Below are 67,598 nucleotides of genomic sequence, written 5' to 3'. Positions count from 1 at the left end.
TTTCTATTTGAACATATTTTAAAATGTAATTTATTCCTGTGATTTCAAAGCTGAATTTCAGCATCATTACTTCAGTCACATGATCCTTCAGAAATCATTCTAATATTCTGATTTGCTGCTCAAAAAACATTAGTAAGTATTATTACGATGTTAAAAACAGCTGAGTAGAACTTTTCAAGTTTCTTTGATTAATAGAAAGTTCAGAAGAACAGCATTTATCTGAACTAGAAATCTTCTGTAACTTTATATGTGCTTTATTGTCACTTTAAATCAATTTAAAGCATCCTTGCTAAATAAAACTATTAATTTTGATCATTTCTTTCTTTCTTTTTGGAAAAAAAAAATTTCAAGCTTTTGAATGATATAGTGTATATTTTTACAAAAGCTTTTTATTTCAGATAAATACTGATGTTTGGATATTTCTATTCATCAAAGAATCCTGAAAATTTTTTACTGTTTTAAATATTGATAATAATACTAATAAAAAAGTTCAAGAAACAGCAAATCAGCATATTAGAATGATTTCTGAAGGATCATGTGACACTGAAGACTGGAGTAATGATGCTGAAAATGTAGCTTTGATCTCAGGAATAAATAACATTTTAAAATATATTCAACTAGAAAAGAGTTATTTAAAATATTAAAAATATTTCACGATATTACTGCTTTGCTGTACTTTGGATCAAATAAATGCAAACTTCTTTAAAACGTCAAAAATCTTACTGTTCAAAAACTTTTGACTCACAGTGTAGCTGTCTTATTTTGAAACTTATGTTGATATTATAAAGTGTTCAGAACTTCAAAGGCTAATTTTGATCTCAGTTTGAAGCAGTGTTACCAATTAGCCCTGGCAGAGATTGGCCTCCTGACCTCTGACCCCTGCTGGGTTCTCCTGCCCATTAAAACCCTTTGGGGCCCAGCTGGAGTTGATGTAGTGCCCATTCTCTTCTGACCACTAAACACACAGCTACATTCAGTTTGTAACTTCCATTTTCTGTCCCTTTGTCCCATCTCTCTGTTCTCTGTGTGTCCATCTTGCTCTCGTGTTGACCTCTGAGTCCTGTCCGGAAGCAAAGATCCAGTCCTTCCCTACTGTGTCCATTGAATCATACAATATCTTACAAGAAATGTGGGAATATCATGCTTATTGGCATGTCCAAGCTGAGTTTTACCCAGAAAAACTCAAAATTGCATATAAAATAGGGAAAAATAACATATATATGAATATAAAAAAGTATACAATTAAGTATAAAATATATAAAATATTTAACAGTAGAATATTGGTAATATTAAAGTAAGTAACTGTTTCACTTCCACAAAATGCATCACTTACAACATCATTAATCTTCAGTAATTTCGCCAGTATTAGCACTTTATTGTGTTTGTGCCATTAAAGTACAAGAATTACAGGCTAACATTTACAGCGCTGTCCTTGAATTGAACTAAAACAATGGTTATAATCATTGTTGTTGGCTGTATTGTTATCTCAGCACCTCCTCAGAATGCTAATAAGCATTGCTCTCTCTCTCTCTCTCTCTCTCTCGCTCTCTTCTCCTCTGCTCTTTTCAGGGCAGCGCAGTAAAAGAGAGCAGCAGTAAGATCTTTAGTGGCTCCCTGGGAGCAAAATCAAAGGCCTCATTGATAACCAAACAGGGCGACATCATTGGGTTACAAGTGTATACCCAGCAGGACGCTTTCTTTCATAACTCTGTCTTCAAATGAAGACAAAAAAAGCTCAGAACAAAGTTTTAAAGTCACAATAAGTGTAACATGGCTACAGCTTGAGATTCAATCAGCATGTCACTGGCATCAAGCTAACAGAATTACTCAAAATATGCTTTATTTTATTACAAATTGGTTTTATTTAGGGTAAAACCATGGTGAGGGACAACATCTATGTGTAATTGTGATTTAGGAGTTAATTAAATAAAAACAGAAGGTTATCGCTAAAATGACAACACTTGTTTTATTAAAAGAGGCATAAATGTTGTGTGTTTCGTTTGAGCAGAATGAGGTAAATTCACCTCATTAATGCGTCATATATTATCTTGAGGGAGCCATGTTTTTCTAGCACACTCTTCCACCCTACAGCAACAATGTGGTCGTTCTCTTTGTGTGGCATTGGCATGAGTTTCATTCCCATCAACAACATGCGGCTCATCCTCCAAGTTTAGTAATAGCCTAAGAGGGGAATTTTTAAAATTGTTGTTTCAGACTTGGAGGAGGAAAACAAAAAGCAACAGGGAGGTTTTCTTCTAGACATGATTCTCACTCACGCGGCTGAACAAAATACAACACGACATATTTGAAATATCCAGCATTTTTCACAGACTCAATCCTCACATGATCCTAATTCTGGGTCATTTTATTTGGTTGTTGTTAATATTTTTATCCAGGTGCTGGGTAGTTTTTTCTGCACTTTAAAAATGCTGGGTTATTTTTTTAACCCAAATTTTTAACCCAAATGTTTTCCCCCCTCACATGGACTTCAGTTGGTTTTTCCCTTTGTCTCCCCCTGTAGTTCTGTGTTTTATTGGTTTGTCCCCATTAGCTTTGATTTGGTTCACCTGTCTTGTTCATTTGCTACACCCCCTGCCACTCCTATTTAAGTTGTTTGTTTCCTCAGTTCAGCATCTGTATGATCTATTCAAAAGTTTTGGCTGGACCGTAAGGCAAAAAGCAATAACTATGGGAATCAGTGTTCTAGAAATAAGTCCTACAGTGGTGTACCCAGTTTCTCCTCCCTGGCTGCTGTCTGAGGTCCCAGTTGACTTGGGCTTATTAGAGGAAAAGGAAAATGCTGAAATTGACAATTACAGGGTCCAGAGTTACATAGGAAGCAAATATAAAGAAGCAGTCATTTTATACACCGATGCATCTAAGCAGACTGATAATAAAATGGGAATTGCGCATGTTATCCCTCAACTAGATATTGAATTTGTAAAAAGAATTACTGATAATTTAGCTGTATACACAGCAGAATTGGTAGCAATATGGATGGCGTTACAGTGGATAGACAGCAATAGACCTATGCAAGCTGTGATCGCATCAGACTCCAGTTCAGCTTTAATAAGCCTTAAACATTCTCACTCTGAATCAAGACAGGATGTAGTATTTGAAATAATCCAACTAACTAACAATCTTAGTTATTGCAATAGTCAAGAGACCATAGAGCATGTAATTATGTTCTGTCCTAAATACCATCAAGCCAGACAAAGATTGATTTTGAAACTTAGTGAAAACCAGATGACATTAAATGTACATGACATACTGCAGAGATATTCTGGTGAAATTTCTTTCCAATTTTTGTTTTCTTTTTTGAAAATAACTGCGTTATTAAACAGAATTTAAGATTGTATAGGTTGACCTTTTGATTCACACTCCAGTCCAGATGGTGGCGGTAATGCACCAAAAGCTGGTTGCCAACCGCCATATAAAACAAGAAGAAGAAGAAGAAGTTCAGTGTCCGTCGATAACGTTATGTTGTGTTCTCTGCCTACCCCTGGATTTTGTTTGTTTGTATTTTCAGTGTTTTCTTTAATAAACATTATATTTTCATTTACTCCGGTTTCTCCATCTCCTTCTCCACTTCTCAACCCGCCTACACTGTGACAGATCGACGGACCCCAAAACTGAAGATGAGTCGGGCTGAGGCAGACCTGTGGAGACTGCGGCAGGGTTGTCGGAGTTTGGAACGGTATGTGGCAGATTTTGTCGAGCTATCCTATCAGGTGGGCTGGCCCGATGCCTCTCTCAGTGCCGTGTTTTTGATGGGACTGAATGATGAGACGATTCGTTGTGATACTCCTGCCTGTAATTTCTCCTTGTTAGAACTGATCAATCTCATTGTTTATTTAAATGGCTCTGATTTTGAACTCGAAGAAGTAAAGAGCGTCAGTAGGTCTCATCGTTCAGTCCCCTCTGAAACGCATCACGTCGGGTCAGCCGGTCCTAAGCCGAGAATCCCCACATACCGTGCCAATGGATCAGACCGCCAGCCCAGTCTCCTATCTCCAGTCATCCTCCAAAGCTCAGCCGCTGTCCTCAACCTGATGCGGCCGGCCTCCTCCCCGCGCTCTAGTCTGCCGGCCGCCGCCCAGAGCTCAAGCCCGCCGTGTCAGCTCACAAGATGGCCGCCGTGTCTTCACGCAAGATGGCTGCCACGTCAGAGTCTGAAAGCAAGATGGCTGCCATGCCAGAGTCTGCAAGCAAGATGGCTGCCATGCCAGAGTCTGTAAGCAAGATCGCTGCCACGCCAGAGTCTGCAAGCAAGATGGCCTCCGTTCCTGAATCCCCGTCCAAGATGGCCGTCAAGCCTGAATTCCTGGCCAAGATGGCTGTCGTTCCTGAGTCCTCGGCCAAGATGGCCGCCAAGCCTGAGTCCTCGGCCAAGATGGCCGCCAAGCCTGAACCCCCGGACAAGATGGCCGCCGCACCTGAGCTTCTGCTGGTCTCGCCCAGCCTCCCAGAGCCTCTGCTGGTCTCGTCCCAGCCTCCCAGAGCCTCTGCTGGTCTCGTCCCAGCCTCCCAGAGCCTCCGCTGGTTCCGCCCAGCCTCCCAGAATCTCCGCTGGTTCCGCCCAGTCCTCCAGTGACCGCGCCGCCAGAGCGTCCTCCAGTGACCGCTCGCCCAGAGCCTGCTCATTCAGAGTCTCCGCAATTTTTTTACCCAAATGCTGGGTTCAGCCTGCTGGTGTCAGTATTTTGTCCTGTCCTGTTCTGGTTTCCTAGTGTTTTTCCCCCTCTGCTTCCAGTACTTTTGGTTTGTCCCATTTGCTCCCCCTTTTGGTTTAGTGTTTTTGGTTCCATCCATGCCCATATTTGTATTTCCCCCTCGTTATCCTGTTATCTTGTTTGTAGCCACGCCTTGTGTTCTGTGTATTTAAGTCTGTGTCTGATCACTCCCAGCTGTCCGTCGTTAATGTTACATGTTCTCGTTTAATGCTCCTGGTTTTTGTTTTGTTTGTAATTATATTCAGTGTTTTGTTTAATAAATTTTATAATATTCATTTACTCCGGTTCTCCTCCCCCATATCCACTCCTCAACCCAGCCTGACTGTGACAGAACGACGGACCCAATCTCTCTCCCATCAGGTAGGCTGGCACGAGGCTGCTCTTGGTGCTGTGTTTGTTTTGGGGCTGGATGATGAGACCATTCGCTACGATCTTCCCTCTTGTAATTTCCCCTTGATCGAGCTAATAAACCTGATTCTCTATTTGAATGGATCTGATTTTGAAGTTGAAGAATTTCCAAATTCTGGTCGGTCTCATCTTCCAGTCCCCTCACGGACACAGCACATCGCGCCAGCCTGCCATAAGCCGAGAACCTCCACATACCATTCCAACGGCTCGAACCGCCAGCCCAGTCTCCTATCCCCAGTCATCCTCCAAAGCTCCGCCGCTGTCCTCAGCCCGATGCGGCCGGCCTCCTCCCTGCGCTCTAGTCTGCCGGCCGCCGCCCAGCGCTCAAGCCCAGTACCTCAGGCTTCCTCTCCACGATCAAGCCTGTCAGCCGCCGAGCCGGCGCCAGCTCACAAGATGGCCACCACGCCAGCGCACAAGATGGCCGCAATGCCCGAGTCTGCAAGCAAGATGGCCGCTATGCCCGAGTCTGCAAGTAAGATGGCTACAACGCCAGAGTCTGTTCACAAGATGGCCACCATGTTACTAGCTGCCCTCAAGATGGCTGCCACGCCAGAGTCTGCGAGCAAGATGGCTGCCACACCAGAGTCTGCAAGCAAGATGGCCGCCAAACCTGAATCCCTGGCCAAGATGGCCGTTGATCCTGAGCCCCCCGGCCAAGACGGCCGCCAAGCCTGAGTTCCCGGTCAAGATGGCCGCCGTTCTTGAGTTCCCGGCCAAGATGGCCACCAAACCTGAATCCCTGGCCAAGATGGCCGTTGATCCTGAGTCCCCGGCCAAGACGGCCGCCAAGCCTGAGTTCCCGGTCAAGATGGCCGCCGTTCTTGAGTTCCCGGCCAAGATGGCCACCAAGTCTGAGTCCCTGGCCAAGATGGCCGCCGTTCCTGAGTTCCCAGCCAAGATGGCCGCCAAGCCTGAATCCCCGGCCAAGATGGCCGTCAAGCCTGAGTCTGCACCCAAGATGGCTACCGCCAAGTCAGAGTCTCCGCTGGTTCGGCCCAGCCTCCCAGAGTCTCCGCTGGTTCCGCCCAGCCTCCCAGAGTCTCCGCTGGTTCCGCCCAGCCCTCCAGTGACCGCGCCGCCAGAGCGCCCTCCAGTGACCGCGCCACCAGAGCGCCCTCCAGTGACCGCGCCACCAGAGCGCCCTCCAGTGACCGCTCGCCCAGAGCTTGCTCCTTCAGTGTCTCCGCTGGAGACGCCCTGCCCTCCTGAATCTCCGCTGGGGTCGTCCAGCCGTCCAGAGCCCGCTCCTCAAGAGCGCCATCCAGAGCCCGCTCCTCAAAAGCACCGTCCAGAGCCCGCTTCTCAAGAGCACCGTCTAGAGCCCGCTCCTCAAGAGCCAGCGCGCCCTCCAGAGCCGGAGCTCTCTCCTGCGCGCCCTCCAGAGCCGGAGCTCTGTCCTGCGTGCCCTTCCGTGCTCTCCGGGGTGGACTATGCCCTAGGTTCCCCCAAGAAAATTTTTTGGGGGGGCTCCTCCACTGATCAGGCCACCTGGACTGTTTACTCGGCCATGGCTTCCTGAGCCCCCAGATCCGCCATGGCCACCTGGACTGGTTACCCGGCCATGGCTTCCTGAGCCCCCAGATCCGCCATGGCCACCTGGACTGTTTACTCGGCCATGGCCCCCTGAGCCCCCAGATCTGCCATGGCCTCCTGGACTGGTTACCCTGGAGACCGCCCCTGTATCCTGTGTTCCCTGTATCCCTGTCTAGCGGTCTCCAGGGCGCCCACCCTCCCTCCCCTATGGATGTTAGGCGGCGCGAGACGCGCCTTTTGGGGAGGGGGGTGTAATGTCAGTATTTTGTCCTGTCCTGTTCTGTTTTCCTAGTGTTTTTCCCCCTCTGCTTTCCGTACTTTTGGTTTGTCCCATTTGCTCCCCCTTTTGGTTTAGTGTTTTTGGTTCCATCCATGCCCATATTTGTATTTCCCCCTCGTTATCCTGTTATCTCGTTTGTAGCCACGCCTTGTGTTCTGTGTATTTAAGTCTGTGTCTGATCACTCCCAGCTGTCCGTCGTTAATGTTACATGTTCTCGTTTGATGCTCCTGGTTTTTGTTTTGTTTGTAATTATATTCAGTGTTTTGTTTAATAAACTTTATAATATTCATTTACTCCGGTTCTCCTCCTCCATATCCACTCCTCAACCCAGCCTGACTGTGACAGCTGGGTCATTTTATTTGGTTGTTTTTAATATTTTTACCCAGGTGCTGGGTAGTTTTTCAGCACTCTAAAAGATGCTGGGTTGTTGTTTTTTACCCAAATGCTGGGTTCAGCCTGCTGGGTCATTTTATTTGGTTGTTTTTAATATTTTTTACCAACTTGGTAGTTTTTCAGAAATCTAAAAACTGCTGGGTTATTTTTTTAACCCAGATGCTGGGCTCAGCTTGTTGGGTAATTTATTATTGTTATTTTGTTTGTTTGTTTGTTTGTTTGTTTTTTACCTAAATGCTGGGTTCAGCTTGTTTGGGTATATTATTTGGTTGTTTTTAATATTTTTACCCAGGTGCTGGGTATTTTTTTCTGCCCTTTACTATATGTTCGGTTGTTATTTATTAATTTTGTTTTTACCTAAATGCTGGGTTCAGCCTGCTGGGTCATTTTATTTGGTTGTTTTTAATATTTTTACCCAGGTGCTGGGTATTTTTTTTCTGCACTTTAATAAATGCTTGGTTGGTTTTTTTTTTTTTTTACCTAAATGCTGGGTTTAGCTTGCTGGGTGATTTTATTTGGTTGTTTTTAATATTTTTACCCAGGTGCTGGGTAGTTTTTTGCACTCTAAGAAATGCTGGGTTATTTTTTTAACCCAACTGCTGGGTTCAGCTTCTTTGGACATTTTATTTGGTTCTTTTGAATATTTTTCATCCAGGTCCTGGGTAGTTTTCTGCACTTTAAAAACTGCTGGGTTATTTTTCTTTACCCAAATGCTGGGTTCAGCCTGCTGGGTCATTTTATTTGGTTGTTTTTAATATTTTTACCCAAGTGCTGGTTAGTTTTTCTGCACTCAAAAAAATGATGGGTTCAGCTTATTGGGTCATTTTATTGGGTTATTTTTAAATATTTTATTTACCCAGGTGCTGGGTAGTTTTTCTGTACTGTAAAAAATGCTGGGTTATTGTTTTTAACCCAAATGCTGGGTTGAGCTTGTATATTTTTTTTTTATATTTTTACCAAGGTGCATAGTTTTTCTCAAACTAAGCTGCTGGGTAATTTTTAATGGTTTATTAAATACTGGGTTATTTTTTCTACCCAACTGCTGGGTTGAGCCTGTCTCGGATGAAACAACCTAGCTGCTGAGTTACAGTCAGACCGCAGATTTTTTGCATCCTCTACAGGTTCTCAGCGCTGCCAATTTGGCAAACTTCTTCAGCGAAATAACAATTTGTGTACATTTTATTTCGTTTATAAAGTCTTTACTGTGCTGTAAATGACATTATTTTACGCAATGCAACATACAAGGATGAGATGTCAGTCAGCTGTGTTAGTATAGTGGTCATTTCACATGATGGAAACACCTTTTGCCTTGCATAACATAAATTGATTTTATTTGCTATAATACTGAATTTAATTTAATTTGATGTTAAACTATGTTATCTAATCTCACTCTTGTTTATTTTTAGGTGTGTTATGGAGTCAGTCATGGCATCCTTCAGCTACGATTGAAACACAAGGCAACGGTCTGAGGTTCCCCCCGGCAAACAGCAGTCCATCACCGGCTTAGATTTCACCGACACACCGGTACAAGAATTAGCGCTATTTCAGTGAAAAGTGAAACAGAAAAACGGTTGAATATACTGTTACGAACCGTACACTGGTTTTTTTTCTTGTGTATGTTTTTTTGTTGTTGTTGTTGTTGTTGTTGTTGTTGTTCTGTTCTGTCACTTTTAGCGTAATTTTATTTTATTTTTTTTTAATTTATGCTAAAAGTTACAGAACAACAACAAAAAAAACATACACAAGAAAAAAAACAGTGTACGGTTCGTAACAATACTTAAATTTAAATGCTACTTTTAAATGTTACATTTTTTATTTCTAAAATGCTTGTTAAACAAGTTTAAATGTATGTAAAATTTCACCCAAATAAATTCAATTTGTCATATTTTTGTCTATGAGTGTTCTTGCCTATAATAAATGTTCATCTTTTGATTATTGCTGTTGTCTCTATAATTCTGTGTGTGATTTTTAATTTCCAGCCCATTTAAAGCCAGCAATATAATCATTTTTAAACAATAGTTGACATAAAACAACCCAGCATGTTGGGTAAAAACATTTACAAAATAACTGGGTCAAAATAACCCAGCATGTGTTCTGTCCAATATTTACCCAGTGCTGGGTTGCCAAATAACACAAGTTAGGTTGTTTTTAACACAGCATTTTTTAGAGTGTAAACGTGTCCAAATATTGTGCATTTTAATTTCTAAAATGAACAATTAAAGAAATAGTTCACACAGAAATGAAACTTCTGTTACTCACCCTCATGTTATGCCAAACCTGTATAAGTTTCTTTATTCTGTTGAACACAAAGATATTCTGAAGAATGTTACAGTTGATGGTAGCCATTGAATTGTAAATTATGGGGGAAAAATACAAAGTCAATGGCTACCATCACATGTTTGGTTGCCAACATTCTTTAAAGTATCTTCTTTAGTGTTCAGCACTAGGCCAAGCCAAGGGTGAGTAAATGATGACAGAATTTTCATTTTGGGGTGAACTATCCCTTTAAAGCCCGTGTAAAGCAATAATAAATGTGTTCCGAGTTTGTCACACTATAGAAAATGTTTTATTAACCACCTAGCCAAATTTGAATGATAAAAAACGGCAAATAAATAAAATAAGATATCAAAATCTTGAAAAAATAAGCTGCTCTCAAACGCTGGGGGCGTGTCCGCTGTCAGCGGCGCTAAACCACGCCCACTCGCGGGAAAAGCTGCCGACGCTCTCAACTATGAAATACACACAAATTTAAGTAAGACTACAGAGCTGTTTGGTAAACTATTGCAACCAGGTAATATACATTTACATGACGAAGGCATAGCTAGCTAGCAAACTGTGGGCTTTAGTAAACAAATGGTAATGACAGTAACTCGCAATTCAGTGGGCGAACCACTGATGCTAATATGCTCTAGTTATAGTGCTAGCTAGGGGAGGAGCCATCTGTTTAACGGTCAAACTAGTTCAGTTTATAATGTGTTTAGAAACACTTCTTTGAATTACTTTTCCACAGACTTTAAGTTCGAGATCACCACACAAGCTCTTCCTCCTAAAGTTTTCATGCTTTAACAAGACATATTGTAACAGGTAAGAACCCAGCAAACATTGGTCCGACGGCGACGTCCTGTCCCTGGCCAAAAATAGTAGCGGTAGGACGACAAAATATGCAAAAAATTTTAACACAAAATATTTCTTAAAAATGCATTCAGATGCATTTGTACATGTCTACAATTATATGTGGTTGCATGTAAAGTTGTTACTTTGACTTTTAGCTGAGTGTAGTTCAAAATATACCCGGTTGTGATTCGGTTGTGAAAGGACGTCCAGCAGGTGACGTCTTTTACACGTGCATTTATAGTCCATCGTCAACCTCTATAAAATCCTTATGAAATATGCAAAAGCAATTGTGCTTACATTCACATTCACATTGGCATACTACAGTAATTAATTTAAGTGCCCAAAGTAGTTTCTTAAGAGGTTGTTAATAGACGTCCACTGACGTCCTTTAAACGTTTAGTAAGACCCATGCAAACCAGCACGGAAATCTTTATTTAAAAAACTTCCATTTGTTTTACATCTTGTTTTATGTCAAATTCTATTCACAAATTGCTTGTAGTTAAGTGTGAAATCACTGCATTTACCCATTATTCCACCAGTTTCCCATACATTACAATATGATTTAATTATTTCGTTTTTAATGATTAAATATATATAGGCTATATACATAAGTTATTCATGAAGTCACAATTTAAAGTCTGAGCTGGATGCAAAAACTGCTGCCAAGATGTTGTTACAAATCTCGCAATATGGTATCTCTATAGCAGATTATCTCGAGATATGACAGTTTGTATACTCAAAATTCCAGATCAATAGGTGGCGGTAATGCATCTTTTTATGCTGGTTTGGCAAAATCGCCAAAAACACCAGAAGAAGAGGAGTGAGCCGTAACGCACACGAGGAGAGAGTTTTTTGAGTTTACAAATCATTAAAAATTCACCGATGGGTAAGTACATTTTGAGGTATTTTATTAATGTATTTTATTTTTACTTGTTTTACTCGGAGGAACCAAAAGCAAGTATAAGGACACTGTCAAGTTAAATTAACTTGGGCTAAAGTTAGCTAGTATGCTAAAAGGTAATGTTTAATGCTATGGTCTTTTTTAACCCTAAAAAGAAACTCATCTGTGGCATATATATATATATATATATATATATATATATATATGTATATGTGTATATATGTACTTTGATATCAATGACATGCAGCACATAAGAGCACATCGGTTGATTAAACATGTTTAAAGATTAAATTAAAAAGTACTACTCAGATGTAGCATTCTGAAAGTTTATTTCTGAAAATAAATGCAATGAAAGACTGTGATATGTTAAAACTGTAGGAGGAGCTCAGGAATAATTCACTGAAATCTGTAAATTAATTTGAGCATGGCTGACTTCAATAAGTGCTTTAAAAGTATTTTGTAATTTCAGATTTGCTAAACATGTCCTCTGACTATCAAAGAAACTGGAGATGTCGAAGGGCAAGAGTTGATGCCTTAGCGGAAGAGGACAGCAGCTCAGAATCCGAGGGGACAGTGGAGCCTGCCTTGGTGTTTTACAATTTCAAATAGGTGGAACCAGATAATTACCCCATGCCATCAGCAAGTAAGGAATATTATATGGTGTTTGAAACGCAGGCCATTTATGGGAAATTCATTAAAGCAAAGTTTGCAAACAGTCAGTTTGTAAATCTTTTATTAGAGGTACAAGTAGTTGTTTATCGATAATCTAATGCCAATATCGATACCATTGTTTTTGTTTGCTGTCAATTCTGTCTTGCTCTTGATTTTTCAAAACATTATTACATTATTTTGATTGTGGTGTCACTTTTAGGTTCAGCAACTGTCCAGAGTTGGCCGAATGTCAGTCAGAGACTGTGTATGAACAGGTATGTATTTACCTAGCGTTGTTTGTGTGTTTTGCTGTGTCGTATTTCAGAAAAAAATGACAATAGTAACAGCAGAGTTGTGGACTCGAGTCAATGACTCGAGACTCGACTCGGACTCGAGTCACAAATTTGATGACTTGTGACTTGACTTGACATAATCAAAGATGACTTGCGACTTGACTTAGACTTTGACAGCAATGACTCGAGACTTGACTTGGACTTGCACCCTGTGACTCGGCAAGTCTTCCAAAGAAAAACTTCGGAGAGTTTTGATCAATATAGGCTGAAGCGAATGTTTGATTAGCGCAGCATTTGGCACTGAGCCAGAGAGGGACTCACTAAGTGAGCGCTTGTAATGTTTTTATCCACATAATGTTAAGGATATTTAATGTTTTTTAGGGGCCATTCACATGTCGAGCCTAAAAACTGGTGCAAAACAATAGGCGCGCCGCTTTGTCTTTCTTTCCAAACCCCTCTTGCAGCTTGCGCTCCTGTGGCGTGACTGGCGTCAAATGTTAGAACACCGGCTCTCACTACAGGAGTTTTAAAATCCTAACCGAAAATGAAATCTGGTTGCAGCGCACACATACGGAGAAACTTTGCAGATTATCTTACCTGAAATCCTAAACATGCATACACTACAATATTTGAAATTCGTGGCGCATCAAATTATTAGATATTATTAGGATTATCATGCCGGAGGGAGCACCTCTCGTGATCTCTCTCTTGAAGGGTTCAGTGTTCAAATGTACCTGGCCGCAAAGCCCCAGCAAAAGTAATTACCATGAATGTGTCGGGCAACGACACATTGAACGATTAAACTAATATTGTGATATGCTTTTGATACGTTTTCTTTATATAACTATGGATTTTAATTTAAATCGTGATGACTTGAGCAGGCTAAATTAATCTGTCTGCCGCCGGTCGCAATTGGTCGTTAAAAAAAACAAAACTTGAATTTAAAAACAAAAAGTGTTCCAAAAATATCTCTAAATTAACTTCATAAACTAAAGAAACGAAAATAAATGTAATCACTTTGCTATTAAAAAACAGCAGTAAGGGGGAAGAGAAAGTGAAAAAAGGCCAGTAGATGAGACGTCCGACATTTTTGCAACGAATGTTTGTTTAATAGCTTATTTAACATAGTTATTTAGGCTACTTTCTTATTTAAATATATTATTTATTTGATTTATTTTTGCATTTTTTGGCTGCCTGTTCACTGACTGAAGTGCTAAAATAAACATGCACGTTTTTTAATAATGTTTGAGCCTCCTTTATTTTGTGTTTCAAAATGATATACATATGTATTTTATTTATATATAGGCCTATATACACAAATGTTATAATTTATATTCATAAAACACCGCGTTTTGGAGGGGAAAATCGGGGCAAAATCGGGCTAAAACTCCTGTAGTGTGAGCCGGGCTTTAAGCAACCATGACCCGCTCTCCATGAAGAGGCGGAAGTTTTAGTAAAGGATAAATGGATTTCCAGCATTAAAAATCACTTGCAGTAGCTCTGCTATTAAATTTATTTAAAAATGGTTATTCCTGTACAGCTATGATAAGCTGTTTCTCCAACTTGGCAGTGCTTTCGATGTTATTAAGGAAAAGGATAAAGCTGTTTGGTTGGTTCTTGTCACAAGACCTGTGGTGAGATGTTTTTATCTCTATGCGGCGCGGATGCGCCTGGAAAAAAACGAGCGCGTCGCGTACAGTATATCTATGGTCACGACCGCGTCGCTTCCATATAGAGCGCGCAATCCGCGCGTCTACATTTGAAATTTGAACTTGAGCGTGCAAAAGACGCGACATATGAACGGCCCCTTTGACATTTAAATTACACATAATTACTATAAACCACCTATAATAATAATAATTATAAGAAGAAACAACAGTAGCCTAATAATTGGCTAAACCTTTCAAATATTTATATATATTTATACCTATATATTTTATTTGACTCAACTGATTCATTAAAGTCACTGAATATTTAACAAATGAAACAGTGGACTTAAAATAAATTATTAATTTAATTAGGCCTATATTTGATCACAAACAATGATAAATTCCTGATATTACAGTCTATATTTTATAATTATAACTACTATAGACTATACTTGACTTTAATTTTACTGTAGTAATTAATACAGAGACACTTATTTGGGCAAACAGCACTAGTGACTTGTTTAGGACTTGAAGCTTAAAGTTGAGGACTTGCAACTCGACTTGGACTTGCTTGTCTTGACTTGGGACTTGACTTGGGACTTGTCTGGCTTGACTCGGGACTTGACTTGAGACTTGAATGCAAAGACTCGAGACTTACTTGTGACTTGCAAAACAATGACTTGGTCCCACCTCTGAGTAACAGTATCCACAATAATAACCTCAACCTTTGGTAATACTATAATTCTGTCACACACTATATCTACTTATATAATTGCCTGTTTTTGTGTTGAAGTTGTAATGTCTGTGCTAAATCAGGTTGTTCGTAGGACTTAAAACAAGATATAAAAACATAATGTTAGTGTAAGAAATGAATGAGTCATTACTTGTCACAAAAACTTTGGATAGGGATAGAGCACTTATTACATGATAGAGAGTGGTTGTGAAAGTTTATGTTTTAACACTGCATGCAATTGGCAAGCTGCACAGTACTGCTAATTTGTAATACTGATCTTACAATGCATTTTAATATTATGACTGAATCGTTTATTTCGCAGAATCATGTCAAATGCCTTAATGGCAAAATTCAACATGCAGGGTGGTGGCCAGCTGGAAAAGGCTGCATTCAAGGCTACACCTTATATAATATAATACAAGGTAATTTGTGACACATCGTATGTTCCTTGTGTCTTATTTAAAAGACCTGTTTTTATCAGGAATGTCCAAACGCATAATTAACATGTTTTAGTCCCGGTGTTCTCATATGTGGACATGTATGAAATCAACATCCTGCATCACGAATTAAGTCGTCACTTTGTTTTGAAATGCATAACATTTTTCTGAGATGTTGATTCATGACACACAGTTTAAAAATTAGACAAATTTAAATAATTAATTATCTTATTTCCATAAGAGTGTCACTACATTACTTTTAGACTTTTTGAAGACTAAGGAGAGGGAGTGGTCCTGGTGAAACATTCAGTCATTTGGTATCTCAGAGAAGCTCTCAATACTGTGACATGTAGAGTGTCAGAGAAATCCACTAAAATATAATGTTCTCATGTTACTCATATCACAGGTTAATGTGTTCATGAAATGAATGGGAAAAGTCTTGTTCGACTGCATTGTACAATTAGTTTGATAGATAAAAACACTTTAAAAATAAGTGCTTGTTTAACTTTTTGCTTTTTACATTCATATTTTCTTCCCTCAGATGCTGTGAAGAGGTGGAACCCCAATTCAACGTAATCGGAAATTGATGGCGCTATGGCTGAACATCTAAAACATGCTCCAGGAAGAGCGGGGGGTGGGGGTTATAAAAAATAAGTTTTCGGGTGAAAAAGATGTGGGAGATATTTGTGACAGCTCAATTCCTTAAATTTAGTTATGAAACTGAATTTGTTTCGTGATGAACATGTTAATTTTTCCTGTTTCCCTGGTGAATTTGTATTAAAACCATAAAATAAATGTGATAAATAAATTGTGACTTTAGTTCATCCCGTTATCTTTGATCATTTGTAATGAACTACTAAAATGTTAATATAACACTTTATTTTACAGTGACCTTGTAACATGTAGTTACTGTAATAACTATAAATTATGCATAATTGCATGTATCAAACCTTAACCTTATATTCAGATGCAGTTAATTATATTAAGTACTTAAATGTATAAGTAAAGTAATGTGTTGTTTGATCTACACGTGATTATAACGTGTTCTATCTAGACGTTTCGGTATGACTGGGCCGATTTTGGCCCTTTTTAGAACCTTTGTCAAGTTTAGATGCTTAAACGTCAAAATCGCCTGATTACGATTTAACACAATTAGTGTATGATTATTTTATATGCAGGCTTATATGCCTACACTTATGCATAAACACACCATATAAACATCCAGAAGAAGACTAATTCTGACGTCCATGGACGCGCTGAAGAGACGTGGAATTCACGGCCAGAAGAGACGTGGAATTCACGGCCAGAAAAGACGTCGGTTCAACTTCCATTTTGGAACTATTTTTCAACCATGACGGGACGTGTCGGACGGACGTCTTTTCAACGGTCATTACACGTCCAAATGTTTGCTGGGAAAGCTTGGTAATGGGTCCTTGCTAAAAGGAAACACATTCCAACCACCCATGTCATAAAAAATAATCGTGTTGAGGAGAAAAACTATGCAAGAGATAGTAAAATTGCATAATAGCAGGGCAAACACTAGTATAATGTTTAGTATGAGGAAATGTATACCTACAATATGATGTAATTTCACATTTCAAATCAAAGACAGACCAGTTATCAATCTTGAGAAAAGAACTTTACTTGAAACTTTTTTTTCGTAAAGCATAAATAATGATTTTAAAAGATTGATTTCATTTTATACAAAAATAATACAATGTGGACAGAATCACATTTTGTATAAATCCAGCATAAAACAGGAGAATAAACCAGCACTGTAACCTCAGGTCAACTGGCAGTGGGAACGTCGTCAACAACATTAAAAACAAACATCGAAGTGACCTTTTGACAAGTATTCAAACTCTTAGACGGGGACGTAGTTTCTACCAAAATGACAATGTCAGTTTTGAAATTGTGGACAGACATGCCAAGAAAAGTGTAAAAACGAAGTTAAGAGCCACAATAAAAGCTATTTCACAATGCTAGTAGTTCAGATTGGCTTGAGCAGGTAATACTGTTTGAAATGGCGAACAGGCTCAATTTCCCAACTTTTATGAAATTCCTACTGATAACCATTCGACAGGATGTTCATGACAATGACAGTTTGATTGTAAGTCAATATTTAGATTAGAAAGGCACGTCATGACTCACGGCCGTTCCCGTCGATATCGCAAAGATGGTGAGCGGCTATGCGGAGGGAGTTATCAGTCGCTCTGAATCGACCGTATCTTTCTTGGATGCGAGTCTGCCATACTGTGGAAGTCCTGGCACAGACTCCTATCTATTTGACGACACCAATGCTAATAGTCAACATTGACAGTAGCGTCTATTTTAAAACCAGGCTTACAGTAAGATCAATAGGTTCAGGTTTTGTTAACATTTTGTCACTTTCAAGATTTGACGTCAACAAAGTAGTCGAAAAAATCTGAAACTGCGACACATTGCATATCTGTTTCATAGATTGTCACATCCTGAATCACAGTTTAGACAGATAAAACAGTACACCACATGGACTATTGAATATTTACATTCTTCATATGGAACGATATAATAATTGCTTGTATTTACATTCAACTGTACAGAACATTGTCTAAGCATTCAGATCTCACGGAAGACATCTTTGCATTAGTTACACGTTACTTAAACTCTTACAGATGCATCTAACATTGGCTGATTGTCATTGTATCCACACATTGTGCTTCTATTCCAGGTCTTTCCGCTCCATTCTTGTCTTTGCATCTGTAGCTTTTTCCTATTTGTTTGTTCTTCAGGATCACCCAAGTCCATCACTGAGAAGTAAAATACTGTGTACCCATGTTGATCGCCCAAGCCAGACTTCTGATGAAACAAAACAACCTAACAGTGTCTGTTCTCGTCCTGCATCCACTAGTTTATTGACTAACTCATCGTCCAGCGTGCCGCTCCTGCTTATTATGGGTTGCCATAGATACGGGCGCGACGAGGGGGAATGGAGGTGGGGACGATGTGCTTCTGTTGCTAGGCATCGAGGAAGTCAGGAGTACATGCTCACCAGGCCTGCAGTGGACACTGCAAAAGAGAGAGAAAGAGGAAACGGTCACATAAGCATTCTGTATAAGTGCGGAATTTCCTTATCAGCCACACCTGACCAAACATACACCTCATCCCTTTGCGTCCTTTCCCATTGTAACTAACATTTTCTCGTATTGTTTAGGTGTTTTGCGCTTTCTATGGAGAGGGAGAGGCTGGTGACCCTGTCGTGACCCGGTGGCCGACAAACAGCCTCACCTGATAAAGTAAAGGTGCCGGCCAGCTGCTCAGACTACACTCATTAGATGCAGGTCTCCAAACGGAGGTGAGTTTTAGTTGGGCTTTGGTGGGAAAGCTTGGCAAACAAGAGGGTTATAAAGACCGAGCGTGGTTTGTAATGTCCCCCCGAGCGCCCACTTGCACCACCCAGTCCAAATACAGAAAGCTGATAAGAGTTTGAAATGGCTTTCTCGGTATTGGGGGGTTGAGGAGCCACATACCTGAGATCTAATCTAAGACTAAAAAGTGTTTCCATTTAGCTCACACGGGTGAAATATTTAAGATATCTGCAAATTATCCCAAATTAGAAACATCTTGATAAGATAAGCACACGCAGGTAGGAAGTTCAAGCCATAAGGGTTGATGCTGCCAGTCATGTGGCAGCGTGGGAAATTGGGCATGTGAAAGCGGTGACTGCAAACAGCATTTCAGGCTAGAGTGGTCAGAGTGCAGGGGAAAAGGGAAGAGGTGTAATTATTGCATACACTCCCGTCCACGGCAGGGGAGCTGAAAGAACACGATGGCTTTGATTAACAGTGAGGATCATTTCCTGAACGCACTGCTAAACTGGACTCAAGTGTGACGTTGCATTGAGAGTGAGGAAAGCTAAAAAAAAAAAAGGTTAAATATTTTCAACAGAAGTAATAATTATATAATTTTACTGAAAGAAAGAAAGAAAGAAATGACAAAAAAGCGAAAGGCGCTTTCATCAATCATGCCGTGCTCTGGCTGGGATCACGGGTGACTGATTGGTCAAGCTGTTCAAAGGAAATAGGAATTCTAAGGAGTGTCCACACGTTGGCTCGCTTCACTGATTGAGATGTGCAACAAACCCAGCCAAACAGACAGTGAAGCAGGTTGGGTTTGTGCACAGATTAAAACCATGTTGACTGAAAAACGCCCACACTGAAAACCTTACACCGATCACAGAAATGCTAGTGATTCTGCTTTTGGCGTTAAAGTAGTACGGTCAGGATTTACTATAGACGTGCAGTGAACAATTGTAGACACAGAAGAGGTGTAGACACAGTCATTTTTGTGCCTGCAACTCGATTTACTAACATTTACACTTGTCAAATTACTGGTATTTGCACCACTATTTAAGGCACAAAAAAGCATGTGTTAAAGCTGGCGGTACAGTTGAGGTCAAAAGTTTACATCCCCCTTTCATCTGCAACATGTTCATACAAAATTCATGTTATTTTTTATTTAGTACTGACCTGAATAAGATATTTCACATAAAAGATGTTTACATATATCAACAAGAGAAAATAATAGTTGAATTTATAAAAACCTGTTCAAAAGTTCACATACCTTACTGAGGACAACAAAGGCACTTATATGCAACTATTACAGAAGGTTCAAATGCTCACTGATGCTCCAGAAGGAAAAACAATGCATTAAGAGCCGGGGGATTAAAAACTTTTGAATATGTACGTTTTTCTTATTTTGCCTAAATATCATTTTTTTTTTATTTAGTACTGCCCTTTAGAAGCTACAGAAGACAGTTAGATTTTTCCCAGGGGGATGTAAATGTATTTTCTCTTGTCGACTATATGCAAACATCTTTTATGTGAAATATCTTATTCAGGTCAGTATTAAATAAACAATAAAATGCATTTTGTATGATTCCTCTTATTTTGGTAAAATAATTAACATTTTGCAGATTCTGAAAGGGGGGTGTAAACTTTTGACCTCAACTGTAATTTGCCCTGCTGTTGGTAGATTGCGCTGGTCATCATGGAACTATGTGCACGGAGTAAGTCACACAGAATTTTTTTTTCAGAAACGGAAGAGAAGAAATTTTTGAATTTTTGAAAGTCATTATTTTTGTTTTCTTTGCACTCAAAAAATATTTTCGTAGCTTCATTAAATTATGGTTGAACCACTGATGTCACATGGACTATTTTAACAATGCCCTTACTACCTTTCTGGGCCTTGAATGTGTCAGTTGTGTTGCTCTCTACACACGGTCAGAAAGCTCTTGGATTTCATTAAAAATATCTTAATTTGTGTTCCGAAGAAAAACTAAGGTCTTACAGGTTTGGAACAACATGGGGGTGATTAAGCTTAGAGCAGATCCAAGAGACATTAATGCATTTTGGTTAATGTTGTGGATGACTGACCTGCTTGCTGGAGGACATTGAGCTCAGCGTACTGAGACTGTTGGCGTCTGTCACCACCATGGCGGGGGGAAACCGAGACGAGTGAGAATACTGGGGCGGTTCCTGCTTGTGTGAGTACACTGTAAAGGTAACATACAGACGCTCACATCAACAGTCATTTAAAAGATAAATTGATGTTGACTAGATACTGGAAATCGGAAGTGGACTTACTGTGTGAGTGTGAGACGGAGGCCATGAAGGGCTGCTGGCTCATGTGGCCGGATGACTGATGCATGAGCTGCTGATGTGGGCCATTCAGCTGCTGTGAGAACTGCACTGGCTGCAATGCAGCCAGACTGCCTGCAACACTGTTGATGACTGGTACTGTCTGCGCCTGTGATGTGTTTAAACCTGGATGCGAGAACAATGAGGTGTCAAGAGGAGAATGCGTGAAGAATCTGAAATGGAAAGCAAGGTGGTTGGACACTCACTCTGTGCGATGGCCATAACTCCAGAAAGCGGCATTATGAGGTTGGGGGTCTGTTGGTGCATATGGTGGGATGCATGGATGTTGGTCAGGGTGCTGACTGGAGGAAGACCACCACCTGATACCGAGATCTGTGAAGAAAATACACCAATAGTTCAATAGGATGACCAGAATGCTTCTGTCACAGCTGTTTCAACTGTACTCTTATCTTAAGAAGGTATCGGAGCCCTGACAGAGGCACAGAGCTTTATTTGAATAAGCCAAGAGGAGGCCATGCTCAGACAACCGTCTGACTGCTCAGATAAGCTGCTGTCATACTCCCTTCCTCCTACACTGACTTCCGTTGACAGAAACGCACCCTAAACCATGATGAATTTGACCTGCCGCAGCCTTGCCAGAAAAATTAATGCATTGAAAATTGTCCTGAAACAAAAAGCTACATGAACATCTCGCCCAACTCAAACATTAGTGTTCAGATAAGCACCTCAATTGAGCGCCGGTGTCACTCAACCGAGAGAGAACAAGCACAACTCCGCCCTTCTCCTCCTCTGTGGGGCATTTAATCAATACAAACAGAACGTTTCTTTGTCAGGTTTGTTGGCACAGCCATGGCCGTGCCCCTTTCTCACTACCAGCGGCTAACATTTGCTAAGATTGGCCCTGCGGTGCACTGTGGGCCAAGGCCTACCGTCTGCTTCTGGGTTTAGCACAATGCAGCATTTGTAAGCCCCACTTTGGGTGAAGGTAATATCTATTAGGCCCTACTTTGTGTTTTGGTGTCAAGAGCAGACACGGCGTTATCTTATCTGGACTTAAAAGTGCTCACCATCTTGGCGTCAGGTGACAGTAGGCTGTGGCTGTGGTCCAGCGCCCCCGGAGAGACCTGCTGTAACACTGACTGGCTGGTTGACATGGCATTGCTGCTATGGTGGTTGATCGTTGTGGAGGAACTGACTTCACCAGGACCTTGTTGGCTGTACCGGACACCTGTTGAGAGAGAAAGCAAGAGAGAAAATGGTCATATTTAGTCTCCTGACCTGACTATGGCCTCTATCTGTTGGTCCCAGACGAGTTAGGGCAGAACAAACAAGCTGGGGCCTCTACACCTGGATGGTCAAGGTCATCCGAATGTGTACATGTCTGTTGTCTGCAGCTCTAAAATCTACACCGCGCTGACCTTCCGAACTCTGTTGGAATAATATACATCAGGGTCCAATCCTCCTGGAGGGCATAGAACTTGCTCATTAAGGTCATTACTGGAAACTGATAACCGGTTTCAAGGTTTACCGCGGTTTGGAAAAGTCACGGTTTCAAAACGGCAAAGAAAAAAAGTTATACCGTTCCTACGATATGTGCATTTTTTGTGTGGTCAAAGTGAAAGCACAGGACTCCCTACTAGGTTGTGTGTGTGCGTACCTGCAGCGAAAACAATGCAGCCCCTCCCCCAGCAGTTAGTGCTGGCAGGCGCGTGTCTGTGATTGTGCACGTGGTCCGCAGTCAGTGAGACTCAGCAGTAATATAAGTTCAGGACGGCCGAAGGAGGTGAACCCCCACAACTTTTCCCCCCGTCAAAAAAGACCAAGTCAGCAGTGTGGGAATTTTTTGGGTACCGCAAAAATTCTGACGGCCACGGCTTGGAAGAGGAAGGTCAACCGACATCATGTTTAAAAAGAGTAGCTGGCTAATTAATAAACATTAGCTAACATCAACTAATTTCCTCTTGCACGTAATTTAAGGAATTATATTTACTTAATCATTCAATAAAACGATGTTATTGTGAATATTACTGTTACTTGTTCATCATAGTGTCAGTGTTTTTTCGCAAGCTGATAATTCTAAGTTAATAAAAACATAATGGTTCATTAAGTAAGGTCTTTATGCACCCCTGAAAACATAGTTATGTATATTATATTGCACCTCTGTTTAGAGATCATCTTAAATATTACACAGTGCACCTTTAACATCTTTTCAAAATTACGCCATAAAAAAAAAAAAACTCGCTGGCTCTCCTGTGTCTTTGAGTGTTTGTTTATTTTTGGAACTGTCACTAATGGTAATATTTTTGTTTTGGTTAGTGACTGCATTTTTTCCATTTAGAATGATTTGTTTTTGAAATTTTTATTTATGTTTATTGATGTGGATTATTGTTGAGCTGCAGGTTTAGGCTCACACAATTGACTGCAATTTAATTTAATTAAGAAGATTTATTTTAATTATTTTGCCTGATGTTCAATGTTACAAAATGTTCCATATGTTTCCTAAAATAAAATATACTGTGTTCAGTTGGGAAAAAAAAAGTTGTTTTTTTACCCAGACATTTAAATATAACATTGTAGAGCAGTAATTAAAATACCGTGATCCCGTGAAACCGTGATATTTTTATCCAAGGTTATCATACCGTCAGAATCTTATACCGGCCCATGCCTAGACTGGACGCCCCTGATCTATGTGAAATAAGGATTTATGACGGAATTATGCTCTACCGAATCTTAATTCTCTGTTTTATCTTCCTTGGGTAATCTTGACCAGGGGTTTTCAAACCTGTCCTGGAGCCTCCCCTGCCCTGCACATTTTGCTTGTCTCTCTCATCTAATACACCTGATTCAAATCATCAGCTCATTAGTAGAGACTGCAAGACCTGAATTGGGTGTGCCTAATAAGGGAGACATACAAAATGTGCAGGGCAGGGGAGGCTCCAGGACAGGTTTGAAAACCCCTGATCTTGACCATTCTGGGCCACAGGAATCTAGCCCATCTCCTATCGAATGGATGCTTATCAACCCCAAGCACCACAGATATGAACCAGGTCAACATTACTCAATTAATGGCAATGTTAGACACATTTTTTAGCCCAAAAGACTTTTAACCCTACATTCAAATAGCAAGATCCCAGAACTTTCAGAGTGATGCACCAAGCCATATGACTAGCAGAACAGCAAAAATGACCAAATGGTCTTAGAACAAATCGATTGATCCCTCTGTTGTGTTTGATTGTGCTGGAGAATTCTGCAGACACAACTTTGCACACTTACGGCATTGCCAGTTCTCTACAGTGTCTTGTAAACACCAGCGCAGGACAATAAAGCACTCCATTGGGCCTACAACCTGCTCAGCACACAATGGGCCAGCAACTATAAACAGTCTTTACTTTACTACCGCGCACCCACTAAAAGTGTCAGGGAGAGAGAAGGCTATTGTCTGACTCCGTCAGGCATTCACTCGGACTGCAGGGATCTCCTCTCATGCTCAGTCATTTAGGTCTGCGCTGTCTGGGCCATGCTGACCAGCAGGAGGGCTCCGTTTCTCAGGGAACCAGGAACCAAAATACAACCTCTAAGAATGCGACATAAAAGTTGCATGGAATGGTACCATAAACTAACTCTTGATTAGGCTATTAAGAATCAGCGACCAAGGTTATCAGCTGATTTCGGTACTCTCAAAATAGCTAAATAATGACTGATCAGTCTGGGGCGCATTTGATAAAATTATTGCAAGTTCCACTGAACTCTATTGGTAACATAACTTGCAACCATAGTTGCTTTTGGGAAATGCACTCCTGGACAATGTTTTGGTTTGTCACCATTTATGAATCTGTTTTCTTTTTTGCTTTGTATTCAGCTTTTGGTAAGATCGATGCATAAATGTAAAACTTGCCACCTTGGTTAACCTTGCTTAAAGGGCAGAGGGCGGTGGGAAATCCTAAAGGGGAGTGGTAACAGTAGGCTTCAGCAGGTTTTAAAAGGTTCAGCTCTCCCTGGGACGCATGTAATATCAAAGCCTTGCTCTTCATCCCCAGGCAGTGCTCATTATAGCACTGCCGCATATGAGAGGCCTCCTGGGTCTAAGCAGGACGTACGCGGCCTTTCAGCCTTTCTGTGGCCCCCAATACACCAAGCAAGGACAGTTGAACTCTTCTGTCCTCTGCTTGTCCTTTGCTATTACATTCAGGGGAGGAGAAATATTACCTAAAGGCTACATTTTCTGGGGTCTCAAATGAAACTTTTCGTCACCAATCATTTTTAAGATTGATAGCTACTGTTTTGGTGCCACTCCAACATATTTTACCTAAGTAGGATCAAAGAGCATTCTGGAAGCGGTTTGCTTTCCCAACGGCACCATAACACAAACACAGGGAAGATCACAGCCAGCCCCCAAAGGTACACATCGGTTGACCTTCCAGCAGCGGCGAAATGGCCTGTCTGTTATCAACAGGCCAAACCAGAATCAATAAAAAAGTAGTCTCTCTCTGATCTGACCTAGTAACGACCTCTGAAACAAATCCTTGGTTTGAGTAGTTTCTGAGAGGGGGGCTGAGATCGGGAATCACCCGGTACTCTCCATACCTTGAGCAGAAGGGTCTCATCAGTCCTGTCTGGCCCGAAAAGAGCCAATAGTCAAGCGGACAGCTCCTGCTGTTCTGCTCAGAGCCCAGCCACTGCTTCTATACAGCCTATAAAGGTGAAGAGGGGCTTCGAGGTGTCCCTCCCCCTGGCCCAGCAGAGATAAATGAACCTCGGTTACAGTCACTACAGTCTTCTAATATGCCACAAACAATAGGATTCCCTGCTGGGAGCGGGTAAAGATATCAGGGAAGAGTGGAGTCCCTTATCAAAGGCCTGGGAGATGTAGTAGCCACGGATTTTAATTGTCAATTAAGCATGCATAATACAGGCTGTGCCCTGGCAACGTGATGAGGGGTCCTGCTGTGCCATTCTTGTCAGGCCAGCTTCTGACACCAAAAAACAGCTGATGCTGCTGGCAGGGACACCTTGTAAGTCCCTCGACTAGGAGCAAAGAAGGGAAGACCGACCCTATCCCGTTCCACCCCCTTCCTATCCAAATTAACACACAACCTGAGGTCACTGACTGGTCAGGTGTGTAGAGGGAAACACCACACGCAAACAGACAAGCCACTCATTGCCATGCCACAGGTCTAGAAACAAGCAACACACCCACGGCAAAAGCACTCGGACTCTTTGGTGCTTAAACATAAAAGAGCAACAACAGGCAATAAGCTGGTTGAGTCAAAGAGTGTGTTGCTTTTACTGCCGAAGTCTTGCCATATCAAAGTAAGTCAATAAATCTTTCTGGGAATACAATTCGTTAGATAACAGAGGAGTGGGGCCTGCAGTAAACCTCAGTGACTCTACAGGTATAACTAGGCCTTGAGAGTGAGCCAAGCTGCATGACCTTAGGATGACCCAGAGTCCTGTCCAAGGGTGGCTGCTCTTTGTGTCTCCCTCTTGCCTGCTGACTTCAGTAGAGCTGAGATTGCAGGTACAATGCAGATTGTTCTTAGTGTGTGTTTCAAAGCTGGGAATAACAATACCATTTGCTCAGCTCACTCTCATTGATCACTGCCCTTTCCCTCTGATCTCATCAACTACGTCATCTCTTCTTCAACTAGTGGAATGATGATGATGAAGCGATTGTATTTTCAGACCCTAAACCACATTCACAGGCTAACAGAAATGACAAATAATAGATTTAAAATTATGAATGCGTCAGTACCTTGCATCTTGCTTGGTGGGGAACTGCTAGTTTGTGGGTGGTGCGGGGAACTGTGTGCAAGAAGGGAGTTCAGATTGTGCGTTGGCCCACTATATGCATCCATAGCCAGCTTTTGCCTAAAGGCCTCTTCCTTTCTCCTGTTGGCAAACCAGTTGTAGACTCGCACCTCCGTGACCAGGTTCGAGCCAAGCCCGTGAGCTTTGGAAGGCGATACTCCTCTCTGGAGGCATTCAGCTCTAAAAATAGCCAAGAGAAACATATTAGCATAATTTGGATGCAAGTGAGAAATTGTTTTGACATTCAAAGCAAGTTCATCCATACCGATTGCACTCCTCCACCAGGGCCTCCCTCTCCTCTTTGCTGGGGTTCTTCTGTCGTTCATATGCCTGGTATAAGATCTGTTGGGATGCAGGACCCCATTTGAAGCGGTTGCGTCTCATCTTCTTGCAAGCAGGTTCAATGCCAGCATCTTCTGCTGACTGTCCCATACCCTGGTTGGACTGACTGAACTCAGAGAAAAATAGAAGAACCTGATCCTGGTTGACTTTGTCTGACATGTTACCGCCAGAGCCTTGTGCCTGGTTGAATTCTGAAAAATAAAAGAGGGATTTAGCTTGTTGCTTGCATAATTTTTGTATATACATTCAGGGTGTGATATAAGACGAAACAACCATGAGTGAAAACATTTGACCCTTGCTCGTAATTTTATATGACTGTCCTCTTTATATGTCATTGTGCTTTTTATGACTACATAAACTCAAAATGGCTGACAAAGGTGATGCAATAAGTAGGCCAATCTATAAAAAAAATAAAAAATACAAATATAGTTAAAAATAGTAAATATTAGAATTAGAATATCTCTAGAAATCTCTTTCTGCACTGCACAGATCTGAATCTAAAGTTGGTGGGGAAAATAGTGTTTTCACGACGCATCATCAATTGGCTATATTGGTGGCACTGAACGTAAACAATGCCACTGAACAAAACTCGCATATTTTGTTGATTACTGCTGCTGAAAATGGTGAATTGTTTTCATGTTTTGGGCTGTACTAATCGGTCAGACCAGGAAAAGCATTTGGAGTACTATAGACTGCCAAAAGTTATAACAAATCAATGTGAAGAGTGCAAAAAACTGACTGAGAAATAAAAGGCATTTGGCCAAACTGAACCAGGATTTCCAGGGAGAGAACATTCATGTTTGTTCTTATCATTTCCGGCCAGCTAGGAGAAAAATTAGGCTAATATCTTAATTATTACTTCTTGTACATCTTTAGCACCTATTAACCTTTTTTTTGTCAAAATATTGTGCTCTTTCCCGCTTACTAAGTCTATCTCTATATGATTTAGCAGCTTCCACACGTTTTTTTCCTGTGGTTTAGATAGCATAAATTAGCAGAACAACATATTCAGTAGTACATTAACCATGCAATCCATGCTGTTGTTTACATCCCAGTATCTCCACTATGGCGGTGCCTTAAGTGCAAACCCTCTATGAAAATAATTTTTGAGAGGGGGAAATTCTGCTGGAAAGTGGTGAAACTATTCAGTTTCATGCAACTGAACCAGGAAGTTTTATATTATTCAAACGGTAAAAGTATAAAACTGTAATATGCAGCAAGAAACACAAATATTAACTTACGTCGCAAGATCTCCCGCTGTTTCCTGACGTACCAGGTGTAGAGCGCCGCGCGTTTCTGCGTTTTCATAGGCGTGCCTTTATTCAGGTGCTGCGACAGGTGCGACTGATTGAGGCCTGTCACATCCACCACCTCTCGCTGAGGGATATTGTGCTGCTGCATGTAGCCTTTGATCATGCGGGCCGCTCGCCACGGGTCCTCCCTGAAAAAGCCGGAAACATAAAACATAACTACAACGCTCTCATTTTATATGATCTTATTAGTAGCATAAATCAGTTTTTAATTGTCGGTTTCGCTCATTTTACATTTATGATAGTGTGTTTATAATCTGTTTAACATGTTAAGCTCTGTAAGTGCGGTCAATTGTTCCCAGCGCTAATAAACAATCGTTAATCAGTGTTTTCAATAGGTTGTAAATAATTCCAAAGGTTAAAGACTTCACTGCGTACGCGCAATTCAACCACTGTGATTTAATTACAAAAGAACAAGTTAGAGACAAGTGAAGGACTTAACGGCAACTGTATATTGTTCACCGAGAACATTATAAAGCCATTTCAAAACAAAATGTGACCCTGGACCATAAAACTAGTTAGTCATAAGTGGTACAGGTATATTTGTAGCAATAGCCAAAAATACACGGTTGGGTTAAAATGTTCGATTTTTTTATGCCAAAAACATCATGTTCCATGAACATATTTAGTACATTTCCTACATATATTAAAACTTCATTTTTGATTAGTAATATGTATTGCTAAGAACTTCGTTTGGACAACTTTAAAGGCGATTTTTAAAGGTATTTCGATATTTTTTGTACCCTCAGATTGCAGATTTTAAAACAGTCGTATCACGGCCAAATATTGTCCTATCCTAACAAACCATACATCAATGGAAAGCTTATTTATAAATCTTAATTTAAAAAAATGACCCTTATAACTGTTTTTGTGGTCCAGGGTCAAAAATAGCCGATTCTAAAGTGTAGTTCAACATGGTTTTAAACATTGCCTCAGAGAGGGGAAAAAATGCGTCTGTCGAAATAGTTGGTTTAATTCAAAGAAACCAAACGAATTTGTTATTACTTTTAAAAGTCTTCCTCTATAGGCTAAATGTAACTTAATAAAATGTAATTACGCTATTATAATATTAGCTTCAAAATGTATATATATAAAGAAACAAAGAAAGAATTACACGGAAACATTTGAATGCGTATAAGATAAAAATAATGATATATTACTAATTATATTAAATAATTGGTGTAATGTGTAATATGGTGTAATGTTTATTAGATAAGTTTAAAAAAAACGTAAAAAGTAATAGACTAATAAAACGAACCGAGCAAAAATCTCGATTGTCGAAAAGCGGCTGGTATTAAAGTAGGCTACATTAAAACGAAATTAGGTCTTACCATTTTTTTAGGTTAGACTTCTGCTCCTGAAATCTGTCCAGACGGTTTGATTTAGAGACTGAGAAGACATATGTCTGTGAGCGAACTTGGTTTATAACTTTCGACAATGAATAACTAGATCTCCATTCACGCTAATCATTCGTCACTGTGTGTCTATCAGTTGATGATTTATAGGATAAAATTAATAACTCAACTCCACGTGCTTGAGTTTTGATTTTCATCTTTATTTTGAGACCGCTGTAAAGATAATAGAAATATGCTGAATTACCTTTAAAGTAGCCTAGTAGGCCGAGTATAAAAATGCAAATAGACTTTCATTTATAGTCGGCCTGGTATTTTTGATAAAACTAATGTTTTTAAATAAACTAGGCTGTTTAACAAAATTATAATGACAAGTAACAGTACTCATGATAGTTCAGAAATAATTTTACTTTATTTTACAGTAATCTATTCTACTAACAAGGTCAAAAGACTTTGAAATCAGACAACAGTGCGTGTTTTTATTTTCCTTTAAAGGGCAGAGGTGGTTAATAATAAATAGATCTTCTTTAGTTGATATATCTCTAAGCTAAAGAAATAACTCAGGTAGATAATTAGTAACCAGAATGTGAAAAGAGGAAACACTGGCGCGTGCTTTTAAATTTGTAAACACCGGCCGATTTATCTTTTCAGAAAAATCACCGAATTTCGTTTCCGTGATTTCAGATCAAGTGTTACGCAGTTAAAATTTCTCTTTGGTATATTATAACTACATATTTGATTCCATTAATTTAACCTGTCACAATAGTTTATGTCATTTAGGGTTTTCAAAATTTCAGTCAGTAGCCACTTATTTTAAAAAAGTGTTTGATTTTCGGAGGCAGCGATTACACTTTTATATTTTAGTGGATTTATTTTTTATACACCATAGTGTGAATTAGTTTTTATATTAGCCTGTTTTTGGTGAATGTAGACTTTGTGCATATTAATACGAATTAATGACAATAGTAGCTGCTTGTCAAACGGCATTAACGTCAAACTAACAGTCGGCCTATAACTCAGTTACAGTAAATGTCAGTTTAACAGCTCCTCTTCAGTTTTTTCACTTGTATCTCTTTAGTTTGTATATAAAGCAAGTGATAAAATCAGAAGCATAAACTTACGCCAACATTCGCTCGATTTCTGCCCTCTGCTCCGCGGCTTCCTCTGTGTTTTGAGACTGGAGCTCTTTAAGTATTGGCGGTGTATCGTAATCATCCCCGTCCTCTGAGCCCTCATCCCCTGATAACTTCCCTTTCCCGTGTCCATTGGTCAGGGTGTGAAACACCGGCTTTGTATCCGTATCACTGAGTTTAGACCCGGAGGGGGACATCTGCAGACTGTCCAGTTTAACTCCAAAAGCGCTCGGGCTCGGGTCCAGGTCTTCCAACGCTTGCAGAAGCACATCTTTGGTAACCCCAGAGTCCAACAAGGCGCTCAGAAGCTCCTGTTGCAAAGATGTCAACTTGGAAACCATTTTTGCAAACATCTAAAAGTTTAGTACGCAAGGAGGTATATAGAGGGAAATGCAGTAGGTGAAATTTCCCCTCCTCACGCCTCCACTGAGCTCCTCCGAAGACACCTGCTCCGAGAAGTTAGGCCACTTCCCTGTCGGACTGAACGATATAACTTGCCATGATGCTTCCAGAGGGCAGGCGATATAAAATATGGTAATGAGTGGGCGGCTGCTCACGGCCTTTATGCAAATGAGCTGTCCTATCCTGGGCCATATTGACTGACGCGCAGGTACTGCGTGTTTACACACTCGCCTGTTATCAGCACAACTCTGAGGAACTTTGGACTCTGTCGACTTTGGTTAATGCACGCTATAATAATAATAATAATAACAATAATAATAATAACAATAAAGTTTAGATTTAAAATAATGTTCACCTATTTATTAAATCTAGCTGTGTAAACCCATAGGTCATACACTACCAGTCAAAAGTTTTTGAACAGTAAGATTTTTAATGTTTTTAAAGCCTCTTCTGCTCACCAAGCCTGCATTTATGATCTAAAATACAGTAAAAGCAGCAATATTGTGAAATGTTTGCTATTTAAAACTTTCTATTTTTAGCATCATTACTCCAGTCTTCAGTGTCAAATGATCCTTCAGAAATAATTTTAATATTCTGATTTGCTGCTAAAAAAAGATTATGATGTTGTTTATTACATATCATTGTTATTAGGTTTCTTTTATGAATAGGACGTTTAAAAGAACAGCATTTATCTGAAATAACAGTCTTTTGTAACATTATAAATGTTATTTTTTTATTAATTGATCAATTTAAAGCATCCTTTCTAAATAAAAGTATTACTTTAAAAAAAAAATGAAAAATTATACTGACTCCAAGCTTTTGAATGGTATGGTGTATAATGTTGCAAAAGCTTTTATTTCAGATATTTTTGATCGTTGGATCTTTCTATTCATCAAAGAATCCTGAAAAAAAAAAATGTACTCAGCTGTTTAAATATTGATGATAATATTAATATTTTTTAAAACAGCAAATCAGCATATTAGAATAATTTCTGAAGGATCATGCGACACTGAAGATGCTGAACATTTAGCTTTAAAATCACGGATAAATTACATTTTAAAATATATTTTAATAGAAAACAGTATATTTAATATTTCAGAATATTACTGTTTTTACTGTACTTGATATCAAATGAATGCAGGTTTGGTGAGCAGAAGGGACTTCTTAAAAAAAACTGAAAAATCTTACTGGTAGTGTGTTAAATAACATTTAACCAAAATGTAATTTAAATAAATTAATAAATTGATTATGGCCATATTTTTTACATATGGAGATAATGCCAAAGTATATATATCATTAAAAATCAAAGCTAGAGTTAAAAACTTTAAAGTAATGTATATTAAGCCTAATGTCACTAAGCAAAGCAGTATGTGCACTTTTCACTTTTAAAAACAATACGTTTCTTAGAAAAAAATGTGATTCAATTGTTTAGGCATATTTCGTTAAAGTCATTTAAAGGTGCAAATGCTGTTGCCTATGATAACAATAAAACTTAATTTATCAGTTATCAGTTGCCTGCTGAAGTGAACGGAATTAAAACACACATTTTTCAAAGAATCAGAGCACTTCCAAACAACAGATGCAAATTATGATTGCAGATTTTTGTTTAGATTTAGTTATTTTACACATGAGCTATTGTGTATTTTTTAATATTCATTAATTCATTACTTATTCAAATCTCCTATACCATATTTTAGGCCATGAAAAAGTAATTTTCTCATGGCTTATCTTAACCAATAACAACAAATAATTTCAAGCAGCAAAAACCATTTATCCATAAATAAATTAATTCTTAATCAGTGAGCATTTCGAGAAAAAAACATGCAAAGCATGTCAAGAAACCGAGAGAAGATGGACCTAGATTATATTAACACCACAAAATCAAATGATTTTTCATCTATTTGATTTTAATTAGTCTCTTGATCTGGTCAGGAAGCTGCTTTACGAGGGGTTTTGGAACACTTTTCACTTGGTGAATTTTGTCTTTATTGGTTTAAGATGTTTTTCAGAGAGAAATAAACATGATGCGACTCTAACCATTTGTACTAAACAAAACATTTAGATTAAAAAAGCACAAAACTGCTATTCATTCATGCACCAGTGGGGACAGTTCGACTATATGTGTGTTGTGGAGGCTTGTGGAGCAGCTGGAAGAGCAGTTACGGTGCATGCAAATACTCATTTACGGCCTGACTGCTGCCAGGTGCCTCAGACTCACTCCATAACTGACATTCATGATCACAGGCAGGAACACATGATCTTAAAGACATCCAATGATTAGTAATTCGGAAAGCTTGAAGAGTAGTGAATTAGTGTAGAAAGAGAGACGAACAACAATTCCACTTCTAACAATTCCTGTGAAGAGGCTGATATTTGATATTTGAATACAGATATGAAAACAATGTGGTATAGGAATTGCAATAACTGGCCGATCATTTGATAATTTTCTTTTGTGTTCTTAGTTATAGGCTGTGTGTTGGTACTTCCGTGATTTGTGTTTTATTGTAGCTTCTTTATTGGCATTGATGGCTCCATGCGGTGTTGCCAAGTTGGCGGTTTTTACTGCGGAATTGGGCTACTTGCCGCTGGTTGTTTTTCATGTCTGTGGATTAAAGCGACCACAATAACTAGATATTTAGAACTTTACTAGTTTTGGCATGAGTTTATAGTATAGTTATTGGATTGGTTTTGTTGTGAAAACCTGGCAACCCTGGTTCCATGAAGAACCTTTAAAGGAGTAGTTCACTTTCAGAACGAAAATGTACAGATAATGTACTCACCCCTTTGTCATCCAAGATGTTCATATGTTTCTTTCTTCAGTCGTAAGGAAATTATGTTTTTTGAGGAAAACATTTCAGGATTTCTCTCCATATAATGGACTTCTATGGTGCCCCCGAGTTTGAACTTCCAAAATGCAGTTTAAATGCAGCTTCTAAGGCCTCTAAACGATCCCAGCCGAAGAAAAGGGGCTTATCTAGCAAAACCATCGGTTATTTTCTAAAAAAAAAAAAAAACACAATTTATATACTTTTTAACCTCAAATGCTCATCTTTTCTAGCTCTGTGTGTACTCTGTGTAGAGATCAAAAAGAATATAAATTGTAAATGTTTTTAGAAAATAACCGATCGTTTCACTAGACAAGACCCTTCTTCCTTGGCTGGGATCATTTAGAGCCCTTTGAAGCTGCATTTTAACTGCATTTTGGAAGTTCAAACTCAGGGGCACCATAGAAGTCCATTATATGGAGAGAAATCCTGAATTGTTTTCCTCAAAAAACATAATTTCTTTATGACTGAAGAAAGAAACACATCTGTAAAATCTGTATTTTTTTGTTCTGAAAGTGAACTCCTTTAACCTCCATGGAATCTTCTCATTGCACAAAAGGTTCTTTATATTGGAAAACAGTTCTTTAGAATTGGAAAATGTTTTTCACACTAAGAAAAAGAACAGCTCACTGAAAGGTTCTTTTAGGAATCAAAACTGGAACATTTTGGAACATTTATTTTTAGGACTGTAAGTCACTTATAGAAGAAACTGTTTGGTAAAAAAGGAAGACATTACATCATAAAAAAAGTTTTTTTTTTAGATTTCTAAAAATCTGCTGATTTCAAAAGCAAGTTGAATCCAGTTCATGTCGGTTCTTGGTGGTTTCAGTGTGAATGGAATGAAGCAAGAGGTTTTAGGTTAACTATGAGCATTGCAGGTTGACCCAAACTGTGCTTGGCAGCCATTTGGATGTGTGACCCTCCTCCACCCTCAGCCTCCCTCCATCACAGTCTGGGGCACAGAGCGGAACGCTTGGAAACTTTTTGGGCGAAAAGGGCAGAGAAGGTATGGTGTGTGTGTGAGATTCAGCAGCCGCTGATCATGTCTCGTTCCACACAGTAACCCGGACCTTACCCCCAGCATGCACCCTCCGACCGTTCCACTCTACTGAAGAGCTTGTTTTTCTTTTAAAACAACTAACTTGTGTCGTCTAATTTTGGTTTTGTGGTTAATTATACATTTGAAAAGGTACATTTGGCCATTTTGATATCCAAAGTAACCTAAATAACCTGAATTAATTAGTTAAAACATTTAAAAATGATCTTAAGTTATTATAAAATATTTTTTATAAATATATTATAGAATAGAAAATATTAGGTACACTACTGTTCAAATTGGCTGTTTTTATTTGGTAAAATTATTTAAAATAACTGCTTTCTATTTTAATATATTTTAAAATGTAATATATTTCTGCGATGCAAAGCAGAATATATAGCATCATTACTCCAGTCTTCAGTGTCACATGATCCTTTAGAAATCATTCTAATATGCTGATTACTGTTTAAGAAACACTTATTATTATCAGTTTTGAAAATTGATTGTGCTGCTTAATATTTTTGTAAAAAGTGTGATACTTTTTTGTAAAATCAAGAGTTTTTATTGCTACTTTTAATTTTTTAATTTGTCCTTGCTGAATAAAAGTAATAAAAATTAATTAAAAAATAGTCTCCTAACTGTTCAGTAAATCTGAAAAAATTATATTTATTCAAGAAAACACTACAAGTCAAAAGTTTTTGAGCAGTAAGATTTTTAATGTTTTTTAAAGAGGTCTCTTCTGCTCACCAGGCCTGCATTTATTTGATCCAAAGTACAGCAAAAACAGTACAATTTTGAAATATTTTTACTATTTAAAATAACTGTTTTCTATTTGAATATATTTTAAAATGTCATTAATTCCTGTGATTAAAGCTAAATTTTCAGCATCATTACTCCTGTCTTCAGTGGCACATGATCCTTTAGAAATCATTCTAATAAATTTGCTGTTCAAGAAAAAAGAATATTATTATTATTATTATTATTATTATTTAAAACATTTTTTTTTCATAGTACATTTTTTTCAGGATTCTTTGATGAATAGAAAGATCCAAAGATCAGATAAATAATCTTCTGAATGATCAGATAAATGCTGTTCTTCTGAACTTTCTATTCATCAAAGAATCCTAAGAAAAATGCTACTGAGCTGTTTCAACATTATAATAATAATAAATGTCTTTTTGAGCAGCAAATCAGAATATTAGGATGCTTTCTGAAGGATCATGTGACTGGAGTAATGATGCTGAAAATCAGCTTTGAAATCACAAGAATAAATTATATATATATAAAATATATAAAACTGAGAAAAAAAGAATAGAAAAATGCTGTACTTTGGATCAAATAAAAGCAGGCTTGGTGAGCAGAAGAGACTTCTTTAAAAATCTTAACTGGTAGTGTATGAAATTTAAAAATGGCTGATTAGATGCACTGGAAGATCAGTAATGAATAAAAAGCGTATGTGAAAACCAAAAACCACAAAACTTGCAGCAATCTATAATTTGGTGTGGCAAACATTCTGATATGAGAATCATCAGCTGATTTAATACATGGGAACAGTTGATGGAGATGCTCTTAATGTGAAATGTTCAATGATCCATGAGTGACGCTGATTAAGAGCCCAGATGATCTGATTGGATCAGAGTTTCCACTGAAAGCAAATGAAGCTTTGATCTGTCCCAGAGGAAACCTGGCAGCCCTCAGTTACATTTCATTTAAGCATCAATTTTGTATCTGATGTTTCTCCTAAAATTGCAGAAATAAAAACAGACACAAAAAACACAACAGCATATGAGGTCACCGAGGTCTTCAAAAATCAAACTTGTTCTCTTAATGACTAATTTTGTGTTTAAAACTCCTCATTAGTGTCTGCATGTATAATTAAGTTTAGACAAGAATATTTAGCATCCATATGAAAATGATCGCTGCTAGACTCTTGCGAAGTGAGGGCACGGGCTCAGCCTCTGTGTTGCCAGATCCACCTATTATAAGCATTTTTGACTTGTCTTTTCCACTTAATTTGACACTTTAGAAAGTTAATGTGGTAAGATGTAGTTTAGGGTTAGCGATATCTTTATCCTACAGTGAGGAAAAAAATTATTTGATCCCCTGCTCATTTTGTACGTTTACCCACTGACAAAGAAATGATCTGTCTATAATTTTAATGGCAGGTTTATTTGAACAGTGAGAGACAGAATAACAAAAAAAATGACTTAGCAAAACCCTTGTTGGCAATCACAGAGGTAAAATTTTTCTTTTAGCTGCCCACCAGGTTTGCACACATCTCAGGAGGGATTTTGTCCCACTCCTCTTTGCAGATCCTCTCCAAATCGTTAAGGTTTCGAGGCTGACGTTTGACAACTAGAACCTTCAGCTCTCTCCACAGATTTTCTATGGGATTAAGGTCTGGAGACTGGCTAGGCCACTCCAGGATCTTAATGTGCTTCTTCTTGAGCCACTTCTTTGTTGCCTTGGCCATTTTCAATGCCCTGGCTGAGGGAAGGAAGTTCTCACCCAAAATTTGACGGTACAGTTGTCCTGTCCCCTTAGCAGAAAAACACCCCCAAAGCATGTTTCCACCTCCATGTTTAACGATGGGGATGGTGTTCTTGGGGTCATTGGCAGCATTCCTCCTCCTCCAACCACAGCGAGTTGAGTTGATGCCAAAGAGCTCGATTTTGGTCTCATCTGACCAAAACTCAACACTTCCAACCAGTTCTACTCTGAATCATTCAGATATTCATTGGCAAACTTCAGACGGGCCTGTACATGTGCTTTATGAGCAGGGGGACCTTGTGGACGCTGCAGGATTTCAGTTCTTCTCGGCGTAGTATGTTACCAATTGTTTTCTTGGTGACTATGGTCTCAGCTGCCGTGAGATCATTGACAAGATCCTCCCGTGTAGTTCTGGGATGATTCCTCAGGTTCTCATGATCATTGAAACTCCACAAGATGAGATCTTGCGTGGAGCCCCAGACCGAGGGAGATTGAAAGTTATTTTGTGTTTCTTTTATTTGTGAATAATCGCATCAACTGTTGTTACCTTCGCACCAAGGTGCTTGGCGATGGACTTGTAGTCCATTCCAGCCTTGTGTAGGTCTACAATCTTGTCCCTGACATCCTTGGACAGGTCTTTGGTCTTGGCCATGGGGGAGAGTTTGGAATCTGATTGATTGATTGCTTCTGTGGACAGGTGTCTTTTATACAGCTAATAAACTGAGATTACGAGCTGAGATTTTTGTCAGAAGCATTATCAACGGTATCAAAAAAGTAGCATTTAACACTTGTACACAGATCTGTACAACAATTAGGTTACAGAATGAAATATACAAACACTAGCCATGAAGAAGTCTATGCTATTTCATTCAGTAGCCCATCCACCTTATCCACCTAGAGTGGATGCAGCCATTTGTAAATTTTATGGGTCTGGCTTCCGGTCTCATTAGCGTCAGCTATTTTTAGCTGTACAAAACAGCTTGTTTTGCTGCTTAATATTGCAAATTGGTGTGTCTTACCATGTTATTTTAATGTATTATCTTAAAACACACTGGTTTGTAGTGCAAACAGTTTTACCGTTTACTGCATGTTGTTATTCTTCTCATTATTTCCATACAGCGGCTAATGAACCTGAAATCTTGCCCATAGGCTCACTTCCGCATTGAAGAATAAGGTGAATAGTAGTTACATTTTTACAATGTCATGCTAAAAACATTCGTAAGAGCACTAGACAAAGTCATAGTTATCATCTATATAGCAATGGTTATTAATAAAAACTATAACAGTAAAATCACAAATCACTTTCACAAATATCTACATGGGTCTTTGTGTTTCTTGAGATATCAAAATAGCCTACGATGACTTGAGGCCGAAGCCTAATACAATGTAGTTCAGACTGCAGGTTCTCCTCCCTCTGCACAAACACAGTCTGTGATTGGCCGTATTGTTGTTCTCTCAGTCTCGGGCCTTGACCGACTGACTGACACACTGTTGGCTCAGTCAACACACACAAGAGAGTAAGTGTGGGGATGTGTGTACACTTTTCTTGAATGGTGCCTGAGACATGAAAGTCTCTTTGTTGTGTTTATTCTTACAAGTACTAGACGTGTGTAGGACCAGTGAATCAAATGCCTTTATTTGTTAAGACCTGTCCAGTCACACTGGCTTTGAGGTTGCTTGGTGAATTATTAGGCATGATAGCAAACCACTTGTTGCCTTTTGTGCCTCTTATAGTAGTCTCGCGTAGCCAGACCTTCAGACTGACGGCTGAAGGTCTGGAATTCATGGCAGCTTTAATTGGCCAAGGCCCGCCCATAAGGCCGTTTGACCGACATGTCAAACAGCCAATCACAGTTCGTTTCGTTCAGCGTCACGTTTCGGTGCATGGAAATGCCTCAACAACAGACTGGCGTGCAACAAGTCAATCATTGAAATAACCAGCATTGAAAGATAACGAAGAAGAGGGAGAACAAGCAGTAAGTCAGTAATTTGTTCGCGAACGTCGCAAATGTGTATAACAACAATTGCGTCTGCATAAGCACCTTTTAGCAAAACGGCGAGTAAATCAGTCTGCGCTTTGTTTCCCGGAGGACCGAAAGCAAACGTGACACTCGTGTCTCCCGGAAATCCGGTCAAATTCAACTAATCAGATGACGACTTCGACATTCCTGAAGTGTTTCCAGTTAAGTGTACCATATGCATCAGACGTTTAGCCAACGTTCCGTGGGCGTGACGTCTGAGGCTGAGACTACTCTTATAGTAGTTGTTTCTTTATTAATTCTTAAAGGAACACTCCACTTTTTTTGGAAATAGGCTCATTCTCCAACTCCCCCCGAGTTAATAAGTTGAGTTTTACCGTTTTGAAATCCATTCAGCCGTTCTCCTGTTCTGGCGATAGCATAGCTTAGCATAGATCACTGAATCCTATGAGACCAATAGCATCGCGTTCAAAAATAACCAATGAGTTTCAGTATTTGTCCTATTTAAAACTTGACTCTTCTGAAGTTATATCGTGTACTAAGACCGGTGGAAATGCAAAGCTTCAATTTTCTAGGCTGATAAGATTAGGAACTACACTCCCATTCCGGCGTAATAGTCAAGGAAGTTTGCTGCCGTAATATGGCTGAAGCAGGAGCAGTAATACCACGCAGCACATGTGCAAATGCTAAACTAGCTGGGAACTCATTTCTGATAATACTCCGCCTGCTTCGGCCATATTACAGCAGCAAACTTCCTTGACTATTATGCCGGAATGGAAGTGTAGTTCCTAATCTTATCAGCCTAGAAACTCGCAGCTTTGCATTTCCACCGGTCTTAGTACACAATATAACTACAGAAGAGTCAAGTTTTAAATACAACAAATATGAAAACTCGTTGGTCATTTTTGAACGCGATGCTATTGGTCTAATAGGATTCAATGATCTATGCTAAGCTATGCTAAAAGTGATATAGCCAGAACAGGAGAACGGCTGAATGGATTTCAAAACGGTAAAACTCAACTTATTAACTCGGGGGGAGTTGGAGAATGAGCCTATTTCCAAAAAAAGTGGAGTGTTCCTTTAATATGCTATACTGATTCATATACTAATTCGAAAACTGTGACTGATTGATTCTGACTGATTCGTTTTTGTGGCATGCAGGAATTACAACAGGACAGGTGTTAGGTATCAAATCCTTTCGAATAGATGAATGCTCATGTATCTCAGAGACAATAAGGAGAATTATTTTGGAGATAAATGAATGAAGTTGGGTTGGGAGGCATCTATGGGGAAACCCGGTCTTAGTTCAGGGTCAGGATGCCCTCTTTAGCTCTTCATCAGGGCTTCATGACCCCATGCGTACACCTCCCTTTCCTTTTTGCCTGTCCCACTGCAATTCTGAACCATTACATCAGCTTAAGAGTTCCGTTCACAAGGTTTTACTAAAACAAGCTTGTAATTCCTGGTGGTTTGTACTATTAAACATGCTCTATTCTTGAGATAAAAATTCAGGTGTGGCTAAAAAATAGGCTATTATTGTTAAATGCTTCAGGTCTACGGTCTTAAAAATAAAGGTGCTTCACAATGCCATAGAATAACCTTTTTGGTTAAAACTGTTCTATAAAGAACCTTTAACATCTGAAGAACCTTTCTCTTTCACAAAAGGTTATTTGTGGCGAAAGAAGGTTCTTCAGATTATAAAAAGGTAAGAGATGTTTCTTTGACTGAATTGTTATTTGTGGAACCAAAAATGGTTATTTTATGGCATCGCTGTACCTTTTAAAGTACTTTTATTTTTAAGAGTGTAAAATGATGTTTTGGAAATAGCAATGGAGGTGTTGAATGAAATGTGTAAGAAAATATAATCCTACTCACAAGAGAGTTTTAAGGACAAAAAACCTGACTAATAACTTTAAATGCAACATTTGAAAAGTTGTAGTAACCTTAGTATTAGCGGAATTATTGACTCCGGTCTGTTGAGTTATTAGAATAAAAAAATAATAAATAAAGATAAAAATAAACCCCTTTAATGTAGATAACAAAAATAACTTATTGTAAAGTGTTACCAAAACTACAATTTAAAAAATAAATTAATAAATAAAACTGGCAAGATAATGTTTATAATACATATTTGATGGATTATGCAACGTTATCATATCTGAACTTCATAACTAGATTGAAAAAATTATTAATCAACCTGACACTAAACATGTTTTGTTTGAAACAGAACATAAGCATGATGATGTGTTTCCATTATTTTTATGATTTTAATGGTTAAATAAAAAAAAAATCAATCAAAACGCAAGTCTAATTCACTGAAATCATGAAACTTACAAAATTTAACAGCAATTTATTAAAAGTTTAACAAAAAATTTAATTTTAATGGTTCCATTAAATTAAAAATAAATTAAAAAAGTATTGTTATTATTATTATGTCTTTTTTTAGAATTTTTTTTTTCTGGTAAATAAATTCAGGTAAATATTTTTTCTGGTAAATATTTCTTTAAAATAAATAATTAATAAAATAATTTTATTAGCAGTAGTAGTAGTTCTATCATTACATTAAATCATATATTCCTCTCACAGTTTCTCCTAGCTAAACCAAACTTTTATTTTGACAGGTTTCTATCAAGACCTTTCAGTTTCTGTTTATACATAATACAATGATAGTTTTTCTTAAAAGAAAACAATAAAAAAACTAAAATAATAAAAATTTGCGAGATAATATTTATAATACATATTTGATGGATCATGCAACGTTATCATGTCTGAACTTCATAATTAGATTGAAAAATATTATTCAGCCTGACACTAAACATTTTTTTCTAAACAGAACATAAATGTGAAGATATGTTTCCAATATAAATTTTTGTTTTAATGGTTAAAAAAAATCTATCAAAACGCATTTTAATGGCTTCATTAAATTTAAAAAATTAAAATCAAAAAATATTACTCAGGTAAATATTATTTTCTGGTAAATATTTCTTAAAAATAATGTAATAATAATTTTATTAGCAGTAGTAGTACTATCATTACATTAAATAGATTTCTCTCACAGTTTCTTCTAGTTAACCCAAACTTTTATTTTGACAGGTTGCTGTGAAGACCTTTAAGTTTCTGTTTATACATGATAGGAATAGTTTTTTTTTTCTCAAATAAAATGGTAAAATGCTCATAAAGTGCCTCAGAGCAGTTCTAAAGTTTGTTTATGTGTTCATGTACTCATATATTGAGGCGGCAGAGACCGAAAACACTGTAAACGTCACATGCGTTTCAGTACGTTTGTAGTAAATAAAACTGTGCAACTGCGCCATTCATTTACACAGAACATGCAGGATTCATATTTAAATATTATTTTTGCAGCTTAATATTCACAGACATGAGTCCATATTGCATTTGATTAAAGTGTACTGACTGACTTTTGATTTATTCATCCCAAATTTGGCAAATTCTATAACATTGAACAGTAAATTCCATTTTTATGACTGGATTCGGCAATTCTGTCCATGTTTTCCACATCACGGAAATCATAGGGCGCTAAACATCTTTCTTAGTTCTGACCCCCGTTATCAATCTCTTTATAGTGTTTCTCTTTCGCAAACCTAATTGTGGTATTTTCTTTTGCTTTTGGAGGAACGGGAACCAAAAAAAAAAAAAGATATTCGTTGTAATTTCCGTTCACCGCTATAAAAGTTTACCCAACTATGACAACTTCCGCTTCTGAGAAATCCCTGGAAAAGTGAAAAGGCTCCATTGTTTTTAAACCCTTTTACTGAGTGGTCAAACGTCCTCTAGAATATCAGGCACTTTGAAGCAGATAGTTCAAACCGGCTGGAAACTAAGTGAAGCGCAGCAGTTTTGCTGGTGGAGAGAGGTGTGAACGCTGAGTCCTGTCAACCTGACCAGAGCCGGGCAATTCGTCAGACAGCTGGCGCTCAGGTTAATAGCTTGCGCATATTCAAACGGAATGACTCGGAGAAAACAAATGACCCAAAAACACACATGCAGACACACTGAGGCATGAAAGCAAGGAAAAAAAGACGCCAACCAAATCCCATTTGGTCCCCCAGCCCTAGAGGTGCACATCAACGATAGCGAAAGGTCACATGAGACAAATGTGTTAGCTTGGCTTTTGTTTGCCGTGACTGGAGTGGTTGGAGGACATTCACTTTCCAGATTGCAACTTTGTCCGCTTACAGCTTCCACGAAGTTGCTGGAATGAGGATGGCAGTATAAATCAGGTTTGTGTGTCATAAATGAAACTCAAACTGAAAGAAAAGGAGATATGTTTAGTCTGCCAACACCCTGCCACTCCTAAACATTCCAGCCGTAAGAAGGCCAAGGCCTCTGTATATATAGCTGCACCAGGCCACAAGACCACGTGTATGTTAGTTAGTCATTAGTGTTTCTGGTGTGCCGCGTTCGATGGCGATTTGCATGTTCAGCGGCTGTTTGAAAAGTTTCGGTAGTCTGAGGAGTTTCAGTGCTTTGACACACTGGCCTGTTGTGGGAATCAGTCTGGTAAAGCTGCACTCGCTAGTGCCACCCAGAGGACAATGAGAAAATATCAATTAACAACAGAAAATAAGCAAGTAATATGTGACCCTGGACCACAAAACCAGTCTTAAGTCGCTGGGGTATATTTGTAGCAATAGCCAAAAATACATTGTATGGGTCAAAATTATTGATTTTTGATTATTGTCAAAAATCATTAGGAAATTAAGTAAAGATCATTTTACATTAAGATTTTTTGTAAAATTCCTACTGTAAACCTATCAAAATGTAATTTTTGATTAGCAATATGCATTGTTAAGAACTTAATTTGAACAACTTTAAAGGTGATTTTCTCAGTATTTTGATTTTTTTGCACCCTCAGATTCCAGATTTTCAAATAGATGTATCTCGGCCAAATATTGTCCTATCCTAACAAACTATACATCAATAGAAAGCTTATTTATTGGGCTTTCATATGATGTACATATCTCAGTTTTGTAAAATTTAACCTTATGACTGGTTTTGTGATCCAGGGTCACATATATGTTTATTGCTCATATATTATGTTGTATTTTTTATACAATAAATAAATACTTTTTGTTTATTTTGTTAAACAGAACAGAACTATATTTTTGGGACAGTGATTACATTTTCAGTTCTCAGTTTATATTTTAGTAATTATGTTATGCGATTTAGCCACTTTTGTTAGTTTTTGGGCTTTTAAATAATATTTGTATTTAGTTTTAGTCATTTTACTACTGCAGCTTAAACTTACACTGGAAAAAAAAATAAAGACTAAAATATAAATATTTCAGTAATGATTGTTTTATTTACAATTCTGAAAAAAAAAAAAAATTTACAGCGTAGTTTTAGTAACAACCCTGGCATTTTTTCTTTTATACAAAAATGCATTAAAAATGCAATTCCTACGTATAATGGCTTGAAACTATTTTCAAATAATTTCAACACATAACATTTAATTTTATGTGAAAGTAAATGTTAAAGACTTATTTTAAAATAAAACATGCTCCAACAATTTGATTTACAACTGTGAAAATGTTCTAACATTTATCTAGTAACATTTCTAATGTTCAGTGGAAGTTTTTATTTTATTTATTTCAAATATCTATTCTAATACACTGAAAACTGGTGTGGAAACTACTTTCCCTCAGAAATTACTATAAAAATTTCAAGAGTAATTACAAATAATCAACATGCAAAATTTTTTTTACAAACCTGACATTTCTTAATTTATACAAAACATGCATTAAAAATTCAAATTATAAATGCAATGGCTTTAAACAATATTCACACAAAAATTGCGAATAAATTTCGCAAATATTTTTTTTTTCAAATAGCAATTCTAATACACTGAAGAAACTGGTGTAGAAACAATTTTCACTTAAAAACTGCTAGAAATGTTCACAAATGACTACAAGAAAATAAATGTGAAATTTCATGTTAAAGTAAATACTGAAACGGTATTTTTTTAATGAAACATACCCCAACAATGTTATTCACAACTTTGAAAAATACTTTTGTAGTTTCAACATTTTTAATGTTCAATGGAATATTTTTATTTAATTTTGTATTTTACTTCAAATTAATTTCAAATATCTATTCTAAGACACTGAAGAAATTGGTTATTGTACAAAAATGCATTAAAATGCAATTAATCACTTGCAACAGTTTTATTTACAACTTTGAAAATTATTTTCAGTGTCTCTAATTTTTTTTTATTTGACATTTATTCTAATTACCTATTCTAATAATCTGGGAAAAAAATGGCGTAGAAACAATTTTCACTCTGAAATTTTACAAATAATTTTGAAGAACTGACAAATAACAAATTTTGAATCAAATATTATTTTTTTGTTTTATTTCGAAACAGCATTTTTTTACAGCATAGTTTTAGTAACAACCCTGGCATTTATTAATGTATACAAAACTGCATTAAAAATTAAATTCCTAAATACAAAGGCTTGAAACAATTTTACACAAAAATTGCGAGTAAATTTCACAAATAGTTACAAACAATTAAGTAACACATTCAAGTAAATGTGAGTTTTTTTGTTTAATAAAACATACTAACAATTTAATTTACAACTATGAAAAACACTTTCAACATTTCTAATGTTGGATAAAAAAATTTACTTTAATTTATTGCAAATATTTATAACAATGAAAATTGCAGTAGAAGTCATTTTCACTTAGAAATGGCTAGGAAATTTCACAAAGAATTGTCAAATAACGCAAAATTTGAACTGAAATAGTATGTTTTGTAAAACATATTCCAATAATCTTTGTTTTGCTTGTAAACATTATTTTTTGCAGCATAGTTTTAGTAACAACCCTGGCATTTATTCATTTATACAAAAATGCGTTCAAAATGCAGTTCCTACATACAATGGCTTAAAACAATTTGACACAAAAATTGCGAGTAAATTTCACAAATAGTTACGAACAAGTAACACATTCAATTAAATGTGAGGTTTTTTTTAAATAAAACATACTAACAATTTAATTTACAACTATGAAAAATATATGCTTTTACAGTGTAGTTTCAACATAATGTTCACTTAGAAATTGTTTGGAAATTTCACAAAGAATTGTCAAATAACGCAAAATTTCAACTGAAACAGTATTTTTTGTAAAACATATTCCAATAATCTTTGTTTTGCTTATAAACATTTTTTTTTTTTTTGCAGCAGCATAGGTTTAGTAACAACCCTGGCATTTATTGATTTATACAAAAATGCATTCAAAATGTAATTCACACTATGGCTTGAATGCACCTCTTCAATGATAAGCATGTTTTTAATTTCTGATTTAAAATGTATTTTGATATTTTAGGGGCAGGGACATAAAATCACAGATCTCTGGGGATTAATAAAACTGTCCTGTTATCATATCGAAGACAAAAGCCTTTTTTTAAAAAAAAAAACATCTGCCACATGATTTGAGGAATCAAATCTGTCTTTAGCCCAGGCAAAGTGGGAACAGTAATTAAATTCTCCTTAAATCCTGAATTCAGGCCTAATTTTTCCTATAACTGGATCTCCAGATCTTTCCAGAGACATACTGAAATCAGATCCTCTTGCCCAAATTGACTCAAAGTCTCCACCTCCCAGCAGCCACCCAACATACACACACAATTAAACATTCAAAGGCAATTACCTGCATGGGTTCCTCTGCCATTAAAGCTAGTTTTGGAGCGGCCTCATTAATGCAGCGGCACGCAGGACCGCCATCAGCGCCCATGAGAAGTGGAACGCTCTTGGCAATAACCTGCAAAGCAAACAGAGTTTTCAGAAATACGCTTCAGGACGTTTCAATTAGGATCATTTGAGGGACGTTAATTGAAAATGATCTGTTTTATTACTTAATTTCTTAAGTGGTAATATAATCTATACAGACAGGCCCAAAAAGATATAAAGTTGCTGCTTTGCTGGACCAGATTTTAATCCAAACTGTTTAATTCATTTATTTATGCCTATTTATTCAGATGTCCAAGTCTGAAGCCTGACAGACTTCACAAGAAAATATAACACTTTATGAATCGTTCAGAAAGATGCTTTTACGGCCTCAACCAGCAAAGGCCACTGAACCATCGATGGTACAGTCTTCTGTCGTTTATAGGCAATAATGTCATAGCCTACGTTTATGACAATGTAAAAGGCAGCAATATTTTGTATGCAGCATGCAACTTTTATGCCTTTTCTCCTTCTAGATCTGTTCAAGGACACTCAGCATTTTACACCAGTAACCTAGTTCTTCACTACCTTAAACACATTAGACGACAATCAAATATCATATGATTTTTGCAAATAAATTTGTCATTTGTATTCTTATAACCTAAAATGGAATATTTGGCATCTGTGATTGTTCTGTCCTCATAATATGAACCTACTGATCCTAAACAGGGTCTCGTGGGTTGATTCTTACTCCAGCTATTAACTGCGCAGGTAAACCAAAATGCCACAGAAGTGTGAAGATTTTTGTTTTCTGTCAGCAAATTGTCGTCCTGTTCTGACAGCAGCAGTAGCAGGTTATCTATTTCCTCTTTATTTAATTTTTTTGCCAGCTGTTAATGAATAACAGATAAGGTGAGGAATCAGCACATTTCCCTCTCGCTCAGACACTAATCAATGTTTTTGCGGCCTGTGTGAGACTGATCTAAATGGAGGTATTGTTTTATGCGCTTCACTGTAAACTGGCCACAGCAGTATTCAGGCTCATCTGAAACACTGTCATATGAAAATAAAATAAAATAAATTGACTAAATTGACACATTTTAATAAAACTATGTATTTAAATAAATAATAGGCTAATATATTTAAAATAATAACATGAAATAAATGTAATAAAATAAAGGAATACAACTATATATTGAATGAATGAATGAATGAATAATATTAAAAAACACAGTAAGTACAAAAGTAAGCCAAGTAAAGTTAAGTGCTGGTTAACAGTAGTACATATTTTTGAACTGGACCAGTTTCAGAGAGAAATAATGTGAAAATAAAATAAAGTAATCAAATAAATTTACTAAATTGACACATGTGAATAAAACATTATTTAAATAAACAGCTAAATATTTAAAATAATAACATGAAATAAGTTAATTAAAATAAAGGAATAAAGCTATATTTTGAATGAATGAAAAAGGTAAGTTAAGGTGGTGGTTAACAGTAGTAAATTATTTTGAACTGGACTGGTTCCACTAAAAGTTCTGAGAAATAAATTAAAAAGCGAGTGAATAAATTATGAATGAATGAATGAATAAATAATCATTTTAAATATACCAAATTGACACATTTTAATAAAAATGTATTTAAATAAATATTAATAATATATTTAAAATAACCAATTAATTTAATTTAAAATACATAAATGAAAATAAATTGAATGAATGAATGAATAAATCAATAAATAATAAACAATCAACAAACTTGGTGGTTAACAGTATTGTTTTTGAACTGGACTGGTTTCCACTAAAAGTTCTGAGAAATAAATAAATTGACCAAACTAACACATTTTAATAAAAATGCATTTAAATAAATAATAATATATTACAAATAATACGTTAATTTGTTTTCATTTAAAATAAGAAAGTAGGCCAACTAAAGTAACCAAATGATTACAGTTTTATTCTAAAGAGCTTTTGTTGTATTAAAAGTAGTGGTGGGCCGTTATCGGCGTTAACGTGCTGCGTTAACGTGAGACTCTTATCGTGCGATAAAAAAAATATCGCCGTTAATCTATTCTCAAATTTGGGTTGGGAGCTGGGTCTAAACTACGCAAGCTATGATGACTTTCACCTTGATAGTTTAACGCGGATGTATACCGAAGACTGTAGAATATGGTCGCGCGTTTACGTCTCCTCCGCCAAAACACAGACGGGATCGCTTAGTCCTCCATTCATAAAAACCGAATCTACTATAGCGCGAAATGCCACGTAAATTCGTAGTTTTTTGGATTCATAAATCAAATGTTGGTCTGTCACTTAATTCAAATCGCGATATGGACTAGTGTATGTGAAAACTGAAATGCAAAAAGACCGTTTTAATATGAATCCGGTATGTTCCGTTTGCCTAGCTGTTTGTATGAATGATGGAGACGAGCTTTTACTACACGCATACTGAAACACACGTGACGCTCCCGGTAATTTTTGGCATTTGCATCTCACATGATCAGATAAACTCAATCTCCAAAACTGCTGTGAGTGTCACTTTTACCGTTTCATTTGAGAAAACTAGCATCATATCATACTGAATACACAGAAATTTCACGGCAACCTGTCAAAATAAAAGTACGGTGTAACATGAACGTAGAAGTAGTGGAAACGTAGGGGAAACACTGGCTACCATAGATATACATACGTAGATGTATATTTTTTATCACACTGTACCACAATAATACTGTTTTTTTTATTTTTTTATTATTACAGTAAGGGCTAAATTTAGGGTTGGGTAGGTATTGACGTTAAAAAAACACAATCTAATAGGTAGAAAAAATAATTTCATTGTTAGTTAGTTAGTAAACAGTACATCTTATTGAACATAATTTATTTTCATCAACAAATTATCATAGAACAGCTTTATGAGCTTTATGATCCATTCTCAAAGACTTACTTTTAGTCATTATTTGGGTAGCACACATATTCTGAATGCCTTCAGCAGAATTCAAATTAGCCATTTTAATCTAGATTAATCTAGATTAATTCCAAGATTTAATCTAGATTAATCTAGATTAAAAAAAATTAATCTATGCCCACCCCTAATTAAAAGTCATATTACAGTACATTGAATGTTCATTTATTGAATGGTGAAATAAATAAATACATGTTTTCTAGAATACGTTGATTGCATTTATAGTCAAAAATATTATATTTTAGATTTATATAATATTTTTCACAATATAAATGTCTGTATACATATAAAACTGCCTTTGTATATTATAGAAATAGAGTTGCCACTTTGGCCATCACAAGGGGATCATCATATTTAACAAGTTTGTGGCATCAAAAAAGATAGGAAACATAAAATCCAGCATGTATCAACTTTAAGTTTAAAAACTATTGAAATTGATACACATAAGACAATTTGGTAACACAAAAAAAATGATTGTTAACATACAGAGTATAAACCTATAAAACACATATGTGACCCTGGACCACAAAACCAGTCATAAGTTAAAATTTGTCAAAACTGAGATGTATACAACATATGAAAGCTCAATAAATAAGCTTTCTGTTGATGTATGGTTTGTTAGGATAGGACAACATTTGGTCGAGATACATCTATTTGAAAATCTGGAATCCGAGGGTGCAAAAAAATCAAAATACTGAGAAAATCACCTTTAAAGTTGTCCAAATTAAGTTCTTAACAATGCATATTACTAATCAAAAATTACATTTTGATATTTTACAAAAAAAATTAATGGAACATGATCTTTACTTAATTTCCATAAAAGAAAAATCTATAATTTTGACCCATACAATGTATTTTTGGCTATTGCTACAAATATACCCCAGTGACTTAAGACTGGTTTTGTGGTCCAGGGTCACATATGGAAAACAGGTCTGAAAGTTGGAGAATTCGGTAAAGCACTCAAGCTCACGTTGAGATCTTTGACTTTTTTTGCACAGATTTTGATTTTGAGACAAATCTATGCATTTGGAGGGGCTATGAAATATAGTGGTGTCAAGATGTCTGTGTTGACTGTATCTGTTTGACACGTTCTTTCGATGCCCCCCTGGGATCTCAATCTTGTGCAAATACCTGGCAAAATGCCACCTAATGTTAAACCCAACGTTATCCATTATTTCATGAGTAAAGAGAAAAACTTCACACTCAATCAACCATGGCGTCTGTCCTGACATCTCGAAACACCTTCGCTCCTTTCGCCATCATCACACGTGGATTAATTTAACACTTTACGCCTAATGTGTCATGTAAAAGAAAAAGAAAAAGTGCTTAAAACAGATCTGTGTTTGCAGGACAGCACCTAAAGTAAGAACGAATCGATCGGATCTTATCAAAGTGAGAATATTTGGCCAGTCTTGTTTTGTTTGATGTTGTCACTATGGTGCTGGTGTGCCTAAAGCGGCCCCCCTTTTTCAGAGTGGACTCTGCCTTTTGTCCCTTTGCCTCTCCATCTCCACGCTCCTCTGCTCCTCCGCTAATGAATTCATCTGCACATCTTCTTTCCTCAGCCAGCACATTAACCCTGACCACTGGAGCCATCCTCATGGAAAAACGCTCCCTCTCCAAGCATGGAGAGGCGCATCGGATTGACCTTTCCACCTCGGCCCCCCTCTCGACCCCTCGCTCTGAGTCTCGGCCCATCTGCATTTCAACACAGTACCAGCGCATACTCAACCTCCTGCCCCTCACTCACTCACTCACTCACTCACTCACTCTCGCCAGCCATGACACATTGTCAACAGCCCATGGGGGGCTCAAAACCTGCCCTCCTGGGTGCCCTGACTGCATGCCATCATATCATTCACTACATCCAGGAATGAAGCTGTGGAAATGCTTGGATGATTTCTGTGTTTAAAAACGAGGGAATGAAATTGAGAGCCATTGACTTGTTCACCCCCCAGACTGATACTGTACTGCTTCCCAAACCCCCTGCTGAGACATTTGACCACAAATACAGAGTTTAATTGAGTTCAGTGATGTGATAACAGATGATTTACACACAAATGACTCTAATAAGCCCAATCTTTTAGAAAATCATAAACAAAGCACAGGAATTGCTGTCTGACTGCCAAATGAATGACTCTTCTGAGTCGGATCTTTTAGCGAATCATAGACAAAGTGCAATAATCACAGTCTGATTGCCAAATGAAGGACTCCTCTGAGCTGGAATCATAGACAAAACGAGAAAATCCCTGTCCGATTGCCAAATGAATGGCTCTTCTAAGTCTGATCTTTTAGTGAATCATAGACAAAGCATAATAATCACAGTCTGATTCACAAATAAATGACTCTTCTGCTTCGGATCTTGTAGTGAATCATACACTGTAAAAAATGACAGTAAAATACTGTATATAGTGTCCCGACTATAAACGGTGAAAAACTGTATTGGACATTTCATGTAATTTTACGGTAGTAAACCATTTTTGGAAGTGAATAGAGTGTAAAATTTACAGTAAATAACCGTAAATTGACATTACCAGAATTTAGAGTGTTACATTACAAATTTTATGTTTTTTTTGTTGAAATAACTTAGTTTCTTCTTAGTTTTATATGATCAGTTTTGCAACCACAGCTGACGTTTTTTTTACTGTAAATTTTACGGATTTATTTTTACAGTGTAGACAAAGCCTGATAAACACAGTCTGATTCCCAAATGAATGACTCTTCTGAGTCGTATCTTTTAGTGAATCATAGACCAAGCGTAATAATGGCAGTCTGATTCCCAAATAAATGATTCTTCTGCATCGGATCTTGTAGCGAATCATACACTGTAAAAAATGACAGTAAAATACTGTAAAAATGCTACTGTAAAAACCTGTTAAATGGTTAACGATATAGTGTCCTGACTTTAAACGGTGAAAAACTGTATTGGACATTTCATGAAATTTTACGGTAGTAAACCATTTTTGGAAGTGAAAAGAGTGTAAAATTTACAGTAAATAACCGTAAATTGACATTACCAGAATTTCCTGTTACATTGAAAATTTTATGTTTTTTTGTTGAAATAACTTTGTTTCTTCTTAGTTTTTTATTATCAGTTTTGCAACCACAGCTGCCGTTTTTTTTTACTGTAAATTTTACGGATTTTTTTTTTACAGTGTAGACAAAGCCTGATAAACACAGTCTGATTCCCAAATGAATGACTTCTGTATCGCACAATAATCGCAGTCTGATTGCCAAATGAAGGACTCCTCTGAGCTGGAATCATAGACAAAGCGCAATAATCACAGTCCGATTGCCAAATGAATGGCTCTTCTGAATCTGATCTTTTAGTGAATCATAGACCAAGCGTAATAATGGCTGATTCCCAAATAAATGACTCTTCTGTGTTGTTGAAATGTTGAAATAACTTAGTTTCTTCTTAGTTTTTTTATCAGTTTTGTACATTAGGGTTGTATGTTACATCTAATGTTGTTAAATTAATGTTTATTGCATTATTTCAGTTTCATGTGTGTTACAATAATTGTTATAATTAATAATTAGTATTTAAAAGCTGCTTGTGATGAGCTTTGGTTCATCATTTGATTTTCTCATCACCACCTGCTTTTGGTGGTTATCAGTGTATTACAAAGGTACAAAACAGATTTCAGTACTTCAATAGGTTGGTATATTAACATTATATCAGCTAATGAAATTACAGTACTTAAATGTAAATTTAAGTTAAAAGTTTTTACGGTAAAATTCTAGCAACCACAGCTGCCGTTTTCTTACTGTAAATTTCACTGATTTTTTGTACAGTGTAGACAAAGCCTGATAAACACAGTCTGATTCCCAAAAGAATGACTTCTCTGAGTCAGATCTTTTAGTGATTCATAGACAAAGGATGATAAGCGCACACTGACTGCCCAATAAATTATTCTTTTAAATCGGATCTTCTAGTGAATCATAGACAAAGCTTAATAATTGCAGTCTGAATGCCAAATGAATTACTTTTCTGAGTCTGAACTTTTAGAGAATCACAGGCAAAGTGCGATAAGCGCAGTCTGATTGCCAAATGAATGACTCTTCTGAGTCTGATCTTTTAGTGAATCGTAGACAAAGAGCAATAATCGCAGTCTGATTGCCAAATGAAGGACTCCTCTGAGCTGGAATCATAGACAAAGCGCGATAATCACAGTCCTACTGACAAATGAATGACTCTTCTGAGTCGGATCTTGTAGTGAATCATACACTGTAAAAAAATGACGGTAAAATACTGTAAAAATGCTACAGTAAAAACCTGTTAAATGGTTGACGATATAGTGTCCCGACTATAAACGGTGAAAAATTGTATTGGACATTTCATGTCATTTTACGATACGGTAATTTTACCGTTTTTGGAAGTGAAAAGAATGTAATTTACCGTAAATTGACATTACATTAACATTATATCAGCTAATGGAATTACAGTACTTAAATGTAAAAAACACTGCTACAGTGTTTTTTACGGTAAAATTCTAGCATCCACAGCTGCCGTTTTTTACAGTAAATTTTATGGATTTTTTTTCAGTGTAGATAAGCACAGTACGATTCCCAAATGAATGACTCTTCTGAGTCGAATCTTCTAGTGAATCATAGACAAAGCGCAATAACTACAGTCTGATTGGCATATTAATGACTCTTTTGAGACGGATCTTGTAGTGAATCATAGACGAAGCACAATAAGTGTAGTCCGACTGCCAAATTAATTACTCTTTTAATTCATATATAAAAAAGTATGTGACGTGCAGTTTGATTCCTGAACAAATGACTCTTACGAGCCCGATCTTTTAGTGAATCATAAATATAAAGCACAACCAGCAGTCAGATTCCCAAATTAATGACTCTTATGAGCCAGATCATATAGTGAATTATAAATAAAAGTGCAGTCAGAATCCTGAATGAATTACTTCTCTGAGCTGGATCTTTTAGTGAATTAGACAAAACGTGACCAATTTCTGAATGAATGACTCAAACGAGTCCAGTCTTTCAATTAGATTTATAAAGAAAAAATAATAATACAGCACAACAAGTGCACAATCACAGATTTTTGAACAAATGATTTTAATGAGCTGGTTCATTTTAGTAAATCAAAAACATACAGTGCAGACAGTGACTCTTACAAATCGATAATTTTAGTGAATCAAATACATATAACTGTGAGGTGTTCTGGTTGTTGAATCAGGAAAAAAAAATCAGAATCAATCATACTACTCAAGTTTGCATCAAAACAAAGTTTAATGAACTTTTTTTTTCCATGAGCATTGCTGCTAATTAAAATTTCTGTTATGATGCAATTTCTATTTTCTATTTAATTTCATCCAGTACATTTAACTTTAAGGTGATTAAATAGACATGGAATTGTTAGAAAATAGTCACAAAAAAACAATTTTTGAATATTTCATAATATTTTAAGTAGGGCTGTCAAACGATTAATCATGATTAATTGCATCCAAAATAAAGGTTTGTGTTTATATACTTATATATATATATAATTATGCGATTAATCATGGTTAATTGTTTGACAGCCCTAATTTCAAGACAAAACTTTATATATCTCATTCCTCATCCACCACAATGTTCTTTGCGATTAAATCTTAACCAATTCATCCGTCTCCACATCGGTGCAGTGCAAACATGAGCGAATGACTTAGCAATGTCTGGGGACAGAGCGAGAAGGAGGCCCTGCGGCCAATCGCTCAGTGAGCGTGGAACGAAGCCCAAGTTTCTCAGGAACACTCATAAAGCATTGCGCCGCTTTACAACCCCATTGCTCAACATCACATGCCTTGAGAAAAGGGATATTACCTGAGATAAGGCAAGAGGGCTCAAGCTTGGCACCAATCTGACCTCTCCCTCTATTCCTCCTCGCACACAAAAACCCAGGGAGTGGGACATTTTCAATGGGGTGGTTTCAGACCTCCCAGGGCTTTCTGAATGACATTAAAAGTCAGGCACTGATGCACAGTAGCTATGTGACGTATTTGCTAAAACATTCAGCGAACCACCGACCCTGGGACTATAACACATCTTATTAGAGAGAAAGATGTTTTGCAGAAATCAAAGAGGATCAGTGCGGCACCGCAAGGACTGTGTCGCTTGTAGATTCTATAAATCATGTCTCGGTGATAAGCTAATTGCCTTATCCTTGACAGCAGCTCACTGAGAAAGCAATAAAGGGGCAGGAGTACAAGACGTAGAACCATAAAGAGCAGGCCGGCGGTGGAGAAAGAGAGAAGGAGAATGATGAAAGACTGGGAACTGAGAGAAAAGCACAATAAGAAACTTCCGCACAAGAGGATCTCCAAGCCTGATGAAAATGTATGAGTGAAGCTATCAAAGGCTTCAAGTAATGCTATGAGGATGGTGTAGGAGATTCAGGAAGTAACTATTCCTTCCTTGTTGATTCATAAAGTGTGGAATAAAGGTCAAGAGGAGAACTACTTTCGATCAAGACTGTTGCGGCCTCATAAAAGACTGTGTGCAGCACCTTTACCCTGTTTCCAGTAGTATCACTGACACTGTTGGTCAAACAAATTTCAATAATGTCTCGGAAATCTTCACAGAATCTCTAAGAAATGTGCATTTATTTGATCAAAAATACAGTGAAACCAGTAATATCATGAAATATTTTTACAATTTAAAGCTATGCTGATATACTATTTTGAGTTGAAGTCAAAAGTTAACAAACATCTTGCAGAATCTGCAAAATGTTAACTATTTGACTAAAATTAGAGGGTCATACAAAATGCATGTTATTTTTTATTTAGTACTGACCTGAATAAAGTACTTCACATAAAAGAGGTTTACTGTAGTTCAGTAAAAGAGAAAATACTAGTCGAATTTAAAAAAAAAGTTCACATACACTTGATTCTTAATACTGTGTTCTTACCTAAATGATTTGAATCCTTTCCAAAAATGACTGTATGAGTTTGAGATCTTTTCACACTGAGGACAACTGAGGGACTCATATGCAACTATTACAGAAGGTTCACATGCTCACTGATGCTCCAGAAGGAAACACGATGCATTTAGAGCCAGGGGTGAAAACTTTTGAACAGAAAGAAGATGTGTACATTTTTCTTGTTTTGCCTAAATATTGTCTTTTTTCATTTAGTACTGGCCTTCAGAAGCTACAGAAGAGACTTACATGTTTCCTAGAAGACAAAATAAGTTAAATTTACGCTAATCTTCAAATTCCAAAAGTCACCCCCCAGCTCTTAATGCATTCTGTTTCCTTCTGGAGCATCAGTGAGCGTTTGAAGCTTGTGTAATAGTTGCATATGAGTCCCTCAGTTGTCCTCAGTGTGAAAAGATCTCAAACTCATACAGTTATTGTTGGAAAGGATTCAAATACACAAAAATGCTGAAAAACCAAAGAATCTTCTGAAGAACAGCAGACAGTTTAATTGTTCAGGACAAACAAGGGACTCATGAACAACTATCACTAAACAAAAAAACAGCTCTTATAAAACCATATGAACCAAAAAATGGCATTATGGGTGTAGGAGGATCTCTCCTGTGTTTAGTGAATCAGGTCAGTTGTGTTTACAGGTCTGGTGTGTAAGTGTTCAGCCTGACTGCCTCAGACATTTCCTGCATTGCTTTGTTAGGCCCCATGGCTGCCACTCAATTTAGAGCAAAGCTATTAGAACAAACTGCTCTTGGGGGCACAAAGGTAGATTGGGCATGACGTTGAGAAGCTAATCGTCTAAATGTCCCCTGTGCAAGGACAAACTTAGAAGAATGAGGACAATTGATCCAAAATGGAAGGAGAATCTTAAGGAGTTCACGAATGTGTCACTTAAAGGAGTAGTTCACTTTCAGAACAAAAATTTGCAGATAATGCACTCACCCCTTTGTCATCCAAGATGTTCATGTCTTTCTTTCTTTAGTCGTAAAGAAATTATGTTTTTTGAGTAAAACATTTCAGGATTTCTCTCCATATAATGGACTTCTATGGTGCCCCCAAGTTTGAACTTCCAAAATGCAGCTTCAAATGGCTCTAAACGATAACAGCCAAGCAAAAAAGGGTGTTATCTAGCAAAATGATGTTTTTTTTTTTGTTTGTTTTTTTTAAATTACAATTTATATACTTTTTAACCTCAAATTCTCATCTTGTCTAGCTCAGCAAGACGAGCGTTTGAGATTAAAAAGTATATAAGTTGTAAATATTTTTTGAAAATAACCCATCATTTCGCTAGATAAGTCCCTTCTTCCTTGGCTGGGATCATTTAGAGTCCTTTAAAGCTGCATTTAAACTGCATTTTGGAAGTTCAAATTTGGGGGCACCATAGAAGTCCATTATATGGAGAGAAATCCTGAAATGTTTTCCTCAAAAAACACCATTTCTTTACGACTGAAGAAAGAAAGACATGAACATCTTGGATGAGTACATTTTCTGAAAATTCTGAAAGTGAACTACACTGAAACAGATTTGTACTTTTAAAAAATGCTGTTCTTTTGAACTTTCTATTCTAAAAAAAAAAAATTACCTGATCTCATGACAAAAACATGCATCACCGGAATAAATAATATTTTTTTTAAATATATCAAAGTACAAAACAGTTATTTTAAGTTGTAAAAATATTTCACAATATTACTCTTTTTACAGAATTTTTCATCAAATAAATGCAGCCTTCAGCATGATAGATTTAAAAATGTTTAAATAAAAATCTCACCAACCCCAAACTTTGAAAAAGTGATGTAAATAAACAAAAAACAAATAAAGAAATTAAAAACTGTCTGACTGTATGGTCACCTTTTCACTTTCTCTTCTGCCTCAAACAGCATAATTAGCCGCTTTTAATAAAAGAAGTGAGGAAATCATTAACTTTCCAGGGGAAATCCTGTCTGTCTTATCCTTTCCAGCCTACAAATATCACAGGTCCTTCTTGACATCACCATGAAAACTATGTGATCTTGATAAGGACCGTGGGGAGTTCTATTAAAAGAGACATCTTCACTTTTTTGTGGTTTGCAATACTTGATACCAGAAAATGAGACTTTTCTGGCAATCTGACATGAGGCAGAACATCCACACCTTTAGTGAAAAACAATATATAAGATAAAACTACATCCATTGTCATATCACAATATGTTTATTTCCTTTTGAATATTATATGTCTAAAAAACTTGTATGGCTCTTATAGCAAATACAACAAGCAGGGACTAAAGACCTACCCTTCTGAAGCACTTTACCCCGGCTAAGAATAAACTTGCAAAACCGCCACAGCCATAAAACCAGAATGAGGAGAACACAAAGAGCCATGCTCCGGCACATCTTATCACATATAATGGGCTGTAAAAGAAACCGAAAGACTCTTGAGCTCCTATAAGGTGTGATTGGTATCTGAATTCACATGATTACATTTGGCAGGTTAATGGTGTCACACCAAACCAGTGCAAAAATGCCAGCAAAGCACAACAGATACCAACATCCCTGCTGAATTAAAAAACGATAAACACCATCACAAATTGTGAAATGGTTTTACTGGTTATAATGGAACTTGTATTGGTGTTAATGAAAACTGTAATGAACCCTGTGGGTTTCTACTGGTAATTGGTTCTTCTATTGGTGGCTTGTTAAAACCACTAAATCCTAATGGAATATGTCTCAAAACACACTAAAGGAAACCATTTTTATTGGTTTTAATAGTTAAAGTAGATGGTTTGTAATAGTTTTTGTAGTGGAAATAGAGGGTTTTCACAATGCGTCATCAATCGGCCATATTGTCACTTGATTAATTGAAATAAGCCTGGTTTATTAGGTAAACTTGTTTTATGAAACACCCCCCAAATCTTGATGGAAGTGCAAATCCTCTATTGATCAGCAGGGATAGTCTAATGTTATGTCAATAAATTATATGATATTTACCTGACCAATGGCTGCCGCCATTTGTAACTTGAATGTCCAATGCTTCCGATATCATTTGCTTCCAGTTACTTTAGTTTAAAAAATAAATGAATAAATCTGCTTGATATTGCAAGCTGGTATCTCTTATCATATTATTGCTTTTTTATAATAATAAACTGCTGGCTTATAGCATAAATAGTTTTGCCGTTTACTGCACTGTTATTCGAGTTTTATATCGCTAATAAATCACAGTCACAGAAAATAACTCACGGTTGTATTTCAAAATGTGACCCTGGACCACAAAACCAGTCATAAGGGTAAATTTGTTTTTAAATTTAAATGTATACATTATTTAAAATGAAAGCTGAATAAATAAGCTTTCCATTGATGTATGGTTTGTTATAGGGCCGAGATTCAGTTATTTGAAAATCTGGAATCCGAGAGTGCAAAAAAATAAATAAATAAATATTGAGAAAATCGCCTTTAAAATTCTCAAAAGTTCTTATCTAAGTTTTTATATATCTACGGTAGGAAATTCACAAAAAATCTATATGTAACATAATCTTTACTTAAAGGAGTAGATCACTTTTAGAACAAAAATTTACAGATAATGTACTCACCCCCTTGTCATCCAAGATGTTCATGTCTTTCTTTCTTCAGTTGTAAGGAAATTATGTTTTTTGAGGAAAACATTTCAGGATTTCTCTCCATATAATGGACTTCTGTGGTGCCCCAGAGTTTGAACTTCCACAATGCAGCTACAAATGCTCTAAACGATAACAGCAGAGGAAAGAAGGGTCTTATCTAGCAAAACCATCGGTTATTTAAAAAAAAATTACAATTTATATACTTTTTAACCTCAAATGCTCATCTTGTCTAGCTCTGTGTGTACTCTGTGTAGAGATTAAAAAGTATATAAATTGAAAATGTTTTTAGAAAATAACCGATGGTTTTGCTAGATAAGACACTTTTCCTCGGCTGGGATCATTTAAAACCCTTTGAAACTGCTTTTAAACTGCATTTTGAAAATTCAAACTCGGGGGCACCATAGAAGTCCATTATATGGAGAGAAATCCTGAATTGTTTTCCTCAAAAAAAAAACATAATTTCATGAACATCTTGGATGACAAGGGGGTGAGTAGCCTACATCATCTGTAAATTTTTGTGCTGAAAGTGAACTACTCCTTTAATATCCTAAGGATTTTGGCATTAAAAATTTATTATTTTGACCCAATAAAATGCATTGTTAGCTATTGCTACAAATATAGCCGTGCTACTTACGACTGGTTTTGTGGTCCATAAGGTGGATATCAATCAATACCTTGCTTTACCTTGCTGTTTGCGATGAAGGAATCTGCTATGATCCATATGGATAAAACTATAAAAATAAAGATGACATTGATTAGGTACATTACCTTGACATAGTAAACAACACACTGTTATTTGACTTAAAACCAAAATTTCCAAATGCATCGACCTGTTTTTTACTTTCCCTTAAACGTTCACATACGCTTCTCATTTGGTTATTTTTTGTTCTGGTTACATAAAGAAAACGTTTCTGGCTAAATGTTCCCAGAAACAGTTGAGGTACAGATAAATACAACATACTTCTGTTTATTCAGCTTCAAGATATATATATATATATATATATATATATATATATATATATATATGTATGTATGCATGTATATCTTACAAGCTTTTAAAATCTTAAACCTTTTACAAGATTTTGTCATCGACAGCATTTTTGTACTGCCTTCCCATTTCAAGTTTAACATACACACAAAAGTCCTTTTATGAAACCATATGTGAATTCGTCAGAGCCATACAGGTTTTAAGACTTGATTAGGGCCATTAAGATGTCACTAACACTAAAAAACAGGTTTTTAAACGTTAAACTCCCTCATAAGCTTTTATACAACAGCAGGTGTGTTGAAATATCGACGCTCACCATTGTAAACGAACGTTTCCATTTCAATTTCAGAGACTGTAGGCCTCACAGAGGCGTTGCGTGATGAGAGAGAGCCCTCTTGTGTTTAACCGCTGAAGTAGCACAAAACGCTGTAAATGGCTGCTTCAGGCCCTGGCAGAACATCAATCCAAGCCCACACGATAAATATACAGAATAAACGAACGCAAAATCTTTCAGTCACGCGTTTTAATGAATCTGACAGGCCGCTTTTGTCATGGGCGGTACCTGAGTGGGCATATGGCATATGCTATGTGCAAACTATACAGTCATATGATTGTGCAGACAGATCAGAACTGTAAAAAAAGGCAAAAACCGACACATGCAAATTAATTCTAATCATATGGAACAGCAGACAGGAAGACGGCAAAGACATTTGTTGTGTGATCAAACCTACTTACATTCAGAAACCTGCTTGTGAGAAGATTTAACAATCTGTTAGTTTGATGGAGTATGTCATAATGAGTTACCTATGATGTTTTTGCTTTTTAACTTTATTATGTGCACCTCAATTACATCTAGTCCATTGTATATTCAGAAAGACATTTCATATAGTCAATATGGGTTCTCTCGGACGCAATACCTCTCAAGCATCAAATGAAAAGAAAATATACATTTACTGCAGAGGTATTCAGACACAAACATCCTTCCTAGAACAACAGAACGCTTTAAATCAAACCATACAACCAAATGTGTTTCTATCCGTCACCCCAACACCCCAAAAAATGACATACAGCGCATGGCATTCAATGTATTAGAGCACTAAGTCACCAAAAATATATCCATTTATAGCAGACGTATGTGCTGGTCAATATACTTTACATTTTTTTACTTTATTTATTACACTTTTTTTGTATTTTTTTTTTATTTTTACAACATGTGTGCTAGGAAAAAACTGCAAGGACCATTAACGAAAACTTGGGCCTCTAATGAAAAGCAATTTAACGGCAACATGTACACAAGTAGTATAGGATATGATCCATGCAGTTGTGCACAGCCAGCATAGTCATGGTATGGTCTCGTTTAATATTCGTAGATGACATCAGCCACCAGTGCATCACAGTCTTCATTGGAGATACATTCTTCGGTCTGGTTTGGTCCGGACTCAGCCAGACTTGAAGAGAAGAATGGCCACCTGGCCCAAGTAGAAGTAGATGAAGTGTTTCGTCTCATGGGTCACGTAGCTGCCGAAGTTCCTCCCCACAATGCAGTGCCACGTAGGATTGTATTTCTTATCGAACTCCTGTAACACGAGACAGCGCGGTTTAAGCACGGCGGAAAATGCAAGTGCGACAAAAATACACGTTAGGAGTCTAAAATAACAGCGCGGCTCAAATCTCGGCGCGACTCACCTTTTTGATGTATGCGGCAATGTCCTTCTCGATGTTGTATTTCTCCATGGCCTGCGTGGCACAGTCCACTGCATCCTGCTGCATGTCTTCAGACATGTCAGCGTTCTTGATCACAGCCTTCCTGTCGGTCATGATGCCTGAAAATGAAGAGACGAATCAAGTCTCCACTGAGAGTCAAACAGTGGGGCCTTTCATACCTGACAATGGCAGGTAAATTCCTGACGGAAAGCCATCAACGGAGAGGATCTGATTTGTTGAGGCAATTCAAATGACACTAGATACTTTCATGAGAACCAAGCAGGTCTTTCAGTCCTGCACTAGAATTTAAAGCTAGTCAATAAAGACTGTATTTGCATACTATTAAAGCTAGACCCAGAAAACCAAGTCAAACGGTTCTCAAATGACACTTTATCCGGGGTAAATCCAAATTCAAATGCATAGAAAGCACATTTGTAGATAGTCAAAGGCCTTAATATTATTCGATTAGCCTTATTATTCAAATAGTGGTCAAATTCCAATTTCTTTGGAGTTAAATTCAGTATAGAAGGACTTCAGGTAACTAGCAATAGCAATACTGGGATATTTATAGTCCAAATGCATATAAAGCACATCTGTAGAGAGTCAATACAGGCCATATTTGCATACTAATAATGCAGGACCCAGAAAACCCAAGTCAAACTGCTCTCAAATAGCATTTCTTGGAGTTAAATCCAGTATAAAAGTACTTGGTTAACCATCAATACCAATATTGGGATACAGGCAGTCCAAATGCATAAAAAGCACATTTGTAGCCAGTCAATAAAGGCCATATGTGTATACTGCTAATGCTGGGCTCAGAAAACCTATCAAATAGTGGTTGAATTCCAATTGTATGGCATTAAATCCAGTATTTAGTACTTTAGTTAACTAGCAATACCAACAAAGGCCATCTTTGCAGACTTTCGAAGCTGGGCCCAGAAAACCAAATCAAACTATTCACAAAATGACACTTTTTGGAGTTAAATCTAGTATTTAGTACTTCAGTTAACCATCAATACAAATACTGGGATACATACGATCCAAATGGATAGAAAGCACATTTGTAGCTAGTTAATAGAGGCCATATTTGCATACTATTAATGCAGGGCTCAGAAAACCTACTGGTCAAATAATGGTTAAATTCCAATTTTTAGTAGTTAAAACCAGTATAGAAGTACTTTAGTTAACTAGCAATACAACTACTGGGACACATTTGGTCCAAATGCATAGACCTAGATGGCACTACCATTTGCAGCTAGTCAATAAATGATACTTACAACTATCAATGGTAGAGAAAACCTAATCAAATAGTGGACAATTTCCAGTTTGTTGGAGTTAAATCCAGTATTTTGTACTTTCGTTAACTAGCAATACCATTACTGGGATATAAATAGTCCAAATGCATAGAAAGCATACTTGTAGCTAGTCAAAACCTACTCAAATAGTGGTCAAATTCCAATTTTTTGGGGGGAGTTAAATCCAGTATAGAAGTACTTTAGTTAATTAGCAATACCAGTACTGGGATACATATAGTCCAAATGCGCAAGTACATTTGCAGCTAGTCAATAAAGGCCATAATTGCATACTATTATCGCTGGCCTCAGAAAGCCTAAACAAACAGTGGTCAAATTAAAAAAAAAAAAAAATTCTGTGTTAAATCCAGCATTTAGAACATTAGTTAACTAGCAATACTAATACTAGAACACATGCTTTCCAAATGCATAGAAACATTTGTATCCAGTCGATAAAGGCCATATTTGCATACCACTAATGCTGGGCTCAAAAAACCTAAATATTGGTCGAATTGCAAATTTGTTGGAGTTAAATCCTGTATAAATGTACTTTAGTTAATGAACAATACCAATACTGGGATATATATAGTCAAAATGCATCGAAAACATTTGTAGCTAATCAACAAAGGCCATATTTGCGTACTATTAATGCTGGGCTCAGGAATCCTATTCAAATAGTGGTCAAATTCCAGTTTTTTGGAGTTAAATCCAGTCATTAGTACTTTACTTAACTAGCAATACAAATACTGGGATACATGCAGTCCAAATGCATGGACATAGGCGGCATTACCATTTGCAGCTAGTCAACCGATCATACTTTGATATGATCAGTGTTGGGCTCAGGAAACCTATTCAAAAAGTGGTCAAATTTTTGGAGTTAAATCCAGAATAGTACTTTAGTTACCTAGCATCACCAGTACTGGGATACATATAGCCCAAATGCATCGAAAGCACATTTGCAGCTAGCCAATAAAGGCCATAATTACATACTGCCAATCAAATAATGGTCAGATTCTAATTTTTTGGAGTTAAATCCAGTAGAAGTGCTTAGTCAACCAGCAATACCAATACTGGGATACATATAGTCCAAATGCATAAAAAAAAAAAAAAAAAAAAGATTTGAGCCCAGCAAAAGTTATCAAATAACAGTCAAATTACAATTTTTTTGGAGTTCAATCCAGTATTTAGTACGTTAGTTAACAATACCAATACTGGAATAGATATATAGTCCAAATGGATAGAAAGCACAATTGCAGCGAGAGAATAAAGGTCATATTTACATACTACTACTGGGCCTAAATAATCCAAATAAATAGTGGTCAAAATCCAAATTTTGGTGTTAAATCCAGTGTAAACGTACTTTAACTAGCACCATTAATAATGGAATAAATATGATGCAAATGTATAAACAGACAGCACTACCATTTTTACAGCTGGTTGGTAGACAATAGTTGCATACTGTTAATGCTGAGCCCACAAAACCAAGTCAAATTGTGCTTCAATTACAATTTTTAAGGTAAAAACTAGTATTAAAGTATTTCAAGCCTATTATATAGCAAAACCAAAACTTGGATACACATGGTCCAAATGCACAGACAAACAGCACTACCATTTACAGTTAGTCAACAGATCATATTTGCATAGTATTATTGCTTGGGCCATAAAACAAAGCCAAACTGTGCTTGAAGTAGTTTTTGGGAGTTAAAATCCAGTATAAAATCACTTCAGTGAACTAGCAATGCCAATACTAGGATAAATATCTAAATCTACACACAGCACTGCTATTTGCAGCTAGTGAATAAAGGCCATATTTGCATACTTTTAAAAGAGTCAAATTGGGCTCGAATTACATTTCTTTGGAATTAAATCCAATATAAATGTATTTTAATTAACACACAACACCAGTTGTGGCATACATATGGTAATAATTCATACCCAGAGATGGGACTACCATTGGCAGCTAGTCAATAAAGTCCATATTTGCATATTAACCCTGAGCCAGGAAAGGCCCATTCAAATCAGGGTAAAATTACATTTTTAAGTAAAAGAACCCAGTACAAAAGTAGTTTAATCTAGTTAACTAGCAATATCAATACTGGGATTCATTTAGTCCAAATGCATTCAGGCAAACTAGTACTAGATGATACACAGCTGATATCAGCACTTCACACCGCGTTGATTTAGCAGTTGAACTCAATGATATGGTGGCAGTCGAATGATGGACTGATTAAAGGTCTGGATTCATCTATCAAGTCATTGACAGGTCAGGATGGAGGAATGCTACGTCACAGCTCCATTCACAGCGTGCGCGTTTGCTGTTCAGCAAATCAATGAAACTCAGGTGCGCGCGGCGTTCTCATTGTAGCGCCTCCATTTCAAAGTCAAATACGGGCTTTGCTAAAGCGATTGAAATGTTGCAAAAAAAACGACATCTAAATATTTAAAACGAAAACATCAGGCTCAAGATGCATGCAAGATCATTCTTTGTGAATCACTCGAGATGGTAAACTACTCAACTCACCTGTCAACAATATTTGGCAAGAGAAATTTGCAAGGCAAAGCAGTCGCGGTGCGAGCTTTCGTCGTTTCGGATGTTCCTTTGACGCTATGAGAGGAACATAAGGATCAAGTCAAACGCCGACTGGTGCCCGCGCTAAAATCCCTGGCTCTCCACAATGCCGTCCTACACAGCGCTCGCCATTGGCTGCAGACCAGCCGCTCCCTGCGCCCCTCTGCCAGCATCTTATTTCATCCCACAATGCATCTTTAACCGGAGACCAGAGGGATATGTGCTTGTTTGGTTATAAGCTGCAGGACTGTGTGGGCCACAAAATAGCTTAAATTAGACTCGGTGGACCTTCACGATGAAAACACTTCACAATTAGTGAAGGACACTTAATGCAAGGTTAGAGTATTAAGCTCTCATAGTCGGTCCCACACAGTGTAATGCGACTAGAAATGAAATGTGAAAGAAATGTAACCGTTCTGGTTAGAATTCTACTTCC

General features: G+C 37.3%; 2 protein-coding genes and 1 long non-coding RNA gene across 3 annotated transcripts; 1 reads left to right on the top strand and 2 right to left on the bottom strand.

Annotated features, from left to right (window-relative positions):
• The first annotated feature begins 11,304 nt into the window (after positions 1 to 11,304).
• Positions 11,305 to 12,292, top strand: LOC141284537 (uncharacterized). The gene is made up of 3 exons (XR_012338443.1): positions 11,305 to 11,351; positions 11,836 to 12,009; positions 12,238 to 12,292. It is a non-coding gene; the product is annotated as an uncharacterized lncRNA (long non-coding RNA).
• A 4,454-nt stretch (positions 12,293 to 16,746) lies between these two features.
• hnf1ba (HNF1 homeobox Ba) lies at positions 16,747 to 31,181 on the bottom strand. Its single transcript, XM_073817891.1, has 9 exons — positions 30,702 to 31,181; positions 28,160 to 28,359; positions 26,842 to 27,109; positions 26,521 to 26,756; positions 21,836 to 21,996; positions 21,014 to 21,140; positions 20,754 to 20,933; positions 20,544 to 20,662; positions 16,747 to 18,177 (listed from the first exon to the last, which is right to left on the bottom strand). Exons 1-9 carry the CDS (start codon positions 31,064 to 31,066, stop codon positions 18,157 to 18,159), a joined length of 1,677 nt encoding a protein of 558 aa, XP_073673992.1. The 5' UTR covers positions 31,067 to 31,181; the 3' UTR covers positions 16,747 to 18,156.
• A 31,226-nt stretch (positions 31,182 to 62,407) lies between these two features.
• On the bottom strand, positions 62,408 to 67,275 carry dynll2a (dynein, light chain, LC8-type 2a). Its single transcript, XM_073817964.1, has 3 exons — positions 67,115 to 67,275; positions 63,284 to 63,420; positions 62,408 to 63,174 (listed from the first exon to the last, which is right to left on the bottom strand). Exons 2-3 carry the CDS (start codon positions 63,413 to 63,415, stop codon positions 63,037 to 63,039), a joined length of 270 nt encoding a protein of 89 aa, XP_073674065.1. The 5' UTR covers positions 63,416 to 63,420; positions 67,115 to 67,275; the 3' UTR covers positions 62,408 to 63,036.
• Between the last annotated feature and the right edge of the window lie 323 nt (positions 67,276 to 67,598).

This window comes from Garra rufa, chromosome 14 (assembly GCF_049309525.1).
Source record: "Garra rufa chromosome 14, GarRuf1.0, whole genome shotgun sequence".
NCBI lineage: Eukaryota > Metazoa > Chordata > Actinopteri > Cypriniformes > Cyprinidae > Garra > Garra rufa.
This window is presented reverse-complemented; position numbering and strand designations above follow the sequence as displayed.

What these genes read in the sequence shown, in the direction of transcription:
- dynll2a (XM_073817964.1), bottom strand. Translation starts at nt 63,415, where the DNA reads ATGACCGACAGGAAGGCTGTGATCAAGAACGCTGACATGTCTGAAGAC. An exon ending in TTGCCGCATACATCAAAAAG is followed by an intron (nt 63,175 to 63,283) that starts GTGAGTCGCGCC and finishes CTCGTGTTACAG; the next exon opens with GAGTTCGATAAGAAATACAA.
- hnf1ba (XM_073817891.1), bottom strand. Translation starts at nt 31,066, where the DNA reads ATGTTTGCAAAAATGGTTTCCAAGTTGACATCTTTGCAACAGGAGCTT. An exon ending in AGTTATGGCCATCGCACAGA is followed by an intron (nt 20,934 to 21,013) that starts GTGAGTGTCCAA and finishes TCTCGCATCCAG; the next exon opens with GTTTAAACACATCACAGGCG. An exon ending in CTCCGTCTCACACTCACACA is followed by an intron (nt 20,663 to 20,753) that starts GTAAGTCCACTT and finishes TTACCTTTACAG; the next exon opens with TGTACTCACACAAGCAGGAA.